Here is a 71369-nt window from a genome sequence, read left to right as displayed (position 1 = left end):
TTCGGGGGGTAGTCACGGCTTGAGTTCTTCACTGGGACCCCCGATTTGGTTTATTAAGCGAAAGTCCGGCTTGAGTTCTTCGCTGGCACCAGGTTGGATTTAAGAGAGCTGTATAGGGGATCAGGTCCCATATATTATGATTGATATCACTGGGTGTATGAGTGCTCCAAATTACCTTTTTGATGTTATGATGTGAAAATGTTGTTGATGTTGCATTTCACTCTACAGGGTGCATTAGTTTTAGATAGTTATAGAGATTATGGTTAAAATTGATATTTTACTCTCTAAGTCGAACGTTCACTCCTGTTCAATATTTTTTTCAGGCCACAGGAGGATATTTTTGAGATTAACCTGCTTTCTTCCTCGCAGGTCGATTATTAACGTTAGTATAAACCTGTTAAATCTTAGAATTTTCGCATGTGTTAGAAATGTTTATTTGATATGGGTCTGTAAACTAAATTATTATTTTGGACCTGTAAACTTAATATTCTATGCATGTTTGATGGATTGGATGAGGGAGCTGAGCTCCCATTTATTTTTATGCTGATGAGTATGTGGAGGGTGAGCTGAGCTCCCCAATTGAGTATTTATTGTGTTTACAGGTCGGGTGAGTCAAAAACTCCCTGTTGAAAGGTCCATTTTATGGCCGAACTCTGTCCGGTTGATTTCTTGAAATTGGGCCCAAATGGGCCTTAGAGTTGGGTTAAGTGAATAGTTAGGCTTACTACGGGCCTCGGGGGCTTTAGGTCGCCTGTGTCCTAGTGGTCCGCCCATAGGTTGGGCCGTGACAAATGTGGTATCAGAGCCTAGGCTCCAGATTCTTAGGGGAAAATTGTTTAAGTGTTGGGAAGAGTCTACTAGGAGTCACATGCGGAAAAATAGGGTCCACATTCGTCTTGCATTGTCATCTTTGCTTCTAGTTTCTGCTTCATATAATTATGTATAAATATGAGTCTATAGAGCTGTGTAACATGCTGTTTTGAATTTTGTGGGCTAATGCTGCTGAATTTCAGGAAAATGCGTAGAAGGTGAGAGAGCCGCCATCGCACTGCAACCAGATGTGCCTGATGAGGTGTCAGCACAGGGTGAGGCGCCTGCCGCGAGGAGGCGGGGTAGGAGGCCTAGAGCTGCTCAAGTAGAAGAGTAGCTGCCAACAGTTCAGGATCAGTCTTTCATGGCACAGGGTCCCATGGGCCCCATGGCAGCTACTCTAGCTAGTTTGCAGAGGACCATCGATATGATGGTGCAGTATATGGTCCACCCTCCATAGCAGTAGTAGTCCACCGCACCAAGAGGGGAACCGTACAAACAGATAATCAATTTTAAGAAGTTGGTGCCTGGTACTTATGATGTATCAGATGATGCATATCGGTTTTTGGATTCCTACAGACAGGCAGGAACAGAATTGCAGTTGACTGATAGAAGACTTATAGAGTGTATGCAGTATGTCATGGAGCCTATGCCTAGACAATGGATGAATGACTACATATTACCTCGGATGGAGGGTTTGTCGTGGACTCAGTTTGTGGAACTGTTCATCAATCAGTTTGTGCCAGAAAGCTTCAGAGATTAGAAGTAGTGGGCCTTTGAGGCCTTAAGACAGAATGGCAGGTCTGTAGATGAATATGCTAAAGAATTTCTGGAATTGAGCAGATATGCCCCTACAACAGTAGCTACAGAAACTATGAAGGTGAAAAGATTCCTAAAGGGGCTTGACAAAAGGTATGCGAACCTGGCCATGATGTCTGATCAATCTTTTGATGTGGTGGTTGATCGAGCCAGACAGATTGAGATTAGCTATGCTGTGGATGAGAGCGGAAGAGCAAAGAAAAATAGAGCAGAGGGTTCTATCGGTGCTCCCCAAATGGGTACTCCAGACAGTGGTGGCCAGAGTAATTACAGAGGAAAAAGTAGGAACAAGAAGAGTGGTTTTAGACACAAACCTCAAGGGTTCAGACCAAGATACGGATCCAGCAGTGGTCACAGTTCTGGGTCTGGTTCAGGATCCTCCTTGGCACCTTGCGCACAGTGTGGAAGAGGACATTCAGGACCTTGTTTGATGGGTTCAGGAGTATGCTTCAGGTGTGGCCAACCAGGTCACTTTGCTAGGGAATGCCCCGTGTTCAGTGAGCCACAGATGGGGTCACAGGGTTCTGTTGCAAATGTTCCTCGCCAGTTGTATCCGGGTGCTTCCAGCATGGCAGGCAGTCAGTTCAGTGGCCAACAGGGCCGAGGACAAGGGGGACATGGATTTGGAGGCAGATCAGGAGGTAGAAGTCAGTATCAGGGTTCTGCCACTCAGGGTAGGGGTCAAGCTCGGGTTTTCACCCTGACCCACCAGGATGCTCAAGCTTCAAATGCAGTTGTGGCAGGTATTCTTCTGGTCTGTTCCTATGAGGCTCGTGTTTTAATAGATCCGGGTGCTACGCACTCATTTGTCTCCCCTGTGTTTGCCATGAGGTTGGGTAGAAACCCTACAACCTTAGAATGTCCTTTGTCGGTAGCTACCCCACTTAGTGACAACATAGATGTAGATATGATTTTTCCGGGTAGCCCAGTAGTAGTGGATGGAAAGATCCTCCCAGCAGACTTGGTTCCTCTACCAGTAATGGATTTTGATGTAATTTTGGGGATGGATTGGTTGGCAACTCATTATGCCACTTTAGACTGCAGGAACAAAAAGGTGCATTTCCACATACCTGGTGTGGAAGAGTTTAGCTTTGATGGTGACAGAAGCGTGGCTCCATATAACTTGGTGTCAGCAATTAGTGCTAGAAAAATGTTGAGGCGTGGATGCCAAGGGTATTTGGCATTGGTGAGAGATACATCTGTAGAAGGTGTCAACATGGAAAATGTTCCTGTTGTCAGAGAATTCATGGATGTCTTCCCTGAAGAGCTTCCAGGGTTGCCACCAAAAAGGGGAATAGAGTTCTGCATTGATGTTGTTCCGGGTACAAACCCCATAACCATGCCACCTTACAGGATGGCCCCAGCAGAATTAAAAGAGTTAAAGGAGCAGCTACAGGAGCTGTTGGACAAAGGTTTCATACGTCTGAGCACTTCACCCTAGGGTGCTCCTGTTCTATTTATGAGAAAGAAGGATGGGTCATTGAGGTTGTGCATTGACTATAGACAGCTGAACAAGGTGACTGTGAAGAACAAGTATCCACTTCCTCGGATCGACGATCTATTTGATCACCCAAGGGGCTAGATTCTTTTCGAGAGATCGAGCTACCATCGCTTGAGAATCGTGAATCGTGACGCGTGTCCAAAATGGCATCCATGACTATATACGGTCATTATGAGTTCTTGGTGATGTCTTTTGGACTCACTAATGCACCAAGAAATTTTCATGGACTTGATGAACCGGGTGTTCAAGCCATTTTTGGACCGTTTTGTCATCGTATTCATAGATGACATTTTGGTATACTCTCGGACCGAGGAAGAACACGTGTGGCACTTGAGGATGGTGTTGCAGACGTTGAGGGAGCACCAGCTATATGCCAAATTTTCAAAATGTGAATTTTGGCTAGAAAGCATCTCATTCTTGGGACACGTGGTTTCTAGTGACGGCATTCAAGTGTATCCCAAGAAAATTGAAGCTGTAACTGATTGGCTTAGGCCTACAACAGTCACTGAGGTGCAAAGTTTTCTAGGTTTAGCTGGCTACTATAGGCGTTTTGTGCAAGATTTTTTCAGGATAGCAGCTCCCTTAACTAAATTAACTCGGAAGAATGTTCCATTCATTTGGACAGATGACTGTGAGAGGAGTTTCCAGAAGCTTAAGGAGTGTCTAACCACCGCCCCTGTGTTGACACTACCTATGAGTGGTGAAGGATACACCGTGTACTGTGACGCCTCTAGAGTTGGCCTAGGGTGTGTTTTGATGCAGAATGGAAAAGTAGTGGCTTATGCTTCAAGACAGCTGAAGAGGCATGAGCAGAACAACCCCACCCATGATTTGGAAATGGCGGCTGTAGTATTTGCACTAAAAATCTGGAGACACTACCTGTATGGTGAAGTGTGCGAGATATACACCGACCACAAGAGTTTGAAGTACATCTTCCAACAGAGGGATTTAAACTTGAGACAGAGGAGATGGATGGAGCTTCTGAAAGACTATGATTGCACCATCCAGTACTACCCTGGGAAAGCCAATGTAGTAGCAGATGCTTTGAGCAGAAAATCTTCTGGCAGTTTGGCGCACATTTCAGCAGAGAAGAGACCGTTGATTCGGGAAGTACATGAGTTAATGGATCAAGGTTTAATCCTAGATCTTTCAGATGAGGGGTTATTATTGGCTCATTTTTCAGTGAGGCCAGACTTGCGGGACAGAGTTAGAGTTTCCCAGCACAGAGACCAACAATTGATGAAGATCATAGAAAGAGTACAGCAAGGTGAAGGTGGTGAGTTCGGGTTTGCCAATGATAGCGCCCTTATGCAAGGTTCTAGGATATGTGTGCCCAATGTGGACAATCTCAGAAATGAAATCATGCAAGAGGCACATTATACCCTGTACAATGTTCACCCAGGTTCCACCAAGATGTACCATGATGTGAAAGATAGCTACTGGTGGAATGGCATGAAGAGAGACATAGCAGACTTTGTGTCCAAGTGCTTGACTTGTCAGAAGGTGAAGTTTAAACACCAGAGACCGTCAGGGAAGCTGCAAGAGCTCCCTATCCCAGAATGGAAGTGGAAAATGATCACTATGGATTTTGTGACTGGGTTACCTCGTACCACGTGAGGATATGATTCGATATGGGTAATTGTAGACCGTCTAACCAAATCAGCTCACTTCTTGCCTGTGAAAACTATATATTCTGTGGCACAGTACGCCCGACTCTACATTCGAGAGATAGTCAGATTGCATGGAGTTCCGGCTTCCATAATATCTGACAGAGGGCCCCAGTTCACTTCTCGGTTTTGGAGAAAGTTACAGGAGGCACTTGGCACACAGTTGAACTTTAGTATGGCTTTCCACTCTCAGACAGACGGACAGTCCGAAAGGACAATCCAAACACTAGAAGACATGCTTCGCATGAGTGTTTTGGATTTTGGAGGTCCATGAGATGATCAGCTAGCTTTGGTGGAGTTTGCCTACAACAACAGTTACCATTCTAGCATAGGGATGGCACCCTATGAGGCACTATATGGAAGAAAGTGTAGGTCTCCTCTGTGCTGGACAGAAATGGAAGAAGCGAAGGTGCATGATGTAGACCTAGTGCAGTACACATCAGAGATAGTTCCTTTAATCAGGAAACGATTGAAAACAGCTTTCAGTAGGCAGAAGAGTTATGCAGACCCCAGACGGAGGGATGTGGAGTTTGCAGTAGGCGACTATATATTCCTGAAGGTTTCTCCGATGAAGGGAGTCATGAGATTTGGAAAGAAGGGCAAGTTGGCACCTCGGTATATCGGACCTTTTGAGGTTACGGATAGAGTTGGAGCAGTTGCCTACTGGTTGGAGCTACTACCCAACATTTCTCACGTTCATCCCGTATTTCACATTTCCATGCTCAGGAAATACATTCCAGATCCTTCTCATGTACTACAGCAAGATGTAATAGAGCTAAAAGAGAATTTGACATTTGAGGAGCAACCTGTAGCCATAGTGGACTATCAAGTGAGACAGCTAAGATCAAAACAGATCCCTGTGGTTAAGGTTTTGTGGAGGAGCCAGTCAGTGGAAGAGTGCACTTGGGAGTCAGAACGGGACATGCGTAGCAAGTACCCTTATCTGTTCAATGTATAATCATGTGCTTTATTCTGCCTTGTATAAAATTCGAGGACGAATTTTCAGTAAGGGGGGAAGAATGTAACACCCCAAGATTTTAAATTTTATTATTTTATGAGCATTATTGGTATTTTAATTTTATTTAAATTTTAGGAAATTTTTTTGAGATTTTTTGAATTTTGAAAATCGGGTTCTATTTTCCGAAAATATAAACTTTGATGATTTTTAAAAATTAATTTAAAGACCACGTGGCAAAACTAAAAATATATTTGGAATCTACGAATTTTTCTAAGTTTTCTGGAATTTTTTCGGAATTTTTGGACTTCGTTTTCGGTCCCGAGACAGAGTAAAAATTTGAAATTTTGTATCCTGAATCGGACCGGCCGAATCGAACCGGACCGGCGTTTCTTTTTCTTCCTTCTTCCTCCCGCGCGCGTCCGACCTCCTCCCCTTCTCTCTCTCTTTTCTCTCTCCTCCCTCCTCCCCTTGCCGCGCCGCCACCTCCCCTGCCTCCCGGCTTCGCGGGCCGACCCCCAAGTGTCCCACCATGACCCCAAGCGAAAAACTCACGCAAACGTCCCTCCCTTGCGCGCGGTACCGTTCGTCTTCCCGGCCAAAATTCGGCCGATCCGGCCACCAATCGGACCGGGTCTTGTGTCTAAACTCATCTACTCGTCGAGAGCTTTCCATAGACACCAAGAACACCGAAATTCATTGAACGGTTTGTCCAATTTTTGCCCGGGAAGTTTTAGCCCATTTTGACTTTCGGGCTAGATTTCTCACAAACCGTGAACCCCATGAGAAAACCGAGAGTACCAGAGCGCTCTACTTGTCGAGAGCTTCGCGGGGATATAAATTTCAAAATTTTCTGACACCGTTTTTCAGTGGGTCCCACGGAACTTCGCAGTGTTTTTCCGAGCATTAAATGAGCTTAGAAAATTCTGAAAAAATTTATGTACTAACCCCCGTGTTGTGGGCTTCGTGTAGGTATCTTCAATTCGCGGAAATTCGACAGTTGACCAGGTCTGTGAATTTTCGGTTAGACAGACCCGTTACCGGAAAAGTCTCCGAATTGGACCGAGGTTTTGGCTACCCCCCATTGTCAAACGTCCCGAGCGCGTCCCCTGAGTCGGAATCGGCAAAGGTAAACCCGAACCTTGCTTTTTCATAATTTTCTAGTGCTTAAATAGGATTAAAAATCCATAAAATATTTGTGGTAGCTCAAAAAATTATGATTCTTTTTGCAATAGCCTAGTAATATTGCTAAGGATCGCGAGGCAAAGTTTTAGAATTTTTAGAGCTTGTTTGGGTAGTTTTTGCAAAAATGATCAATTATAAGGACTAAATTGAAATTTTACATATTGTGATGGATGACTGATTTGATGGGCCCAGGAGGGGCTGTGTGATGTGATTGAGTTGTGGATATATGGATTGTGAATATAGAAGTGTGTTTTGAGCCATTTTGCAGGTTGGATAGGTCCTAGGTATAGGGGAGACTCTGCCGGATTTTCGGCACGACTTAGGACGTATTTGGTCTTTTCTTGATTGTATTGAGTCATTTGTATTAAATAATTGTAATGTAATTGTCGTGAGCCGATGACCTTCTTCCTCCGCCCAGCCGCCACAGTGACCGTTGTCAAGTCTGTGAGTAAAATATTAATTTTAATTGTAATTTCACTATTATTATATGTTCAAGTATGCCCATGCATCACTTATATGCATATATCTATGTAGATAAACTTTAGGCACGATTTATGTTGCATTCATAATCGTGGAAAGTGCTATGTATGTTCTTGGTAATTTGGAGCAGCAGCGTGCGTTGGCGTGCGTGTGATGTGGTGTGGACTATGGATAGGACGTAGTCACGCTTGAGATCTTCATTGGGCCCGATCCTTCGGGGGGTAGTCACGGCTTGAGTTCTTCGCTGGGACCCCCGATTTGGTTTATTAAGCGAAAGTCCGGCTTGAGTTCTTCGCTGGCACCAGGTTGGATTTAAGAGAGCTGTATAGGGGATCAGCTCCCATATATTATGATTGATATCACTGGGTGTGTGAGTGCTCCAAATTACATTTTTGATGTTATGATGTGAAAATGTTGTTGATGTTGCATTTCACTCTACAGGGTGCATTAGTTTTAGATAGTTATAGAGATTATGGTTAAAATTGATATTTTACTCTCTGAGTCGAACGCTCACTCCTGTTCAATATTTTTTTCAGGCCACAGAAGGATATTTTTGAGATTAACCTGCTTTCTTCCTCGCAGGTCGATTATTAACGTTAGTATAAACCTGTTAAATCTTAGAATTTCCGCATGTGTTAAAAATGTTTATTTGATATGGGTCTGTAAACTAAATTATTATTTTGGACCTGTAAACTTAATATTCTATGCATGTTTGATGGATTAGATGAGGGAGCTGAGCTCCCATTTATTTTTATGCTGATGAGTATGTGAAAGGTGAGCTGAGCTCCCCAATTGAGTATTTATTGTGTTTACAGGTCGGGTGAGTCAAAAACTCCCTGTTGAAAGGTCCATTTTATGGTTGGACTTTGTCTGGTTGATTTCTTGAAATTGGGCCCAAATGGGCCTTAGAGTTGGGTTAAGTGAATAGTTAGGCTTACTACGGGCCTCGGAGGCTTTAGGCTGGCCCATGTCCTAGTGCCGGTCCGGCCCATAGGTTGGGTCGTGACAATATGCAATCCTATTTTTTTATTTTTTTTATAAATCAGATTTTATTAATGAATAAAACTATAAATAACTTAACAAAATAAACCAAATTAAATCGCAATCAACAGATCCATCTGGTAATTTATATTTCCAAATGAAAAAATCTGGACACCTTATAAAACCAAAAGAGTTTTTTTTTTTTTTTTTATAAGAAAAAATGTTGAATACATCATATCATGCCTAAGCTTTATTTAAAGAATTTCTATGGCATCTTAAACTTTTAAAAGGTATCATGCCATATTTTAACTTCTATAAAGTAAAATTAAAATATCTTTAAGATCTCTAAATTAAAGAGCGTAAACTTAATTTGCATTAATATAATGATTTATTGACTAATATCTGAAATAGACGTATCTTAATTTTACTTTTATGTATTATGGAACGTTTTGAAAATTCAAAACGCTATGAAATTTTTTTTACTAAAACTCAAATGTAAACTTATGTATTCAGTCTAAGAAAAAATAATACAAAATCAAGTAGTTACATATGTAAGGCCAAGAAGACCATGATATAAAACTAAATATCTGAATAATAATAATAATAATAATAATAATAATAAGTGCAGCAAGCTGCCACTCTATCCCTTGAAGAGCTGTATAAACAGTGACATACAAAGAATTAAAAAGCAAACTGTACAGGCAATCAAATCAAAGATTCAGATGTTAGGAGTAAGCAACCAACTGATATCTCATCATACCATTGAATTAGTCGATAAAGATTTCAACTTCATTGGGAACTACCTCCACAATGTAGGAATAGAGTATCTGAGAGAATTCCCAAGGAACTGATTAAGCCCCACGTCATACTATTTGTCAGTGAAATTATAATAAATTAAATAATAATTAAAATTAAAAAAAATAAATTAACAAAATTAATCAAGTTAAGACACTAACATTTCACTTTCTTTAATAAAATTTGATTTAGTAGGTATTCTTTATTGACTTTCCCTTCCAAAATATAACAGTACATAACTTTGTGATTTCATTTAAAAAACTCTACTTTAGTAAATTTATTAAGAATTTTTCTTTTTTAAATTCAATTTATTATAAATTTAAAATATAATATATATAATAAAATTTATTTATCTAAAATATAAGTCCTACATATTTATATATTGAATTCATGATGGACCGATCTAGATAAAAATTTTTCATAAAGTTAAAATTATGCTAAAAAAAACCGAAATTTAACTCAATTTAAACTCTCTTTAAGCTTTTTTCTTCAATATTTTTTGTTTTACATTTGGTAGGCTGGTCACCAATTTATAAACGATCTTAAAACATAAGTTACACTTAAATTAAATAAACAACTTAAATTTAATAACTTAAGTTAAAATAATAATTTAAATGTTACTTCAATAAATGGTTAAATAAATAAGCTCAAGTTATTTTTGATAAAAACGAAGAGAGGAATTTGTATCACAAGATCAAGACATGCTTAGTTGAGCGAGAGTTGCTTCAAAACTCAAGAATTAGTATAGACACATGAATAACTTTCTGCAAGCCAATCTCAGACTCGTACTTTAGATCCTTCCCAAAAATAATAGCAGGACATTCAAACAACAAACAGAACTATGATAGAGTATTAAAGATATAAAAAGCATAAAATAGGAGAGTCAACGAAAATGGAAGAGAAAGAAGAAATATCAGGTCAATCATTAATCAGAAATTCACCAATGTCATCAATCTTGTTGCATCAAAATAAAAAGAATTTCAAAAACCAGCTGATACATCTAAAAAAAAAAAATGAGGCATATTGTTCCACATTAATTTAAGATAAAATGTTTAAGTTGTATATAAGACTTGAGTAAATCTCATCCCTTAAACTAATTTTTTAGGTGGAGTTAGGTCAAGTTTATTTTCTTTACAAGGACATTAAATTTTATTGCAGGCTTCCTTTTGTTACCACCGTTTACACTTCTCAAATGCATGTTCTGTGTGGATCGCACATCTACTTGAACAAAGAGCTTAAAGAAGGAACTGGAACGCAAACTTGCTAACCCAAAAGCTGCAAAATTGCAGAAGTGCAGATGAAAAGACTGTAATACAGGACAAAAAATGGGACAAAACAAAAACCAGAAACAGGAACAGAACATAGGTGCCAATACATGCTATCATTAGTGATTCACCCAGTTGAAATGTCCTAATATAGCAACTAAGGATATGCACCATATGCCATTAAAATTATACTGCGGGATATCATCTGCATCTTCCGTTATTTAAAAGAAGCCTACAATCAATTTTTTGAGATAATAAGTTATGATTCGTAATTGAAAGCAAGTGTAATTTTTTCAAATGATGACTTTCACAACACTATCATTTATCTATATCGACAACCTTAAGCATGTATTTCATCCCATCAAAAGAAGGCTCCTTCATAAATCATGCACTTACTCCAACCAAGACCATGAAAGCCATACGACTACTGGAATATAAAATCTGACTCTAAAGTCTCACCCCAACTCCCTCTCTGCCAAAGAAATTACGCAGCATTTCAGGGTTGTGATATGCAACTTCATATTAATATATAAAAACTTGTAAACTATCATCAAAATTTGCTAAAACTCTTTTTTGTGACGTTTTCAAGTTATATTATTTAACTCTATGGCTATGAATCCATGTCGTCGAAGACCCAGTCCAAATTCAGACCATGAAGCTCAGCTCTTTTTCCAGCCACCATTGCATATTTAGGGACATCTTGCGAAACTTTCAGCCATAACAAACATATTTTTCACTACAATAAATTGAATTTTAAGCGATTACTTTTTGGCAAATGGTGTCAAAAATGATCGCAATAAAATGTTATATTATTGCTGGTCGCCAAAACAACATGCTTTTAAGGAAGTGAAAATATAGTGTCACTATTTAATATATCTTACCATCCCTATTGGAACAAAAATTCGGGTTCTTTTGGCATGTTGCTCAACAAATTCTACTGCTATTTAATATATGTCCAAGGACAAATAATGTTTACACTGAAGATTCAGACAGTTTGCGTCAAACGTTAGAACGTTGCTCAACAAATTCTTCTTGGCTCTGGCATTTGAGAATGGGCTACTTGAAGTTTGATGGTTTGAAGTTACAAGGCCCAATAAAAATACTACATGGACTGCCTTTTATTGACCAATGGCCATTCTCATCAATCCAGCTTCTTTTGGCAAGAATAAATATGTTTGCCAATTGATAATTATAATAAAAAAATAAAGGTATGTTTCTTGAAAGAAAAATAAGAAACCTTTGAAGCATTCAACAAATTTAAGGTGGTGGCGGAGGAGAGTGGATATTCAGTCAAAGCTATGAGAAGCGATAAGAACTGATGAAAGAAGTAAATTTAATTCAAATCAGTTATATATATATATATATATATATATATTGAATCTCATGCCATACATCGATGTTTTACTGTTCCAAGATCATCCAGCAGAATGATGTTCTAGAACTATTTCTTGACATGGCTCAGAATATGTTAAAAAGGAAATACATGCTCAAAAAATTCTGGGCTAAATCTATAACTTGTGTTTGTGCTACATACGACTTTGTTAGGAAACAAATAATATGAACAAGATATTACAAAGAGAGGGAGTATACCAAATGCCATTGATACTATAGAAAATTCTCAACACTTTGCGCAATATCTTTTAGATCAGTTCTGTGCAATTGGTCCCTGCAGTTTTACTGTCAGTTTTTTACAACTTTGGTGCTGCTCATCAATTTTTCCAACTGTTAAAAATTTTCTGCTTGTTATGTACCTACTATAATTATATCATTTTCTGTTTTCACATCATAATTCAATAATTTAAAATAAACATAAGTACATATATTCAATAATCATCACCACACAAATATATAAGAACTCTGGCACATCGTAAGATTTATATATATATATATATATATATATATATATATATATATATATATATATAAATTTTTTTTATCTTATTCGGCCATTATTATTGACCTGGCATGGGTCCTGTAAGAACTCCATAATATGCTTTACTTCTCAGAGATAATCTGCAACAGAGTTTCGAAATGTTTAGCAGCAACACCATCTGGTCCAGCTGCCCTCTCCGAAACTTGTTTGAGGGCAGTAGCAGCTTGTCTGATCTTTTTCCCTTTGTCCTGTTGGAAAATCAAGTCCAAGCACTTGATCATTCCAGACTTGGTGATTACTCTGTTCTCGACTCTCACTCCGATCCCCCATACCTCCTCCACCATCTTCGCATTCAGATGATTGTCTGCCCATAGTGATCTGCATATCATCGGCACGCCACACAAAATGCTCTCCAAGACAGAATTGTAGCCGCTGTGCGTCACATGTACACCAATTGAAGGATGTTCCAGAACCTGCCTCTGGGACACCCATGGAACCACCTTTCCACGCATTCCAATCCTCTCAATAAATCCATCCGGCAGATACTCCTTGAACTTGTCCTTGAGAGACCAGAGAAATGGAACACCACTCTCTTCAAGTGCTTCAGCTAATGCCTCAAACTCGTAAGGACCCGGAGTTGCCATTGTCCCGAAGCTTATGTATGCAACAGATGTAGCTTTTTGTTGATCCAGCCATGGCAAGCACCCCGTAGCATCTGTGCCTGACGCTGTCATTGATAGGGCTAATGGCATATAGAGTAAATTTTGAACCTTGGACATGAGATAATTTGTGAGGAGACTAGGATTTAGTTCTTCATATGAGTTCAAGACAACAGCAGATGCTTTTGGTAATTTTCGTACCATTGATGATATAAGTTGGACAACTGGACTACTGGGATTTCTCTGGAACACTTCATCTTGGAAGTCTTTAAAGGGTACTGGAGGTAAACCTGGAATGATATCTACGACTTGGTCTTCTGGGTGATCATCGTGGGTTTGAGCATTAGTGTAGAGCTGTTGAATGAGATCCTGTTGGAACCAGACAGCGAGGTCATGAGGTGCAGGTACCATAAACGCTACCCACGGCACATTCATCTCCTCGGCCAACTTGCCAAGGTCAAGTGAGAAAAAGGCATCTATTATCAGGAAGGTTACACTTCTACCACCTGTCTCTGCCACCGCTGTATCAACACCGCGTCTGAAGTTACCCGGGAACCGTTTAAAGAAGTACCTGCTTTCCAGTGCTTGATCTAATGTTAAGTGATCAATCACTTCCGGCAAGCCATCGTCCACATCATAGGTTTTGATATTGGTTGGGAGGATATTAGTTTCATTTGACAAGATCATTGAGTTTGATCTTCGAGTGCAGAGGAAAGAAAACTGCAGTTGAGGAGCTTCTTTTGCTAGGCTAAACACCAGGCCAAAGAGAGCCTGTGGATGACTGGTGAACGGAAATGTGCACAAGGCAACATGCCCTGCTGGCGGTAAACTTTTGGTTACTGACATTGTGATCGTAGATCGTGATGAAGAATGAACTCCGGACAATTTGAGAACCAAAGCGAGTTTTTGATTGAGAATGATTTTGATTGGATTTTATGCTTGGACGTGTGGACAGGAAAATTCCTTGTATACGCCATTCCAATGAAAATTGAGTAATTCATCTTTTACGTTTAGGAATAGACATTTCAGTTAAAATCATGATGGTCCCTCATAAAAATACATGTATATAATTTTTAATGAATTAAATGTTTGTACACTTACACCAAAAAATTTCTATAAAATTTAATAAAAAATTAAGAAATTATGTTTTGCAATGAGAAAATGGACCGCCATATTTTGTAGCATGTTTCACAATAATTGTATCATTGGATGGTGTATGCCGGCAAGATGTTCGGTGGAAAGAAAATTTGTTCAGGAAAATAGGGTAGAGTTGCACTTTCATTTGGAAACACGAGAAAAATAAGAGGGAATGGTTATCTGTTTTTATTTTTTTATTTTTTTTTAATTTATAATTTTTATAAAAAAATAAAAATATAAAAAAAAATCTTTATCTGGTTTTTTTTTTTCTTAATTTAAAAACTCCTCTCTCTAAAATGTTTTGTCTACAATAACTTTTATCTGTGCTTTATAGAACAGAGACACTGAGAATTCATTCTTAATGGATCTTAAGTTTATTTGTTTCTTTCTTCATAGAAGTCATTATATTTTGTCTTATTTTTAATGTGTTTTTTTTTAGAATTTTTATTTAATTATTCTAAATAAAAATATGATCATTAATTTTATTTAATTAGATATTTTTTATTTTAATTTGTAAATGTGTATCTTCTAGAGAATTTAAATCAAACAAAGAACCAATGCTCACTTAGAAGATTTATATACTTATTCTTCGAACAAAAATATCTTAATTATTATATTAAAAGTTTAGTGAGTTTTATTTTCCATAATAATAAATTATATGTTTGATTTATGATAGTAGGATCCTATCCCTCCAATAATTATTTGTAATATTAAAACTTTGATATTATTAAAGAATTTATGTTTTTTCAGAAAAATGTAATTTTTAATTTAAAAATAAAATATTATTAACATATATTTAAAAGTTATTTTACTTTTAAATGTTTTAATATGTATTATTTATTATTTTATAATAGTATGATTATTTTTTATTATTTTAAATAATTGTTAATTTTATTTACAAATAAATTATGGTATAATTTTGATAATAGAAAATTTGTTAGTTTTTATATAAAAAATATTTAAAAAACAAGATTTTTATTATAAAAGAAAATAGACAAAATAATGAACAAGTTAATTAATGAAATATACTCTTGTATGTTATAAAGTAACATAACACTGATTCTTCTTTTTCAGGTAAGTCCCATCCATTGTATGCATTTTCAATAATTTATATATCTTGAATGTTTATTAAAATATATAAGCATTTATTTTGTTTTCTCCCTCTTTATATATATATTTCCAAAAATTTTATTTATTTATTTTATTTTTCATGTATATATATAATTTTGCTTTTAAAAAAATATTATTTAATCTTTTTATTTTAATTCTATTTATTTTAATAAAATTAATTAAATTATTCTATTTTAAAAAATATATTAATTAATCCATATATTTTTTATTCTATTTTTACTTTATTCTCTCCAGATAGTTTAAGCATTAATGTGAGTTTCATTAAATTCATAAAATTTAAAAAATATAATTATATAGTCTCTTTATATTTTAAGTCTTAAACTATCTAGTTTTTATATATAAAAATAATTTCCTTATTTTTTAAATGCATAATTTAATATAAAAATAAATGAGAGACTAAAAAATAAGCCAAATAAAAATCTAAATAATGTATAATTAAAGGGTCTAGTCTCCAGAGAGGATGGATAATAAATGGGTGAGGAAAGTTGGTGCAAGTGCAACTGCAAGTCTACTACAGTGCACATGAGGAAAGCTGACTTTCAGTTTCAGGTTTTCAGAATTAATTAGGATATATTGCTCATAAATTCAAATCAATCATTCCTTGTTTCCCAATTAATTAGGGTTATCCACAATTCAAATCATATCCAAAATCAATTACATGTTTGAAAAAACAAAATAATAATAATAATAATAATAATAATACAACTAAGACCGTATCTCTTCACATACTTTTCAAATTAAAGTTTTGATATTAATTATAATGCCTTAAGTAATTAGGTTGCCTAAATAATTTTTAAATTATGAAAATAATTAAGCTTAAAGCTCACAAACTTTCCATATCCCACCGATATGAGATATATATTACGTACAACAACATGATTTTTTTTTTCATATTTTATGGGTATTTCAATCTGATAGATTATGACTAATTTGTTCACATTAAATCAATCCACTAAAGAGTAAATCGCTTTCAATGGGCATTGTTTCCATCTACAAGAATCGAATATTCGACCTCACTTAAAGGATAAAAGTGTCAAACCTCTCCTACCAAACACCCATTGATCAACATGATTTTACTTCAAGCTCCATAAAATTAGTATCAAAACAATATAAGTTAAAAAGTTCAAAAAAATATATTAAAAATTTTAATGCAAATTCCGACCTGCAGCTTGCTCTTCATAGTCCTGGTCTCTAATTATGCTCAGAGAGGCCAAAGGCTGTCTTTCTAGCTAGGGAATACGTAATAAGGATATAATTCAAAATTCTTGTGGAATTTAGACTTTTTTTTTTTAATTTGAGTGAGAAATATTATTTAATTACACAGAGGATTATTAACAATGTAAAATATGACTCTATTTTAGTGTTAATCCTAATTAAGTGTAATTCTTATTTTCTTTGTTTAAAATCTAAAATTTATAATAAAAAAAAAATTTCAGTTCAATTAATTTCATTTTGATTAATTTTCATATTCGAAATGAAAAGAATTTAATTTTTTTAACTTAATAAAAAAATTCATTTTCATCAAAAAAATATAAATCAAACATGATTGAGTGAGAATTCATTTAAATTATTTTCTTATAAAAATAATTTAATTGAAATGAAGCCTTTGACATTATAATTCTATATATTATAGGAGAGATTATTTGATTTTAGCCCACATGTGAAGAAGAGCATAAAATACAAGTGCTAGGAAGAGACTCTTATTCATTACTTCTCATAAGGAAGAGAGTATTGCCATAATGGGAAGTTAAATAGTTTAGTTATGTCTAAAGGATAATTAGATGGATAAACTATTCTAATAATATGGCTAGCGTAGTGTTAAGTTTTACATATATCAAGCTAAGTTCAGAGAAAATTGAAAGGAAAAAATTAATATACTTACTTTATACAATTAATAGTATCTCTTATGTATAATTGAGTTGATCGATAAAATGATATTTTAAATTTATTGATGTAATTATTATTTGATTATAGTAGAAAGTAAATGTTGCTCTATATTAAGAGAGAGATTCATGCAAATATTTATTGTTTTATTTTTGTTTGTTTTTTACTTGTGCAATTGCAATAAAGTTTATTTGATCATAAAAGAAATGACACCCATCAATAAAATATTAATCATTATTCTATCTCTCGATTATGGGTACACAACCATTTCAATTAATGTATGCTATGTATGCGGTACCATATAAATGATGAATCTAACTTCTATTATTAAGAATAATATTTCTTATTTATCTATTCATGCAAAACATAAATATATTTCTTGAAAGAGAAATTACAAGCTTTTGAAGCATTGAAGAAATTTAAGGAGGTTGATATTCAGTTAGGAAAATTTTTACTAATTAAATATGGTCTTCGATAGATTCAAAATATAATATATTAGATTTATATATTTAATAAGTAAATTTCACTATATATTTTATATATTTGATCTATGATATCTTTGATTCATGATAGATTAGATTCTGTGAATAACTTATTAAGAGATAAATCAAAATTATGAATTTACTTCAATTCAATTTAATAATTTTTGTACGAATACATCTCTCATTATATTCATTGATTTTTTTCTAATTAAATTTCTTACTTATATATATTTAAAAAAAGAAGTAAATATATGCAAAGAATTTAATACTAAAGTTATAAATAGTTGAAAGTGTTTTTTAATTTTATAAAATGATAAATAAAATAGGAGAAAAAAATTTTAATATTATTTGAAATGGGAAGAAAGGAGTAATAAATAGTTACAATATTATCACAAAATATAGGTTTGTTTCTTGACAGAAAATGACAAAAAATGTGTAATAAAAAATATAAAATATAAAAAAAAGGGTGAGTTTGAAATTAATTATTAAAAAGGGATGAATTATGCTGAGTTGGATGAGGTGAGTGCGGGACGCTAATTATAATAGCGTTTCTAAGGTCCGGACGCTATTTAAAATAGCGTTCGCGTCAAAATTTTGAAAGGAGAGCTGGATACTATTCAAAATAGTGTCCAACTCTCTTTACAAGAATAAAAAATTAATTAAAAAAATTTAAAGGTTAGACGTTATTTATAGTAAAGTCCAATATTTTTTTTAATTTTTAATAATTTTATTTTATATTTTAAATAAAATATAAATATTATTTTAATAAATAAAATTATAATATGTAATATTATATATTATAATATTTTTATTATAAATATTATTTTTTAATTTAAAATTAAATTAAATTTAATAAAATAAAAATTAAAATTAAAAATAAATAATTAAAAAATTTAAGAAAAGTTGAACGCTACTATAAGTAGCGTCCAACTTTTTTTTTTAATTTTTAATTATTTTATTTTATATTTTAAATAAATTAAAAATATTATTTTAATAAATAAAATTATAATATGTAATATTATATATTATAATATTTTTATTATAAATATTATTTTTTAATTTAAAATTAAATTAAAATTTAATAAAATAAAAAATTAAAATTAAAAAATAAATAATTAAAAAATTTAAGAAATCAACTTTTTTTTTAATTTTTAATTATTTTATTTTATATTTTAAATAAATTTAAAATATTATTTTAATAAATAAAATTATAATATATAATATTATATATTATAATATTTTTATTATAAATATTATTTTTAATTTAAAATTAAATTAAAATTTAATAAAATAAAAAATTAAAATTAAAAAATAAATAATTAAAAAAATTTAAAAAAAGTTGGACGCTACATTACTTTATATTTTAAATAAATTAAAAATATTATTTTAATAAATAAAATTATAATAATTAATATTATATATTATATAATATTTTTAATTATTTTATTTTATATTTTAAATAAATTAAAAAAAATAAAAAATATTAAAAAATTATAATAAAAATATAAAATAAAATAATTAAAAAAATTAGATTATAAGTTGCGTCTAATTTTTTTAAAATTTTTTTAATTATTTATTTTCTAATTTTAAATTTTTATTTATTAAATTTTAATTTAATTTTAAATTAAAAAGATAATATTTATAATAAAAATATTATAATATATAATATTAAATATTATAATTTTATTTATTAAAATAATATTTTTAATTTATTTAAAATATAAAATAAAATAATTAAAAATATTATAATATATAATATTATTTATTATAATTTTATTTATTAAAATAATATTTTTAATTTATTCAAAATATAAAATAAAATAATTAAAAATTTAAAAAAAAAGTTGGACACTACTTATAATACGTTCAACTTTTCTTAAATTTTTTAATTATTTATTTTTTAATTTTAATTTTTTATTTTATTAAATTTTAATTTAATTTTAAATTAAAAATAATATTTATAATATATAATATTACATATTATAATTTTATTTATTAAAATAGTATTTATATTTTATTTAAAATATAAAATAAAATTATTAAAATAAAAAAAAAAAAGTTGGACGCTACTCAACTTTAAAACTTTTTTAATTAATTTTTTATTATTGTAAAGAGAGTTTGAAGCTATTTTGAATAGCGTACAGGTCTACTTTCAAATTTTTGACGCGATAAATTTTTGACGCGACGCTATTTTGAATAGCGTCCGGACCTTAAAAACACTATTATTAATTTCAAACTCATCCTTTCTCTGTATTTTATATTTTTTATTACACCTTTTTTTTGTCATTTGCCCGAAAAATCAGAAGGAGAGTGAATCTATTCAGTCAAAGCTATGCTCAAAATCACCGTAAGCAAAAACAGAACAAAATACCGCACGCCAAGAACAGGCAGTGCAACTGAAACAGATTGAGATCCGACAACAAAAACAAAAACCATGGCACAAAAATGCTAAACACTCAAGTACATAACACATGCACTTAATTATTACAGACACACCCATTAAAAAGATAAACACTATAATTAAGTTTATACATCTTGTTCGGCCATAATTAGGGACCATGGTCCAGGAAGAAGAAGAAGAAGAAAGAAGAACTCCATAATATGCTTTACTTCTCAGAGATCCATAATATGCTTTACTTCTCAGAGATAATCTGCAACAGAGTTTCGAAATGTTTAGCAGCAACACCATCTGGTCCAGCTGCCTTTTCCAAAACTTGTTTGAGGGCAGTAGCTGCTTGTCTGATCTCCTTCCCTTTGTCCTGTTGGAAAATCATGTCCAAACACTTGAGCATTCCAGACTTAGTGATTACTCTATTCTCGAATCTCACTCCAATCCCCCACACCTCCTCCACCATCTTCGCATTCAAATGATTGTCTGCCCACACTGACCTGCATATCATTGGCACTCCACACAGGATGCTGTCTAAAACAGAACCGTAGCCGCTGTGAGTCACATGTACACCAATTGAAGGATGTCCCAGTACTTTCCTCTGGGATGCCCATGGAACCACCTTTCCGCGGGTTCGAGTCCTCTCAATAAATCCATCAGGCAGATACTCCTTGAACTTGTCCTTGAGAGACCAAAGAAATGGAACACCCCTGTCTTCAAGCGCTTCAGCTAATGCCTCTAACTCCTCACGACCAGGGCCTGCGATTGTTCCGAAGCTTATATATACAACAGACGCAGTTTTTTGTCTATCCAGCCATGTCAGGTGCCCTGTAGCATCTGTGCCGAATAGGTTTAATGAACCCACAAAGAGTAAATTTTGAGCCTTGGACTTGAGATAATTTGTGAGGAAACTAGGATTTAGTTCTTCATAAGAGCTCCACACAATTGCAGATGCTTGAGTTATTTTTCGTGCCATTGATGATAAAATTTGGACAACTGGACTACTGGGATTTCTCTGGAACACTTCATAGTGGAAGTCTTTAAAGGGTACTGGAGGTAAACCTGGAATGATATCTACGACTTGGTCTTCTGGGTGATCATCGTGGGTTTGAGCATTAGTGTAGAGCTGTTGAATGAGATCCTTTTGGAACCAGACAGCAAGATCATGAGGTGCAGATACCATAAACGCTACCCATGGCACATTTATCTCCTCGGCCAACTTGCCAAGGTCAAACGAGAAAAAGGCATCTATTATCAGGAAGGTTACACTTTTACCACCTGTCTCTGCCACCGCTGTATCAATTCCGCGTCTGAAGTTCCCCGGGAACTGTTTAAAGAAGTACTTACCTTCCAGTGCATGATCTAATGTTAAGTGATCAACCCTTTCCGGCAAGCCATCGTCCACATCATAGGTTTTGATATTGGTTGGGAGGATATTAGTTTCATTTGACAAGACCATTGAGTTTGATCTTTGAGTGCAGAGGAAAGAAAACTGCAGTTGAGGAGCTTCTTTTGCTAGTCTACACACCAGGCCAAAGAGAGCCATCGGATGACTGGTGAACGGAAATACACACACGGCAACATGCCCTGCCGGCAGTGAACTTTTGGTTACTGACATTGTGCAGCTCGTGGTGAATAATGAACCAAGAAGGCCTTGTATTAATAATTGGTGGTGTGCATGCTTTATTTAATTAAATAATTTTACTTATAAAAAAATGATGTACCCAAGAAATGAGAACGAGTTTTTGGGGAGTGATTGATTGATTGATTGGATTTTATGTTTGGATTATGGAAAATGAATAAGTTTGGTGAAAATAAAGTGGAGTCGGTGCAAGTTTGGCAATGTAATTGTAAGAAAAAAATCATTATATTACTCTGATTTTCCATCCAATTCCTTTGTCTCTAAATTTGAGAAAATATTGAACAAGTTAATTAAATAAACTCTTTTATATTATGAAATAACATAATGCTTATGTATTTTCAATAATTTACCATGAATGTTTATGAAATTATAATTGTGTGGCCCCAGCCTCCAGAGGAGTAAAATAATAACTGGCTGAACAATGGTGCAACCGTGCAACTACTAGTCGTCTAGTCTACCAGACTGCGCATAAGGAAGCTAACTTTCAGTTTCAGGTTTTGATAATTAAACAGGATTGTTCATATTTCAATCAAGCAATCAATTCATTAATTAATTAGGGTTATTCATAATTCAAATCATGTCCAAATCAATTACTACTTGTTTAAATAATAATACCACTAATACAATGCAAATGCTTTTGGTAATTTTCTTGCCATCGATGACAAAAGTGGAACAACTGGACGACTGGGATTCCTCTGGAATATGAATTCAAAGTGGAAGTCTTTAGAGATTGATGGAGGCGACCCTGGAATGATATCTAGGACTTGGTCTTCTGAGTGATCCGCCATGCCATTCTTCACAACATAGGTTTTGATATTAGTATTGCTTTGAGTTGACAAGATCATGAACTTTGATCTTCCATGTGCAGAGGAAAGAAAACTACAGTTGAGGAGCTTCTTTGCTAGTCTAAACACCAGGCAAAAGAAAGTGAACTGGTGAATGGAAATGCGCACACGGCAACATGCCTTGCCAGCGATGAACTTTCAGTTACTGGCACTGTCATTTCCTCTATTTGCAAACACAGAAAATAATTTTTCTTCTTCGTACATAATAATCTTTCCTTTTAGAAGAACAAAACTCAAATCAGATACCTGGCAGGTGAATAATATATCTAATAATCACTGGTCAATCAAACTAAATATATAATAATTTTTTATATAATTTTCTTTTAAAAAAATTATTAATAAAATTTCACTCTTGAAAAAAGAAATTTAAAATACAATTATTTTTATTTATGATGTTTTTAATATTGCATGTAAATCCATCACAATTAATTATTAATACTCATTCGTTATCAGGTAATAATGGTAGGGAATAATTTCAACTTCCAGAGAGCCAAATGGGTGGACAGAATTAGTGCAACTGCTAGTCTACCACGTACAGTTCGCATGGCACAAAGGAAGCTACCTTTCAGCCTATCATATCCTCAAGTCATAACAAACAACAACATTTCTGATAATTAACTAATAGAAAAATAAGGAAATCTTCTTCCTTTTAATAAAATTTTGGCTTATCAAAAATAAATAAGGAAAATGCTAAATCCTACTAATTATTTAAACGAAATAAGACATTACGGATCACGTCACTTCTAATTGGTCCCATTAGCCAAAATAATATGATTTTCTTTTTCATTATTTATTTTCGTATGGTCTAGTAGTTTTCATGGAAGAAAATATAATTGGAAGATGTTGCAATTTTCTATCAGGGCATCAATTACAAATTACGTAAATGTAGAAAGGGGATTGTCATCTTGTAGAATGGATACCTTGACATTCATCCACAATAATATATAAAAATGGAAGGCAAACATTTATATTTTTAAAAATATTTTTTATAATTTTTATTATTTATAAAAATATAAAAAAATTATAGTGACAGATATTTGCCGTTAATAACATAATAACATAAATTAGTGATAAAAATTCATCACTAATTATTTTAGTAATAATATATCTATTGCTAATACTTTTAATAAGAAGAAACAATTTTATCTAAATTTATCGCTAATAATTTTTAATAACAATTTATCCTTTACTAATCCTTTTAGTAAGTAAAAAATATTTAATATAAATTTATTGTTAATAATTTTTAATAACGACTTATTCATTGCTAAATATGTAAATAATTTTAATTACTAATATTATGATAATTAATATAAATTAGAATTTTAATATTATTTTAATAATAATAATTCTATTTATTTCAAAAATCGTATTATAATTCTATATTCTTAACGTTCTTAACTTTATAAAGATTATTAATTCATTAAAAATTATTTAATGATAAAATTAATAAATAAATTTAAATACCAAATCTCACTTCCATTAATTTATTTCATTAATTTCATTAGTTATTTTAAATATTTATAAGTTTATAATATTAAATTATAAAATTTACTATTTAACTAATATAATTATAACATTATTTTTTAAAAATTAACTATTTAATTAAATAAAAAATTTGTATATATTTGTATGAACATATATGAAATTTTAATCATGTTTAGTGACAAACATTTTATTTGTTTTAAATTTATAACTTTTTAAAAAAAATAAATAATCGATAACTTTTACATTTAAATACTCTATTTTCTTGTAATAATATTCAAGCTTAATTAATTTTGACATACAATGTGATTTCTTTTCTTTTCTTTGCTACATTTTTGTATGTCTTTTTTTTTTTCAAAAAGGTAAAATCTATTTATATGTCTTTAAATTTTTGTATTTTTGCATGTCGCAAATATCATTATTATGAGAGTTGTTGCACGTGAATATAATTACTAGAATTTTGTTATTATTGCCAATCTATCAAATGAAACCAATATCTTCACTAATTAAATGATATTTGTATAGGTTAAGATAAATTGATTTTTTTTTTCATGTTTAATAGTAATATATCCAATAATATTTAGATGATTAATATCATTTTTACATAAATAAAGTACATTTTATATGTGATTATATTAGATTTTAATTTTCTAAGGTCTACTTAGTTTAAATGTAAGTTAATTACATTTTCTTTATATCCTTATGTGCATGAACATTTTTTTTTAATTTATTAGTCAATTTTAACTAAGTTGTTGATTTTGACCATCATTGATTATAAAAAATAATCTAATTATATTTTTTATATATATTTATGTGAGAAGTTATGCTCATCTTAATATTAATTTTAAGTTGTTAAGTTTTAGATTTTTGAAAATAATAAAAATGAAAAGAAAATATGAAAAAAAATAATTTAACAATTTGACTATTTAAGAGTATTTATTATATAATTATTATGAATTAATTAAGAATACATAATTAAATTTATATTTATATTGTAATTTATAATGTATTTATAACATATATAATAAAATTTATAATTTAAAAAATAAAAATACTAATTAAATATATTAAATAGGTTTTAAAATTGTTTGTATTAAATAGTATGATAATATAAAATTTCAAGATATCACTATAATGAAAATGAAAATTTTATAATGATAATATACTTAAGTATAAAATATATTTTAAAAATTATCCAATTTTTTAATTTTAAATATCATGACCCGATCTCATGGGTCAGACCAGTACCAGGACCTGGACCAATTTAAAGCCCTAGAGGCTCATAGTAAGCCTAACTATTACTTAATCCAATCCTAAGGCCTATATTGAGCCCAATTTTAAGAAATCAATCAGATAGAGTTCGGTCATAACATGAATCACTTAATAGGGAGTTTTTGACTCACCCGACCTGTAAGCACAATATATATATATCAATTTGGGGAGCTCAGCTCACCCTCCACATACTCATCATGTCATAAAATTAAATAAAATACTATGACATTATATTATAGACCCAAATCAAATAAAATACTTTTAGCATATGCAGAGTTCTAGAATTTAGTAAAGTTATACAAAACATAACAGATGTTATTAAATGACCTGCGAATGAGAGAGGCAGGTTAAAACTCAACAAGAAATCTTCTGTATCCTGAAAAATAAGGTGAACAGGAGTGAGCACTTGACTCAAAAAGAAAAATACTTATTTTAAGTACAATTCCTATAACTATCTAAGGCTAGTGCACTCTAAGGGATGGGATGCAACACCTTTAAAGATTTCATACAAGTCACATCATAGACAACAAGTAGGTAATTTGGAGCACTCACACACCCATATAATATTCAAACAATATATATATATATGAGCTGATCCTCTAAACAGCTCTCTTAAATCCAACCTCTGCCAGCAAGTACATCTCAAGCTGGACTTTCTCTTAATAGTCCAAATACGGGGGCCAGCGAGATCAACTCGAGCCATGCCTACCCCGTCTTAACCACAAGAGGATCGGGTCCTAGCGAGTCAATCGTGACTCACGTCTACCCGTCCTGTCCATATCCAATATCACCACACACACATACTATACACGCACACGGCTCCAAATTACCATAAAACAACATCCATATTCATTTCATTAATTAAAAAGGCAATATAAAGTGTGCCTTATATTTAAATATGTAAATATATATTTATAAGTGATGCATGGGCATGCCTTGAATATATATAATATTGAAATTATAATTAAAATTAATATTTTACTAACAGACGTAAATCGAGGTCACTATGGTGGTTGGGCGGAGGAGGAAGGCTGTTCTGGTTCACCTGATAATTACATTACAATTATTTAATATAATTAACTCTATACAAGCTTAAAAAGAACCAAAGACACCCTAAGTTGTGTCGAAAATCCGGCAGAGTTCCCCCAATACCTAAAACCTACCCAACCTACAAAATGGCTCAAAAATACACTTCTATATTCACAAGTCACACAACTATATCTCAATCACATCACATGGCCCCTCTTGGACTAATCCAAACAGTCAAAACTACAAATATGAAAACTTATAATTTAGTTCGTACAACTAACTCTTTTCGCAAAAATATACAAATAAGCTCTAAAAATTCTAAAATTTTACCCTACGGCCCTTAGAAATATTACTAAGCTAATATAAAAGGAATTATAATTTTTTAACTATCCACGAATATTTTATGGATTTGTAATCTAAACTTGAAACTAAATAATTAAGGAAACTTAGGGTTCAGGTTTACTTACGCCAATTCTGATACTAGAAACGTATCCAGGATGTTTGAAAATAGCGGGGTAGCTCATAATTTTGACTCAGTTCTGAGGTAGTTTTGACCGCCTGTCTGTCCGGCCGAAAAATGCAGACCTGATCGACAGTCGAATTTCCATGAATCGAATGTAACTACGTGAAGCTCATAACACGGGGGTTAGTAAATAATTTTTATGAAATTTATTAAGCTCATTTAATGCTCGAAAAAATATTGTAAAGTTTCGTGGGACCCACTGAAAAACGATGTCAAAAAATTTTAAAATGGATACTGCCGTAAAGTTTTCGTTGAGGGGAGCACTCCAGTACTCTCGAATTTTTTATGGGGTTCATGGTTTACGAGAAATTTAGCCCAAAAATCAAAATAGACTAAAACTTTCCGGATAAAAATTAGACAAACCACTCGATGGATTTGGGTTTTCTTGGTGTCTGTGAAAAGCTCTAGAGGTGTAGATAATGTTTGGGACAAAACCCGATCCAATTGGTGGCCAGAATCGGCCTTGGAAGCTGAAATGGCGCGGGCGCACAGGGGAAGCTTTGGCGTGATTTTCCGGCCAGAGGCGGGGAGACGTCCTAGAGGCGCGCCGGCGACTGGGGAAGGCTGGGGTGGTGGCTGGCCGATAAGGGAGGAGAGAGGAGAGAGAAAAAGGAGAGGGAAGGGAGGGCAGCAGGCGCGACAGGGGAGAGGGGAGGGGAAAAAGGGAAGAGGCCGGTCCGGTTCAACGGATCCGACCCAGTCCAATTCGATTTAGTCGGTCCTATTCAAAATACCAAAAATTTAAATTTTTACTCTGCCTTAGGATAAAAAATAAGGCTCAAAAATTTCAAACAAATTCTAAAGAACTTAAAAAATTTTATAGAGTCCAAATATATTTTTATTTTTGCCACATAGACTTTAAATTAATTTTTAAAAATCATCAAAGTTTAATATTTTTGGAAAATCAAACTCAATTCTAAAAATTCAGAAATTTTTAAAAAATTCTCAAAATATTTAATACAAGAAAATATTAATATTTACATATAAATAATTATTTAAAATTAGGATTATTACATTATAAATAATTTTCTTTCATATTAATTTAATTATAAGTTGACATTATTTTTAATTACAAAAAAAAGGCAAATCAAACTTACTAAAAAGAATAAAATAATAAAGTTTAACAAATTTAATTCAGTGAGCTAACTTGCATTTATTATTAATTTATTTTAATTTTAAAACCTCTTACTCTAATTTATACTTTTAAATCTTATTATTATATTACATTTAAATTTATAGGTAAGTTATTATCATGTATAACACATCAATTTTATAAAATATGATTCAATAAAAAAATATAATAATTTTAAATTAATAAATATTTGTAATTATATAATTAATTAAAAAACATTAAAATTAATATTTTAATTAAAATAATTAAATATAATATTATAATATTATGATAATATTGTATTATAAATACAAATTAAAAAATTATATATAAAAAAAATACATATATATATAAAAAATATTCTTGCAAGAAAAAAATTAATTGTTCTAATAAATAGAGTAATTCCTCGCAAGTTTTGCGACATGAGCCCATTGGATCCTCCTTCTGGGTTAAGGTGAATACTGATGTTTTTTTTCTTCCTTAGACCCATCAGGCTTTTGAAAGAGGTATTTTATGAGATAGTTATGGTAGTTGAAAATGGGGTTTTATCTATAATATTATTGTCTATTTGGCAAAATTTGTTTTTTTTTTAATTTCCGTCTTTTAATAATTATAACTTGTTAAATTAAATTTTAAATTATTTTTTAATATTTTTTAATTAATATATTTTAAAAAAATATATGTTTCTCAATAACAATGCTTAATAAACCCCAATTAAGTAATAGGAACAGTCTTTTGAGTTGTGTTGGAAGGGCTCCATGTGGCCTGAGACATGGAAATTCGAAATACCATTCTTGATTGTGACAATCTCTATAATTGAGGGGATATGTTGTCTCTATAATTGAGGGGATATCGTTCTTGATTGTGACAATCTCAGTGTTATCTCTATAATTGAGAGGATGGTGGATTTGCAATCTTGCGTTTGAAAAGTTTAAGCGGTTCACATTTTTAGGGGAATTAATTTTTGTGCAGACTGATTGGTTAGCTATGCTTCATCTTTACTAGTGAGTTCTCATCAGTTGGATTATCTCCCACTAAGCTTAGTCATTGAATCTATCATCATCTCATGGGGTTGCATCTTCAGCTTTATGTTGTAATTCTATTTATTAAAAAAAGGTGAAAATTAGTATATAAAGGATGTAAGAGATATAACGTCAAATTGGAAAAGAAAACTCTAAAGAAAAATGATGTATTATGAATCTTTTTAAATACTAATAAAAAAATTTATAAAATATCATAGTAATTTGGAAACTAGAATTCGATATATCTGTTTGCTTGGCCCAACTAGTTATCATTATCAACACAAGGCAGCCACCACTGAGACCCCTAAAGGCAAATCTTCATTTGAGAGAGGAGCTCACGAGGATAAAGGCAAAAGTTAACAAATGCATGACACCATGGATATTCAAAAGATAAATTTTCCGAGTTCATTTTTCCAACCATTGAGGTTATCCACATAACAGCTCTCAAACAAGGAAATACAAGCCACATGTCTACCGAACCAATAATGTAAACGGGAAAAAAAATATACTAAAAGTTTACAAGCCATTTTGGCTGAGCCAATCAAATTACTACCGGCAGCCGTATGGTGTAAAGCTAGAATTTCATTTCTAGAAGAAAAGAAACCCTCACTCATTTACATATATACGCATTTACAAAAGAAAGAAAATACACCAAAAAAGGATTAAATTTCATATATATATATATATATATATATATATTAACTGACCTCTCTGTTGAATCGGTTAGTCCAATTACTACCCACATGAGATAATCCGCCAATGGTATCATGAATTTATGACAAAAGAATATATAGAATTCCAAGCGAACTAAGACCTGCAGCTTGCTCTTCATTTTTCTTTTTCTTTTTTCAATCCATCAAGTCCCCTAGGCTCTAATTGTGCTAAAAAGGACAAAAGTCGTCTTGCAACGGAGCAATTCCACCCACCAGAAAATATCAATCATTCTTCTTCTACCAGTCGTCAAGCCATTCAGGAACATTAAGATCATCTACCTCTCGGGATGGGGAGGCTAAAGGAAGAGTGCAGTCGTCAGGATGACTTTCCAAATGTTGGGTGATACGAAAGGTTATATCATGAGGAACATGAAAGCTTCCATCTCTAATCCCCTCCCAGTCAATACCAGCAAACCATGGGTGACTTTTGACGGAATCAGGGCCTAGGCATCCAAGTCTTTTATCTTCATCAACCTCAAGCAACTGAGTAAGTTATACAAAAGTAAATATGTGTTATGTTATAACGTTTTATAGAATGGAAAAATATTCCAATATAAGGAAAAAAGAAATTGGAGGAAATAGCTGCAACAGAACCTTTGTGATGAGATCTGCGGCTTCAAGGCTAAAAGTAGGGGGAAGAGTTATTTGTCCTTTTGCAATCTTTGCATAAGTATCAAGCTCACTTTCTCTCCATGACCCAAATGGCATTTCACCTTGCAGCATGAAGTAGATCAAGACTCCCAATGCCCACCTGCAAATTTTCCAACAAAACTTTATTCAGGTGGCAGCAGAAATTTCAACAATGCTTTCATAGAAAATAGGGGAAATTTAATTAACAAAACCACCAGCACATGCAGGTTAAAGCAAGCAAACCTTCAAGTACTGCTTCAACAAATTCTCTTATTAATGATAGCAGCTAACCTATTAAAACAATCAAGTTCACGAGGGCAGTCTCCCTCCCTCTCATCTCTCTCTGAAAAATAAATGAGGGAGAGGGAGCCAGGGATAGGAGAGAAATCAAAAGAGAAGATAGGAAAATTTTCTCTTCAAAAATTAATTGAGAGAGAGAGGGAGATAAGGAGAGGAGAGACGAGAATGAACAATATATAGATAGGGTAAGAAATTGGAGATTTATGCAAAGTGTAGAGACAATATTGGTGCAATCAAAAGTGTAAGGACCAAACTGACAGAAAGGTTAAAGTTTAGGGACTAATTGCATGAACAACCTTAAGTTAACACCAAGTTAACATTTTATTAACAGAAGAGGTAAAAGTACAGGTTTTACCAATTAATTACTGATTCTTCCTGCAAGCTAAATAAAACAGTTGGTCAACTAAAGATTGAACATGAATGATATTACCAGTCAGCAGGAAGACCATGCCCTTTTCCCTGGACTATCTCTGGAGCCAAAGAATCTGCCATTCCACAAATTGTAAATGTTCTCTCGCCAGACAACTTTTTCCCAAATCTGAAGTCTACTAGCTACAATACAGCAGAGTATAACAACTGAGCATAATTCCAAGCAATTTGCCCTCCAAGATTAAATGGATGGGCAGACTATATCCTTCTATGGCTGCATGAGGTTAATTTTAGGAACATGGTAACAGCTAAGAGAACAAACCTGTAAAAATCCTTTTTGGTCCAACATTAAGACATCAGGGGACACACCTCTGTAGAGAACACCATTCTGAATAACCAAAAAATGTGGATATAGGGTAAAAATTTGTTATAATTAAGTAAGAAAGGCAAATTCAACAATTGGAGTAAAAGAAGAAACACTTCTAGGCAACAAACCTTGTGTAAATCTTCTAAAGCAATAACAACAGAGGCAGCACAAAACCGTGCAGATGGTTCATCAAGTGCAGTGTGAAGAATTGAAGCCAAAGGACAAGCCAAGCATGCATTCAACAAAATGCCAGCATGTGTTCTATCTGCACAAGTACATAGAACCTGAGGCACACAAGCTGAAGGATTCATACTCTTTATTAGATTCTTCTCTTTCAAAACTTGTGCCTCCTTTCCCAGCCTCTTGATCTTCTGCTTTGAAAACCTTTTCAAACTAAGCAAATTTTCTGACAACCAACAGATCCATAAAGAAGCATTTCATCCATGTTAGTATGATAGCACATCTGATATTCATCAACATATTTCCATGCAACTATAAGTAATAACAAAAGTTCCTGAATAATAAGATATCCTGATCCCTAACACACAAAAAGTCTATTACGCTGTGAAGTAAGCCAACCAATGAAAAGAGCAACTTTTTTGATAACAAAATACTGCAGTGTATCTCCTGTTTGCGTGCATGTACATACTTACATATGCACAAATAAAGTAAAACTAACCTGAGTCCTTCAAAAGTACAAGTCCAATCTCACTGCAGTCAGTGCTATACAAACAAGTCCTCCATTCCTACATGGAAAACATTATTAGACCATATGCGAAATAGCTCACTTTGCAGCATAAGATCTAGGCAACATAACTACAGACAAGACAGAGCACCTTTACCAGATCAAAGAGGCGAACTTTGAGAGAAGCTGAAATATCAGTACTTTCCATAGATTCCTTGGAAAAATCTGAAGATGAACCCCCTGACCTAAATGATACCAATCAGTGATATCAGGGATATGAAATACTTTTAATCCAAAGAATAAAATGATCTTATAAAGTAAAATAAAAAGTATAATTAGGCAAATAAAAAGCTCCAATTCACCCACAGAAAAGTTTGAATGCAAAAATAAACAACAAAAAACACTCTAATCGAGATAATAACATACTTTTCAACATCCTGTGAAAGCTTTGTCAAAGGGCCAACTACTGAATCAAAATTTTCCTTTGTTAAGATGGAACACATGCAATCACCCACAGCAACTGCACTTAATGAACCAATATCTTCACCCAGAAGCACCCACTCACCAAAATAGCTACCCTCTGTCTTTTCCAATGAGAGCATTTTACCACTCATCAGATTATTATCCTCTTTTTGATTGTCAGACTTCAGACTTCCAACATTTGGGCTACCTAATATGTGTGCGTCAAAAGTGAGTCTCACTTGTCCCCTCTGGATGATGTACAACGCAGAGGGCCCCTCACTCTGCAAATTCATGCTGAACAATTACTTAAAAAATGGAGTTACAGAAGCATATACTCTTTTAGGGAATGAGTTTTACCCCATCAACTATTGTCTGTCCATCTGAGAAGGAAACTTCAGAAAGAGAATCAGCAATGTGACTGAGCTGCAAGATTGTCAATCTGGAAAGAAGATCCACAGTACGTAGCAACTTCAGGGATGACAAATTAGAAAATTCTGACATCAGAATTCCACGAAAATCTTCTCTCTTTAAAGCCCATAGTGTTCCACTTGTTACAGCACGTACAGAGGCCTGAAGTGGCTTATTGTACCTACATTGCCATGTATAAGAAAGATCATAATGGAATAAAAAAGGAAGCATCAAATCAAGCAAAAAAAGAAGATATTTTACATGAGGAGAATGCAATCAGACCTCGAACAAAATACTTAGTCACACATGAACAAGAACATGGAAGGAGTTTTTCCCTTGAAGTGTTTACTGTAATTTACGAAATAATTTTTGAGGTTGAATGATCATTTTGCTATCAGAGATCAATTATTTCTGTGCCTGGTTGACTCATATGCCAATTTCAAACAGGGAAGACATATTTTCACTTATGGAAACTACTAGCAAAATTGTTTTACAACAATATATATCATAAAAGAAAAAATGGTAGACAACTCACATCAGTGCCAGCTCTCCAAAGGATGATAACTTCTCTGCTGTATAACGCTGCAAAACCTTTGGTACCTCTCCATTTTTCTCTTCCTGCCATCATATAAGTGGTCAAAAGTCAATCAGTTGCTCTCACAAATGAATGGCAATATTGACAATTTAATCAAGTAACAGAAAAACAAACCTGGGTGGCAAAGACCTCAAATTCTCCACTACCAACAACATAAAAGCAATCACCTTCACCACCCTGCCAATTAAAATTATCAATAAAATTCTACACTTAGCAATAAAACTCTACCCATAATGTCATGCAAGAAGAATAAACGCCTTTAATTATATCACAAATCATAAGCCCACGTATTATGTGGATTAACATTCAATTCAAATTTATGTCAACTGTACATGGGTTTTCTACTGTGTATATTATAAAGATGGTAATGTTTAATTCAGCCTTGGGAATATAATATCAGTATTAAACAGAAGTTGTTTACTCTATTTACATCTGCATATGCATGGATTAAAAATTACCAGTAAAGGTTGCAGTCAGCTTATTCTTTGGATTCAAATTTTCTGATTCAGGTGCCGACTATGTAAGTCTTTCATGCTTATAGTGTTTCAGAACATGAGCCCAGCACTGAGGTTCTTTTAAATTTACATGTTCCTATTAAGCAACACATTTACACATCTTTTTGACCAAACAGACTTGGTTGTAGGCCGTTATTTTTTTTCCTAGCTTTTGCTGACCTTTGATCAGTGTCATCAACGCCAGGTATCAGTTAAAGAATCCTAATAAAGTAAGCAACTTAAATTATTAAACAGGAAAGCAGGGAATGGAGTAACCTGTTTAACTACAACTTCTCCTGGCTGGACTTCAACTCTTTGCATGCAATCCAACAAAACATGGCACTGAGAATCAGTAAGCTTTCTGAAAAGGAAGTGGTCATGCAATGCCCTCTCGATGTGCGCCTGTAGGCATATGAACATTCATGGTCTTAGCAAACATGAAAATTCCAAGAAAGAACACTTTGACAGAAATGTGCCACAAGTTTATGCTGAAGCAGACACAATACATATATAAGAGAATATTTACTTCTTCTTCCCAAGTTTTCCTATGGGCTGGAGAGGGAGGAACCCAAATTTTCCCATTCTCAAGTGAACTCTCAATTGCACGAAGCCGAGCCCGAGATAAATCATGCCTCACACGATGGTTCCTAGAGTTCCAGCTAAAGGTTGAAGGAGATTCTGACCCTGTCACCTCTACAACTTGAGGAATAGGGGGTCGTAAGAAGGAACCTGGACCTGTTGATTGACCAACAGCACTCTGAGAAAGAGAAGAAAAAAAAAAGGAACGGGAGAGTTCAGATGACCACCAATTGAGGAAAAATGAATCAAGTAAAAATATATAGATATAAGCAAGAAGTTCACTTACATCAGTTAGTCCATCAACATGCACAACTATCACAGTGATGTCATCGGTACGAGTTTCGTACTGTAGCCAAAGTCGATAAGATTCAGCTACAATTGCGGCACAAGCATCCCGTGGATCTTTATATTTTTCAACCTGGAGGGGGAAAAAAAAAGATATTACCCTTCAAAATAAATGAAACATGGAAGAAAAGAAAATGAATAGAAAAAGCGTGAGAAGTATATTACAGAAACTCCAAACTAAAGACATATAACAGCTGATAAGCCAACCTATTGAAGATGTATAACAGTTAGTTCAAATTAAAGATGTACAACAGCTGATACAACAATCTATTGAAGAGGCCATCACATGTTGTGGCCTGAAACTGTTTAAGATGCTTATTTGGCAATCTTTTCATGGGTAAACCATGCTTACAAGAAGCAGCAAGCAGAAGAGGAGCCAAACTATATTCAAATATCAGTTAATTGAAGTCAAAAACAGCAGCATGCAGATATATGATACACAGGAATCATACATCAATATATTAGTTTCTGTGATTGTCTTTTACAACTTTGGCATATAATTTTGGATGAGCAATCTACTAGACCCTAAAATTTTTTGAACTTTTTTTTGTTTATTAATTAAAATTGCACATTCTCATTTTTATAGAAGATTTAATTTTTCGTTTATGTCGAGTAAAAATAAATGCCAACTTTTAGGTTGTGTTTGGATAAAGAACTTGAATTTGAACTTTTCAACCAAATGTAAAATGGTGTGTTTAAATTACACAAAGGTATTTCAAATTCAACCTCAAACAATTATTCATCCAAATTCACGAATCAATCCAATCAAGCAGAGTCTATATATTACAAACTTCATTTAAATAATTTAAACTATATATCCTTTCATTTCAAATCCCCACCTACCCAAACACAACACAATATACTTCTCAAACATCAAGGATGCTCGACTACCAGGATTACATGATTCATTCTTGGTTAAAATCACTGCGCTTATCCCGCTCCAGCTTGTGCCTGCAATTTCTCAACTTCACTAACATCTCCTAACTATCATCCGCAATATCAAACTCCAATTTCTTTCTAAATCTCCCATCATGAAATCCTCATCACAATTCAGTGAATATTTTAGTAATACTATTTATAGTCAGAGGTCAATGAAAATTTATGGATTACATTGCTTCGATTGCTAATTGAAAAAAAATGAACGGCAAACACTGCTGTTTAAAAAAAATTAGACATTAAAAAGAAAGAAGATACCTTACCATCTCAACCACATTTTGGCTTGAGAGGAACTCAAAGACCCCATCACTAGCAAGCACAAAGAAAGGATGATGAGGGGTAAGCTCAAAAACAACAATTTCAGGATTAGACACAACACCAATTGTCTCAGCAATGGAATCCCCAATACTCCTTGTAAACGCAGTTCCGGGATACATCCCATTTTGGACCCACAATCTCGGAGGATCACCATCATCATCCTCCTCATTTCCCCAACACTGCACATCTGGATTCTTTAAACCCTCAATCTGATCCAAAGTAAGCACTCTTGCACCACAAAGCTTGACCCTCTCCAGCTCATCAGCTCTAAAAGGAGTTTGATCAATAGACAAATCAACAGCAGCAATCTCATTCCCTCTCCGCTCGGCTATAACAGCTCTAGAATCTCCGGAATTAGCCACGTATATCGTCCTTCCCCTGACCAACACAGTGATCGCCGTAGTACCGCTCATGCTATCATCCAAACTATCAGCTTGCAACTGCGAATTGGTAGTCAAAAACGCCGAATGACAAGCCTCCACGGCGTCTACGTGAAACTTGGTGCCCCTCAGCAGATTCTCACACAGCTTCCGCTTCACGAATTGGGAGCACTGGGCCCCAAATTCTCCATGCCCATCAAAGACCCCAAAGAAATGATCGTCTGGACTCGACCCAAAAGGAGTGTGGATACAGAAACTGTCCTGATTAGCCTTATCGAGTGCATCGGGGTAGTAACCTCGCTGCGACAAATACGAGTATCTCAATTCGTAGTTGGCCGATGGGACCTTTACTGTCCTAGATCCATCAGGAGGAAGGAACTGAGAGGAAACCCTAGAAAGTCTGGTGATACCAAGTTCAGGGTCTCGAGTCAAGCTCAACTGGTTAATTTGGTCACGAGTTTCTGATTCCGGAGAAGACGACGGCGGCGAGAAGACAGGCAAATCAGTCCCTCTCGCATTTTGGCTACTCTGCAAGGTCTGGGCCTGTTGTTGTTGTTGTTGCTGCTGCTGCTGCTGCTGCTTGACTCTGGGGTCTCTGGGTACACACACCTCGCCGATGCAGCCTCGAGAGTAGACGCAACCCATTTAGTGAAAATTCATGAGATGATTGTCTTCAATTTCCTTCAAAAATTTTTTTCAAAAATCACCAAACCGGAAAAAAAGAAAAAATTTTCAGCACTCATTACAAAATGATTCCTGTTAGCTGAGATCTACTATGGAGAAAGACCGTTACAGGAACTCAACCATAATAATAATAATTTATTATTAATTATTATTATTTTATTAATTATTAATATGATACAGAAATGAAGAACAGAAGATCGCGGTAAAAGTCTTTCTCACTCACTCAACTGTGAAAAAGTCAAAGTAACAACAAACCGAAACTGATTTGCAAGTGAGGCTCTGGCTCGTCATCACTCATCACTGAGCTGCATTGCGCTGCGCATTTTAAGCATAGGGGAGCCCGGTGCGTAATGCGCACACGGTGGGTGGTTGGCTGGTTCGCTACTTGGCTGCAGGCTGCCTGGTTCCGTCTACGGACATCAAAATCTCTAAAGATAGAGGAATGTGACGTGACGTTGGCGATTGACAGGGGGAGTCCCTCACCCACTCACTCAGCTTTTTTGTGGTCTGCTCTCAATTTCTTGTTTTTTAAATTTTAGTGACAGTAATTTTTAAAATTATTATTTAATAATATATAATTATAATTAATTATATTACTAAAAGATGAGATTTTTAATTGTATTATTTATTTTTTATAATATTAAAAGGTGAGATTTTTAATCATGCTACTATTTTTAATAATTAATTACAGCCATTAAATTTTATATGTTAAATTTGGTTAACCATTGTTTTAGACTTGAAATTAAATTGATTCAATTGAAAGTTATATTTTAACCGTTGAGAAATAAATTCATAGTTAATTAAATCTTGATAAGTTAAGTAGGCTGCTTAAATTTTTAATTTTTTAAAATAACTAATTAAGTTTTAAATTTTTAAATAATTTAAAATTTTAATTCTGTTAAGTCACTGCTAAAAAATTAAAAATATGTACATTTAAATCTCATCGAATAAATATATTTAATTTTAAAATTTTAATAATTAGAATTATAAATAATTGTTAATTTGTATTGTTATAAATAAATAAAATAATTTTATAAAATCTTTAAAATACATAAAATATTATAAATAATTAAATTTAAAAATATTTAAAAAAAACTCCTTTAATTCAATCAAACACCTAAAATAATTCAGATTTTTCTTTCTTTTTTTTTTTCATCAATCAAACACAAATATTGTTATCAAAAGTCATAAAAATATATTGAAATTTAAATTTAATTTTCTATGCAGATATGAGATTCAAACTACAATACAATTTAGAAATAAAGAAAATCTAAAATTATTTCTTTTAATTCTTTATGAGCTTTATTAAGAAAATTTTTTTATAGCTTTTATTATTTATAATTTTTATATTTTAGGGCTTTTATTAGCTTTATTAAGAAAGTTTAAAATAATTTCTTATAATTTAAATTTTCAATATATTTTTATGGTATTTTGTTATTTACCTTATATATAAAATAATATCATATATTTTTTAATGGCATTTTTTTTTAATTTTAAGGTTATATTTTATTATTTGATTGATGAGAAAGAGAAAATAAAATTTAAAATCCTTTCGTGCTTGATTGAAGTAAATAATCGTTTTATACATTTTTAATAAATTTAAATAATAAAATTATTTTATTTATTTATTAACAATATAAACTAACATGCTTAAAAAATATAAATTAACATAATTTATTTAAAAATTTATTACTATTTTTTTAAAATTAAATTTATTTATTCAATAAATATAAATAAGTAAATAATCAGGTTATTTCTTAAGAGTTTAAATATTTATTTTATTAATAAAAATTTATCGGTGTTAAAATTTATATATTTTTAAAAATTTAAAGATTTAACGACTATTTTAAAAGGTTCACAATCTGATCAACTTGATTTGATCAGAATTTAAATAAGGCCTATCTTTTAGGGGTTTAAAATGAATATTTTGCCTAACTAAATCAAAACTAAAATTTAACTATAATTAAAATCAAATCAAATTACAGATAATCAGTTTGATTTTAAATTAAAATTAAATTTTTTAAAATTATATTTAAAAAATTTAGTTATTAAAATTAATTTAATTTAATTAATTTAAAATCACAATTTTAATTTTAATTCTTTGAGTTTTGAATCGAAATCTGCAGTAATTTAACGTGGATTTAGTGTATTTTATTGACTCCTAAAGTATGCCATTAATAAGTAATTAAAAAAAAAAAAACAATTTGGTAATTTGTCATTTTGGATAAAGCTATCAGAGACACCGACTGGGTAGGTTTGCTTACGAGATTATTAAGCAACTCCTTTTGTTGACAAGTCTTCGCGTTATTAAAAAGTGATCATCAACGTCACAAGATAACTGTCCACCACTGCTTCTTTTAACATAAAATTTAAATAAATAAATAAATAAATAACATTATCGCTTGCTGCAACTGATCGTCTTCTTCATAATTCAATAATTTTTCACATTATCTATAATAATTTGTGAATTTAAAATTAAAAAAAAAGTAATAATTAAAATAATTATTATATGCCTTCTCTTATTGAGAGTAAGAGAGAGAACGGAAGCAAGGGGGCGTGAGAAGCACGTGTATCCGACATAAACTGAATAATTCAAAGTGAAGGCTTCAGCGTACATGCAGCCAACAAGAAAAAAATTTTTCGAGTAAAATTTAAATTTTTTTAAAATGTAAAAATAATATATATCAAAAAAAAATATGAAAATACGAAATTTATTCAACAAGTGATTACTTTATATATTATTTTTGAATTTAAATTTAGTGATATTAAAAATTAATTATGATTATAAGTAAAATCTTAAAAAATTGTCTAATTTTAACTACAAATCCATTTCTTCGACTTATTTATATTTATAGTGTAACAATATCAATTTATAGTGTATTAATTATATATTATATGAGCAATCTAATTTAATTTAAATCAAAATATATATACACTCAAGTAATTAAAAAAATTATTATTTAATATCAAGTGAGATAATTTAATAAATTAATATTTTATTTAAATTCTTTTAATTTAATAAATTAATAAAAAAATAATTCAATAAATTAATATTCTGCTTAAATTTCTTAATATATAATACTCTGCTGTTATGTTATAAGAGATTAATTTTTTTTAATACATTATATTTTTATTTAATAATATTTTTACAACATATTTAAATGAAAAAAAATATGGATCGACACAGAATGTTTGAAAAAATATTAAATTGAAAATAATAAATTTATATTTAATTATTAAAATATTTATAGATATAATTTTAAATATATTAAAAAAAAAAAGGCAACAAGAGATTGAGAGCTCCATCCATGTTCACTCATTATTATGAGTGGACATTTTCCTGAGTGGTCCCTTCGGGCTTGTGCTCCATTCTGTTCCTGTTTAATTCTCAGTCTTTATCATTTAATTTCATTCCATCCATTGTACTTGTAATTAATTATTTCACCTACATGTCCATATCAAACGCCTTGTTATAGGCCTTTTTTTTTTATTCTTTTCAGATGACATTTTTTTTCCAAGTGTAATGATTATTCCCCATAAATGTAATTAAATGATTTCATTTTTGTTAATCTAGGCAATCTTATGGAGATCATCATTAAATTATATTTTTATTTTTTATTAATAATAAAATTAAATTTTTTTCATTTATATTTAATTTATTATAAATTTAAAATATAATATATATAATAAAATTTATTTATTAAATATATAAATATCACATATTTATATATTAAATTTATAATGAATTGAGTTTACATAAAAATTTAATATAAAATCATTTACTTGTTACTTTTTGGCAATTTAACAAAATAATAATGAAAATGTGCAATAAATTTTGCTGTGATCTTGTATACATTGGCCATATATTTTTAAAATAATATTCATTTAGTCATCATAAAGGAAGAGATTATGTACAATTGATTCTTGATATTTATTTATTCTTATTTATTTAGTTACTTTATAAATATTAATTTAAACTTGCCTATTAATTTTCAAGTGAAATTCTATGATAATTTTGTTTTAAATGATTTTTTTTATACAAGAAAAAAAAATCTATCGAATCAAATTTGTTTAGTATGTAAATAATTTCTACCCAACCTTTGGAAATTATGTTGAAAAGGAAAAGGAAGTTAAAGATTTTTATTTTATTAAAAAATAAATATATATGTTAATATTATTAAAAATAAATATATTTAATTTATTCTTAAAATATATCATTTATCTAACAGAATCAGATTAAATATTGATAATAATAAAATTTAAATAGTATCGAGATAATGCAAATCAATTAAATGTTGATGAGGATAGCTATGGATGAATTTAATTTTAATTGAGACAAGTTTCAGAAAGTGAAATTATTTTGAAGGATACCCAAAAAAAGGGAACAAACACGTGAGATTGTTTTGGCAGAATGAAAGAAAAAGCCAACAAACAAGAAAAACCAAGGAAAAAGATAGCCCTTCCTCTTTCCATCAACCAAGGTGTTGGTTTGATGATAAAAATATCTAAATGTCTACTCTCTATTTGATTTATATTTATTTTTTAAAATATATTTTATTATGTGTAGTATTTAAATTTATACTTTAATAATTTTTTCTAAACTCTACAAATTAAGAAATAAAATAAATATGCATTTTCTATCTTATATGTATTTTTAACCGATTAAATAAAATAAAAATTCAATAATTATTATATTTTATATTTAATATATATATATATATATATTTATATTTATATTTTATAAAAACTTCCTTTGCATTCCATTTTACACAACATTGAACCAAGCACATCGCAATTTCTTTATTTTTTATGGGAAAATCAAAACAAAAATGTATGTTTTATATTTTAAATAATATTATATAATTTAGATTTTATAATTAATTTAAAATATCATTTATATAATTTATCCGCGACGCAAAGAATGGGTAATGCCAATTGTAATTCATGGGCGAAGCATGACACGACCCCATTACTCGGTGAATGGTGATGCGGCACGTTTCGTAAGCAGATGTCAGATGTGATATGTATCCCTGCGCGAAGCCACAGCCTATTATGGCTGGGGATCTTAATTCTTGAACCTGTGGAAGAATAATGACCATTCATTTGACCGAAATCTTCTATGTTTTCTAAGTTGACATTTTTTTTAATAAATATTCTCAGTTGACATTATTAGATACTAATTCGTCTCTTTGGAAGGAATTAGGCCACGCACAGATGCCAAAACAATCATACATGATCAAGAGTATTTAATTATATATTTACCACCAATTATTCCTCAATTTAAATTTTTATAACAGGATGGTTTATAGATTTTAATTTATAATATAAAATTTTATGAATATTTTTTTATTTTAATTTTTAATTTAATTCAGTCATAAATTTTAAGAAATTTCGATTTTTAATTTGATTTGATGGTTTTAATAAAAACTATTAAAATTATTGAGCTGACTCAAGGAGGTGCCATAAAGCCCAGCTTTATTGATCATTAATCAGGCCCATGCAGCTTCAGTAAGATGACCCCATTGGGCTAAACAGAAGATCTGCTATCTCATGTTTTTGTTTCGTGTAGCCCAACTTGGTGGAAGTTGGCCCAATGGGAATTTCTTCAAACCTTGTGGGCTGGCCGCAGTTCTTTCTGAAATTGCCTTTGTTTTCCTGGAATTGTTTATTCCTACTGCAGATAGGAAAAACCAAGCAAACAAACGCTGCGTTTGCGATTGCCCTGGAGATGGAGAGTGTAGACAGGTGGAAGACTCTCGTGCACCCAGTCCCATCCTACGGCCAATCGAATCTCCAATTATAATATTGATAAAAAAGGCTCTCACTTAGCTCGCTCGCTTCACTCCACAGCCAAGCACCATACAAGTGTAGCTTTATTCTAATTCCCATATTCTCCAATACAAAAAATTGAATCCCTATCTCTCTCTTTCTTTCTCTCTCTCTCTTTCTAAATCTACTGCAAATAACAGACACAGGAAGAGAGTCTGGTATTAAATGGTGAGGATAATACCTATGGCCTCCTCAGTTCGACCTTCTCTCTCTTCATTCATGCTCTGTAATACCAGTTCTCGTTCATCTCTTTCCGTCTTTCCCTTCACTGCTTCTCGCAGATTCGCTTTTCTCGGCAGTGGTAAACTCCCTCTCTCTTTCTGTTTTCTTTTATATAAATAACCTGCTTCATTTCTGTAACTCTGGTTGCTTTTGTTGCTTGGAAATGGAGATTAGGCACCGGGGTGGGAAGTGCTTTTTATTTTATTTTATTTTTCTGGATTTTATTAGTTATCTGATCATGAATTCCATTTTTGTGTAATTATGAGCCTTTTTTATTTTTTGTATGCTTTGCCTGTTATGAATTTGGACAAAATCGCCTGTAAAAGGAAATTATGCACATAACAGTACCACTTGACCACATTGTCACTTCCTGATTTAGTGGTGTCACATTGCAGCTGCGTTGCGTTTTGTTTTAGAACTGCAATTATTATTATTATTATTATTATTATTATTATTATTATTATTATTATTATTATTATTATTATATCAAGGGGTTATTCTCCACAGACTTGGAAAGTCTTGGGCCTTCGGACATGTTGTGCCATACTTTGTGCACAGGTAGGATGGGATGCATTCACAAACGTGTAATTTTTATATGTTGTGCAGCTGTTCCACAATCACAGTTCTTTGGCTTGAAAGCTTCTAAACCTTGGAGAGGAGAGAGTAGCAACCTTGGGGTTGCTGCAGCTGGAAACATTGGACAAGCAAGCACAATCGCCTCCCAAGAAAATTCTCTAGAGTGGGTCAAAAACGATAAGAGAAGAATGCTACATGTTGTTTATCGTGTTGGGGATTTGGACAGGACTATCAAGTATATTATGGCAAACTCAAGTGAACTTCCATTATTATATTACATGCTATTTTTGTCTTTAAATGATGGCAAGTAACTTAACAGATAAACACAAATTTCTGGTGACTACAGATTCTACACAGAGTGTCTAGGAATGAAGCTTCTGCGGAAACGTGACATACCAGAGGAGAGATATACAAATGCCTTTCTTGGATATGGACCAGAAGATTCTCACTTTGTCATAGAACTCACTTACAGTAAGTTATAGTCTACCAGAGTACCGCTTAGGTTTGCTAACCTTTATAATTATCTGATCAATTAGCTTCTACAGCACTGTTATCATTAACAAGTACAGCGTTTTTTTTTTCTTTTTAATTTCTTTTATGATTTCTGGAATCACCATCACTGAACAATGTACTTTATGTTGTAAATATTTATGTTTAATGCTGCCAGATTATGGAGTTGACAAATATGATATTGGAACTGCATTTGGACATTTTGGAATAGCAGTTGAGGATGTAAGTTCCTTTGTTTGAAGATTCATTTTTTGTTTTAGCTTTTTCAATTTGAGGTACGTTTCATTTGATGATCTATTGTTACCTTGCTGTCCGTAATTTCCTTATCCTTGGTTACATTTATTAGACTGTCTGCTGGTGTGTTGGCCTATAACAAACATGAATTGGGTTTCATTAGTCTGATTTTTTTTATTAGGTTGCAAAGACTGTGGAGCTCATAAAGGCTAAGGGTGGCAAAGTAACTAGAGAACCTGGTCCTGTTAAAGGTGGCAGTACAGTTATTGCATTTATTGAAGATCCTGATGGTTATAAGTTTGAACTTTTGGAAAGGGGTCCTACACCTGAGCCCCTTTGTCAGGTCATGCTTCGTGTTGGAGATCTTGATCGTTCTATAAATTTTTATGAGAAGGTGAGTTATTACGGATGGGACCAAGCAATTTTAAACCTTTAACTACTGTCACCTGTGCTATTTTGGTTTGTTTACTCAGATTATGTCATGTAAATGGTATTCAATTCACGTCTTTTTTTGTGATTTAGGCTTTTGGCATGGAGCTTCTTCATAAGCGGGATAATCCAGAGTACAAGGTGATTTGTCTTCAATTACAAAATGAATGTATTCAACATACTTAATGAGAAATTCACAAGTTCCTCATAAAAGGAGAAACAAGAGAAAAGTTGGGATTTATGAAGTTAGTTTCGCTAATGCCCCCGCCTAACATTTTCACACCTTATCTTTTACTCACCAACCAATTTGAAACATAAAAATAACCTTTTCTATGAAAATGCATACGTTGCACAGGCCACAGAAATATTAGGGAAATTTGAGAGGTTTTGGGCTTCCATGGGATATCTTTCAGAAGGCTCACTACAAAGAAATTTGCTTTAAATAACAATGCATGCTACTAGCACAGGAGACACATTTAGAAATTTGTTGTACTTCTATTATAACTTAATTCTCTTGTATGCGCAGCTAATTCCCATGATATTTGAAGTTTTTCTCTCACTTGTGACAAAATTGTCATTACAACTTGGTCTTATATTTCAGTGAAATATGGATGGTTGTCTTGCATTTTTCTGGACTGATTTATATCATTAAAGCATGTTTGTTTGAAAGCTGTTTTTACAGTGCAAACTGAAATATTCCTTTCTCGGCTGTTATTAGTATACCATAGCAATGATGGGTTATGGTCCTGAAGACAAAAGTGCTGTGCTGGAGTTGACATACAACTATGGGGTCACTGAATATGACAAAGGAAATGCATATGCTCAGGTAGTGACTTTTGCCTTGCTAGCATTGATAATTTTTTCCTTCTATGTGTTTTTCTCATGATATGAGCTCTGTTTAATTGTTTATGTGCAACTCTATCTAATTTGTGAATCCTCAATGAGCCTATTAGCACCATACTAAATGAAAATAATTGATTTATTTTGAAGTAACAATTCCATTTAATTTCATCTATTTGGACCTGTTTCTTTTATCATAACAGATTGCAATAGGCACAGATGATGTCTATAAAACTGCTGAAGCAATCAAATTGTTTGGTGGGAAGATTACCCGGGAACCTGGACCATTACCTGGCATAAACACCAAGATAACTGCATGCTTGGATCCTGATGGTTGGAAGGCGGTATGCTTTCAAGATTTTATCTTCATTCTTGTTTCAAATGCAAATAGTTTACCCTTACAAATTAAATTACTCTTTAACACAATGTTACTAAATTGAAAAACTTGATTGTTATTCTTTACCACAAAATTTATTGATGGCTACATGAACTGTTGAGAGTAAATAAGTTCAATCCGAATATTTAGTTGTAGGATTAAAACTGCTGATGTATGTGAATTTAGTGTGTGTGCGCGCGCGCGCGCGTATAGCATCAATTTCAAATCTCCCTTTATTTAAAATTTTCGCCTATAGGTAAGGATGTGAATTTGATACATTCATTTTACTGCATCTATTGTGGGTACATACTATGGTTGTGTAAATTCGTCAAATGTGGATCAAATTCATTATTATGGATAAAAACTTGTTTTAGCATGAACCAAATGCAACCTTATGTTGATTAGTTTGATCATTCATTTTGCTTCACATGAACGATGTGAGCTACTCCTAATGCTTGTATTGTTCCTTTAGCTTTGCTGTGTCTTTTCTCTACTATGCAGGTTTTTGTAGACAATGTTGATTTTATCAAGGAACTGGAGTGAGTTTTTAGAGGAGCATCACTATACCAAGCACCCAGCCCTAAAATTAAAATCTTGGGCCCAAATGATTGTGAAAATTTGTTGCCTGTGAGATAATGATCAAAATCCCATTTTGTAGATAAAATTATAGTCTCTTTCACAATTAACGCAGCAATAAAAATCTAGCCGGGAGCTTTGCAGCAGTGAAGGAAATTAGAGATACTAGTGTATCTGTTCAATTATCTTTCTCCATTTCTTTGATGAAAAAAAGTATTCTTGCTAAAAGCTCATGCTTGAGCAGCTTGTTTGAAACAGCTTTGTGAGTATGCATAATGATTACCTATAAATTTGTGTTGTAACAAGTTCGTTCTGGTAAAGGAGTTATTTTTCTCAAGCTCATTTCACAAAGAAATGCTCAGATAGACGTGATTGATCTTTTTGCTCCTTCCACGGAGATCTCAATTGCATCAAATCAAGTTCTTCACTCTTCAGAGCAGTGTTATGTATTCGACATTTTTTTTTTTTTTTTTACAAAAACCTCATTAAAATAAGAGATTATTCAATACATTCAAGAGTATTAAATAATAGTTTTTCTTTGTAGTTATTTTTATGTAAAGTCTTTTATTAATTAAGGAAAATGAAAATATATATTTATGAGTGAAGAAGTGTTACTCTAGCTACATGATATGTTTGCAGCGCGGCATAATCTAATTATCCACTGGCTGTGAATAGAAAGGGCACGTGCCGGTTTAAGATGAGAGAAATCATTAATGAAAGGCACATATGGGGGATGCTTCCTTAGGCTATGTCTTTGGCTTGGTGGTTTGGATCTGGTTCGGAGACAGGTTACAAGGAAGGCGACTCAGGGATAGAGTGTTGGCGTTGATATTTGTGTCTGTTAGATGAGATTGAAATGCCATGACTTCTGCTCTCTTTTTCTCTCAAGTCAATGGCTTTGAGTCCTGTTTCCACTGGGAGACGTGTCGCCTGATTTCATGGATGTAGAGTTATGTATCTTTAGATGGTTTGGCGTTGGGAGATGTCTATCCTTTCGCAGTTGTTCTTCTATTTCATGTCTTTGGATTGGATTACTTCTGCTTGATGCCCGATAATGGTGCTAAGTTTGGTAGCTTCCTGGCTGTCTGCTCAGGAATGTATATGCATTAGGAGTGCTTAATAATTTACCTAAATATTCCTATTTTAACATTTTAAATATGGTAGGGAAATCCCATTAACCTAAGAATTAAATTTATAATTAAATAATCTTTATAATTTTTAAAATCAACCTTATCAGTCTATTATCAGGAAAATAAATTAAAAGAATGTTTAGTTATTTAGTTTTAATGTGCAATTTAAATGTCTTTTTTAATTTGTAAATCAAATTAAAAATAAATAATTAGAGTGTTTGATAAAGCAATTTAAAAGATACTTTTAAAAACTTAAGTGTTTTAGTTAATAAGTGTTTAAAAATAATTTAGTTTGTTAAAATAACAAAAAGAGCAGGTGTTATTTTAAAATTTTAAGTAACTGAGAGTTTATTAAAATGAGAATAATATTGATATTTTTAACATAATATAGTAAAAAAATAATTTTAAAATAAATAATTAATTAAAAATGTATTTTACTTATAAATTTTAATTTATTTGAAATAATTTTTTAATTTATAAATCAAATAAATACTAATTTATAAATAATTTTAATTTAAAAATGTGACTGTTATTCTATTGTCAAAGACCCATTAAAATATAATATTATTTTAATTTTTTTACTTTAAAAAATAAAAAAATTTAATAATGAAGAAAAAGTATAAGGTCTAACATATGATTCAAATACATGCATTCTAACTTATATTCACGTAACTGTAGGATCTCCACCATATTTATTTACTAGTCAATTATATAATCATATGAATATAATTATGAATTATATAGATTTATTCATAATTTAAATATTTCCCTTTAGATTTATTCATAATCTTAATGCATACCTCATTGTTCCATAAAAAAATTAAGTAATAGTCTTTTTAAGAATGTCAATTAAAAAGATAATACACTATTATTTAGTACACACACTTCTCATTACCGTTTATGTATTTTATTTTTTACATCTAATGGACATAAAAATTTAGCTATTTATAAGTCATAACACATTTTAATAAATAGTTGTATCATGTACATAACTATAAAAAAAAGTTGCATATATCTTTTAACAAAATAATTACATCAGTTGATATATCTAACTAATAAGAAGAGTAGCATCATTTTATGTAGTTAAATCTTTTAATCAATATATATGATTTTTAAATTTCGTCATATTTTAACAATGCACCTAACTTTTAAATTTTCTCATTTTTTAGCAATGTACATAACTTTTAATATCATACTTTATTTTAAATTTTAAATTTAATGAATTCAAATTGACCCATTAAATCTGTTATTATGCTTCTTCCTCCTCATCTCCTTCTCAATTTTGCATCAGCCAGTAGCCATTAATTGTATCAAATGTCATCTCTTATAGGTATTTTCACAAACATTTTAAACAAAATAATCATAGGTATTAGACTAACAGATATAATTGAAATAAAAATGATAGAAACCTAATCTTAGCTATTTTAATTGCAACAAGAATCACATTAAAAAAATAAATAAAGCAATTTCATCTATCAGAAGACAAAATTAGAGTATTAATTAATTCATTAATTTTAAATTTACTTAATTTTTTTTTCAAAACACAGGGCATTTAATTGGCTTTAATAGAAAAGGATTATGTATTTAATTTTGACAAATAATAAGGACTTAATAGTAATTTACCGAAAAATAGCCCTTTTGAGTTTTGCCAACTATAAATGGCCATGGCGATGACGGAGCTGATGTTAAACCCTATAGGCATAAGCAGTTAGACGAAATGAGAGACGAGAAAGAAGAAGTAAAGATCACGGAGAAGAAGAAGAAGAAGAAGAATAAGCAGAAGCTGAAGAATCAAGAAGAAAAACAAAATGAAGGAGAAGACAAGAACACAGTGAAGGAGGAGAAGGATACCAAAGAGAAAGCTCAACCACAAATTAACAACAAGAAGAGGAAACGCAAGGAAGTTTTCCCTTTCGGCAATTATAGAGGCTACTATGGCTATCGCGTAATTTTCTTCCCTAACACCTACTTTCATCTTCTTCCACCATTTCATTTTTTTTTTAATTTATATATATAATTTTTGGGTGATCTTTGGTTAAGATATTTGTATCGTCTATTTGTAAGTAATTTAGGGTTTTTATGATTAAAGTGTATGTTCTGATGGTGAATGAATGATGCGTCAGATTGGTCAAGACATGGACGAAGACCCTCGACTTAAGGTTTTTAAGGAGGAATGGTTTCAAGGCAAGGATTGCCTCGATATTGGCTGCAATAGTGGCATTGTTACTATACAGATTGGTAATCGATTTATCGTTTCTACTTGCATTTGTTTTTTTAATTTTTTGATTCCAGGAGTTTTATTTCTTCACCCGTTTTGTGCTTGTTCATATGTCAACACTGCCCTCTCTTTCATACGGATGTATTGAAGGCTATAAGTGCAAGCATTTCCCCCTTTTTGGAATCTAAAATTTTATAAGAATTTAATTCAATTGATTTAATTCTAGAACTCAGTTCTTTTTAACTTAAATGATTTGGAAATGAAAATTCAATTATTATTATTAACTTTAAAAAAAATCATTTTCAAAGAAATAGAAATCAAGAATGATTGTGTGATTTTCTTGTAAATGATTTATTCCAAACGAAGTCATTGGGAACACTTAGTGCTAATTGTTGTCTTTTTTTTATATTTTATTATAGTGGAAGCAATGAGTATTCTTTGAGCTTTATACTTCTCGTTTGATGAAAGTTCGTGTCCATATTTAACAATCAGCAATACTGCTGCCTATATTTGCTCCAGTACTAATGCTTTAGAAAACTTTTTTTTCCTGATATTTTTAGCAATGAAACTTCATAGTTCAACTGGAAGTTGGTATGTTCTAAATAATGAAATTCTATGTTGAAGTTGAAGTTAGGGAAGAGCTGGAAATTTTCATGTTTGTTTAAATTACATTTCTTTTGGTGCATTGTTGATTAATTTTGACGAGTTATGTGAGGTAATCGTGGAATTTGCTGGCTCCCCTTATTTGTATGTAGAACAATTTTTGGCTTATAAATTATAGCTAGTTTAATATAGACTACAATGGTTTTTTTAATCTTTTTTCTACAGCAAAAAAGTTTCATTGCCGCAGAATCCTTGGGATTGACATTGACCCTGGTAAGACTCTTGTTAAGAGTCCATCATCAAATAAAGATTCTAATTTAAATTGTGGTTGCACTTAGTAAAAGTTAAATATGCTTTTGTTGTTTGAAAATGTTTAGTATTTTGGGAAAAACTTTTTCTCTTTTTTGGTTTGCATTGTTCCATGTAAATTTTGAACAGATTGGCTCAGATAATGCGCATACTAACATTTCTTATGCTAATTTTGTGTATTTGTTTATTTCCAGATCGAATTTCAGATGCATATTGGCACTTGAGAAAATTTGTGAGAGTGGAACATGTTGGGAAGAGTAGTACAAAGGCTTCCACAGTGGAGGTCACAGAGAAGGCAAATGATTCAGAGCACTGTACAACTTCATCATCAGCTAAAGAAAAGGAGCTTGCAAAGGACGGTTTGCATTCTGCGGAAAGAGATCTATTTGATATAGTTTCTTTCCGAAAAGAGAATTTTGTTCAAAGTTGGTGTCGGCCAGAGGAGCACTATGATACAATTCTTTGGTAAGTTCCTATTTGTGTGTGTGTGTAAGAGTGTGTGTGTGTAAGAACATGTTTTTGATTATTGACTGCTGATGTCTTTGTTTCAAGCTCTGTTAAAGGCCTAAATGGATGAGTTAAATTTTTTATTATCTTGAAATTTATGATAAAATTGCAGGTGAATAAAAATGAATATGTTGAAAAAACTTCCTAGCGATAATGTATTTGATTTATCCAGATCAAAATACCCTCTCTCTCTCTCTCTCTCTCTCTCTCTCTCTCTCTCTCTAATGTTTTTGTGTGGGTCCCTCTCAAAATGATTTGTGCTATTAAATCTGCCTGAAATTCCTCCTAAAACATTTAGAAACTGGTAATCTGGTATAGCGGGTGTGTTATCACATTACAGTCGTGTCATGTGTTTGCATTTTTAGGAGACCTTGATGGAATTTGTCAATTTGGTGCAGTAGAGTCTAAACGATATATGATGAGGTTCAATGACAATGTGTTTTCAGCCTCTAGACATGCTAATTTACAACTTTGTTTCTAATTTTGTAGTATGAAATGTGTTGTCTTAATAAAGCTTTCTTTGAGAACAATATCATGACGAAAATTATTTTGCTGATCTACTCATCTCCCTCCCCAAAATATGTTCGCTTGTTTAAGCTGAATAATCTCCAGGTCCTGGGATTATGCAGCTCTTCAGGCTTGTTCCATTTGATGAAAGCATCTTGTTTCCGGTAGCTTGGTAGAACTATTCTACATAAGCAGTTGTTAATCATCATTTTCAATGTTGTATAGAATAATGCATTTGAATATGCTTGTCTAGCATTTGTTCTTATTGTGAGCATGTGGTGTAATAAACTCGCCCCTTGAATTGCAGCTTGAGTGTGACAAAGTGGATTCATTTGAACTGGGGTGACGATGGACTGATTACTTTGTTTTCAAAAATATGGAGGCTTCTTCGTCCGGTAATTAAACTTATTTATTATTTTATAGTAAATATTATCTTAAATATTTATTTACTTTTTATTCTTATGTTAAGCAGGGTGGTATTCTAGTGTTGGAACCTCAACCTTGGCGTTCATATGAAAATAATCATCTCGTCTCTGAGGTATTAATAATTTTCCTTCACAGATTATTGCATACTTGCATCATATCACTTTCCTACTTTCTTCAGATGATAAATTATTAATCAGGAAGGTTGTCTGAATCTCTTGTATATGCAGCAACCATGCAATGATAGACATACGTGACGATAGTACACTAGAACTGACATCGTCTTTTAGGTCTCTAAAGGCTTCTTTGCTCATTTTGAAACACTGTTGTGGAAACAATCACAAACATATTTAGTTGAGCTCCTGTTTGCAATTACTTATCACTTTTTCCCTAGAACTAGAGGATACAGACCCTTATGATCATTGTATTTGACATAATCATTCCAGTTTTTCAGTGTTTTTGTTGTCCTTGAGTCCCTTTTATGGTTGAGATAGTTTACTAAGTCATTATTTCCCACGTGCAGACAACTGCAAAGAATTATCGATCTATCATATTCCGTCCCAAATGTTTCACGGAAATTCTTTTAGACAAGGTATGTATTTGGAATTCATCATAGTAAACATGGTTAGATATTTCAATAATTGCAGTGTAGATCCTTTGGTGATATTTTGAATATTGCAGATCGGATTTAGAAAGGTCGAGGAAGTCACTTCAGCCTTGACAGGCAGCAAAGTTGGATTTGATAGGCCAATTTTTGCATACCACAAATGACTACCCCATTGAAAGCTGCACTATAAAATATTACATTTGTGCTATACGGTTGGAAGCAGCATGTTTGACGACCTGAATGCAAATATTAGTGGGCTTACAAATTTGAGGGGCATTTCTACTGCAATTTTGTATTTTTGGCCGAAATTTCTGTTTACACTGCTAATTTATGTGCCAAAAGTGTAAATTTATCCTTCTCCACCCACATCAATTTGATGGACCTGATAAATTAGTATGATGTAAAGAATGTCCGTAAGTTTCTGAGGTTTGGCAAATCTGAATGTTAACAGAAGATTAACAGGAGTGAAGCAGAGGCTTCCGTGCTCAATTGAATGAAACCTAAGAAATTATGTTACAGAAGCCATCTGCATGGAACGGCGCATCCAGTTATCCATGTAGGAAGTTCATGCCACATCATGCAAGTACAGAAGATTCTAATTAATCACAGTGAACAATCACCAGAGACCTTTGCATTCAAGTAAACGAGATCATGTCTTACTAAATTCAGAATATTGTTTTCGCCTTTGTAGATGCCCAGTTATCAAATTCAAGTTGCATATCTAATACATGCTCCATTTAAATAGCAACAACTCGAAATAGCAAACCTTAGCCCTGCAACATACAACAAATGCGTAGCAATTAGCAGTCGCATCTACCCAAGCTCGATTTCCATCTCTGATTTTCTCTCAAGCATGAACAAATGCACACCATTCAATGGTCAAATCCCTAGTTTCCAGTGGCTACCATCTCCGACTAGATCACCGACACAGCAACCATGAATCATAGCGGCTAATATCACAAGCAACAAGGAGAAGAAACTGATCCCAAGAAAGTAAAAGTGAATCAAAATTATCCGTACGGAGAGGAGCTCCAGTGGATAGATGAGATGCAGAACATCATTAGCAGCCTGCCTTATTATAGGTGGAGCGCATTAATCACTGGTAGTAAGCCCAAATGGAGTATGGACTTTATCCCAAACTCCGGCAGTATCCTACTCTTTAACATTGTCATGTAGAGGGTTGAGATCGAAGCACTAACAAAGCTAAAATTTCCCAGTAGAGAGCGATCATCACACTAATCAAGTATATTGAGATCATCAAAGCATGACTGAAGGCCTCATTATGGAATTCCAATCAAGTACATTGAGAAATGACAAGTTGACAACAGACTGCTGATACAGCTACCATGATATTCATTACAAGTAGCTAAGGATTCCAAGTCTAGACTAACCATCATACCAAACAATATGACATGCTCTGAAGTCTCATAACAGAATTCTTGAAGTACATAAGTAACTACTCAAGCACAGAACTGAATGAAATCCCAGACTGCCATGCTTTCAGAAGTCCAATTATTTTCACTTACCTGACAAAACTAGTGCTTGAAGACATCTTCAAAGAACAATGTCAACTGGTCCACGCTGAAGATAACTTCCATCCCAAACACAAATATCTGCAGAATATCACCCGATGGCAAGCAATTTCCTTGGTAAGCTAATGAATAATCCAAATAAATGAAGGAAGATCTCACTACTCATCCCCCATCCAGCAACAATCACAAGCAGCTGCAAATCAAATCACACGATTACCAAAATAATGTTGCTTACTTGAATTTTGCAGTATCATCAGATAAACAAGCTTGAATGGTAATTCTTCATCTTAAGTTCTTGGCTGCATAACACACAGGCTAACTTCTACTTTGAATAACCAATTCCATAGTTTCTCATTAAACCAAGTATGCAATAGTCAATACAACTGCGCGCACACACACGGGCAACCAGCAGAATTTTGAATACACATAAAACAATGGCACCAAAATTAGTATCATTTTAACACCTTTTTCCCTGTTGATATTTAGGCAGCGTCTTCCTAGATGAGCAGCCATCGACAATCCAGAACTATAGGTATTATGGACTTCAAATGCCATCCCTGCATGATAGCCCCCTGTTATATTCGTTCCATCAAACAATGCTGTAGGAGAAAAAGAATCCTGCAAGTTACAAACCATGAATCGACAGTTGGAAGAATTACTAAGAATTGCTATACAATATAATATTTGAATGCTACATGATCATCTAACCTTACACGTCTAGATGACAATACTTAAAAAAATTTGACAGTTAGATAAATTCTCATCTTCAAGTCAAAAACTTGTATAATTTAAGGGCATTATTTGAATTGAAATATTAAATAAAAATGGATGTCAAGCTAAAAGAAAAAAAAAGGACTCTTAACATTCCTTCATGAGATCTGTAAAGAGGGAATTAGACAGGTACATTTTATGTTAAATGCAGCCATGAAAACCAAGGAGGGGGACAAAAAAATCTCAGAATATTAGGGTCAGAAATCATATTAAATGATCATTTTCATTGCTATAATAGGTAAAAGCAGCATTTAAATACAGAGTCAGAAAATTGAGGCAACAGTTATGTGATCTTCCAAGAAAGCACAATATATGTATAAGAAACATAGTTTTTGTTATCTCAGCACAATTAGAAAATGACCTAGTGAAAATGGGAGAAGAGAAGCACATTTGAGGGTTGGGAAATCAATGAAAAATTACATATAAAAACACATTAGGAAAACCAGATGATTTTTAAAAAATTTTGGGTGACCCACTGTCTACATGTATATTTTAATGCATAGAATATGAGCAAACTTTACTAATATATAAAATATATATAATTGGATCTCCTTGAGCCGTAAATTTTCTGTGTAAATTAAGCTTCTGAAGCAATGAACAATACATGATCAATGCCCAGTCAGCAAACAAATATCAACATAATTTAGAAATTTCTCTTGTATCATAGGTAACCACGGGGACAACAATGTGTAACCATGAATTTTAAGCATCACAACTGTTATAATACTGTTTACATTACAATATGGAACTGTCAGTGATTGAAAAGAAAATGCTCCTGGGAACACCAAAGCCCAATACCACATCAAAATAGTAAGAACACGCCATGAAATCAGAACCTTAGTGAAGCCAATTTTTTTAAAAAAATGCTGTCAACAACAACCATTTGGCAACACGGAACTGTATCATCTAGTGAGAAGATGGGGGAAGGGGGCAAAAGCTTCACATTAAATGGAACCATAAATACAGTATTTGTATGAGTTATTATGACATCTATGTACATAACAAGGGACCAAGACTTTGGGTAGCCGGCATTCCATACCAACCAATGTGTTTGTAGTCATCTTAAGAAAAAAATTATGTGAGCTGCTTTTCATAGAGGAACAAAGCACATTGGAGCCCCTTAAATGCATCACTGGAAACTTCTTAACAGATAAATAGCAAAAAGAGTGACACCAGTCACCAAAGGTTTTGCTGCCTCCAACAGATGTATCACTAGAATCTTCTTGATTAGATCGTAGCTAAAACATAATATACAATAAAAGTCAACCATAATGTTAAAGATGACAGTGTAACAGCATTCCCAACAATAAGGAAGAATCCCACTTTACATACTACTGATGTATGGCAAGAGAAATTACCATGCTAATCACTTTGCAGAATGAATGCGTTGTAATGATGAAATTCAGCTACTTGAAGGACCAATTTTGCTGCTGTGTCCTTGAGCAGGATTTGCAGGTTCAGTGGGCAAAACAGGCTTTGGGGCATTTCTTTTTGAGGTCCCAGCAAGTGAAAAGGAAGTGGAAGGGATGTGTGCATCAGTTACAGTCTACAAAATAAAAATTTCAGGCCACTGGTTTTCTGTAGTTTTGATGAATTGCAATTTGGCATTATAAAGCAGAAATGGCATTACACATTCCAAGGTCGCAACAAAAACTCCACAAGAAAATAAACTTTTCTTCAAGAAAAAATCATCTTCCAACTGACAACATATTTGTAAATAGAAGTGAAATTCTGGAATCTAACAATCATATGTTCTTCCTCAATTGGAAACATAGCAAGACTTACATTCTTATCAACATGATTGTCAGAGCTCAAATTCTTGCCCATTGCTGATTTGAATTGCATGCGTACACCAGGACCATTAGATCTCATGATGTCAGAGGAATATTGAGCATTGTTGCTTCCTGCAATTTAGAATGAGTCATTAATTTCTTTTTCAAATAATAGTGACAATGATAATCAAAATTTAGCATTCAACAAAGATCCATGCATATGTGCTTCAGAATTGTTAGGCTTGTTCCGAAACCTTCTTTCCCATACAGCTTTGGTAACCTTAAAGTCACATCAATGTCAACAACCCACAGCCTGGAAATTAAATATACGAGTAATTGCTGAGTTCTGGAAAAGGCAACATCATTCTCATTCAACCATCCAATTATAAAAAGTTAACAATTAACTAATATATGCTTATATCCCCACAATCAAGGTGAAGTACTTGGTCTGTTTTCCAGAGAAAGGTAACACCAACAAAAGAAAAAGAAAGCACATCTCTCCCATTCGTGATCCTATCCCACACCTGAACGCCACTAATGTTTTATTTAAGCAATACCAATACTGTGAAATTTACATCATTATCAACTTATAAGAAGTTTGAATACAGAAAGTACAACCAAATTTAAATTTCAAATAATATTGTCTCAGCAGTCAACTTATTTAACTTCTGAGACTTTTACTTCTACTTGTGAGCAAGTTAATCAAATTACAAGATTCACTCGTTGAAATTCACATAGTGCATTAGCAGCATCTAACCTGGAGGGTTCTCCATATCTGTTGGCACTATATGGCTACTACTTGCACCAGGAACCGGCTGTAACATGTAAAGATTCAACCTTGTTATAATTAATGCTAAAATATCAGTTTTAAACCATAAAAAGTACAACATTTTTTACAATGGAAGCTCATAGAGCTAAAAAATGGATACCAAATGCAATCTTGGAACAAATATATATTACTGACAAAAGGCGGCTCGCCATGGAGGAAGAAAATAAAGTAACAAAAGATGCAAAGATACTAACAGATGAACGAGGTTGACTTCTACTCTTTTGTGCCTGCTGATATTTTATGATAGTCCAATCAAATACATAATCAAATTCATATCCTGCCACAGAGAACAAAAGGGGAAATTACATTAAAATATAGACATAGATTTAAATGCCCCCCGGCCGGCGCCCCCCACCCACCCCCCCCCCCCTCCTTTTTTTCTCCTCTCTACCTCCAATGTTCTATTGATGGCAAGAATTAGTTAACCGATACCTTCACGGGCAAAGAGATCGCGAAACAGGCGCTTCAAGAATCCATAATCAGGACGCTGCTCAAATGTCAGTGAGTGACAGTAATGTAGGTATGATGCAAACTCCACTGGATGAGATTTGCATAGAACCTGAAAAACACGAGATGCATTTTTAATTGAACTCAACAAAATGACTTCTTCAAGGCATGCCTAGATAGTAAGCAATCACCTCAATAGGAGTTGATAATTTCTTTTCGCAAATTTTGTCATATTTCTGCTTCTTTGTGGCAGCTTTCAAACCCTGCCACGGAAGGCTGCAGATAGAAATATTCAAGTCAGCTTACAAAAAAAAAAAAAAAATCCCACAACCCAAAACATAAGGACTTCACCTGGAATAAATCATTTGCAAGAAATAAATTCAATTGAATTCTCACACAATCATGCTTCATTTATATTTCTTTGAAAATGAATTCTTTTTAAAGTTAAAAAGAATTAAATTCTTTCATCCCAAATATGAAAATTGATCAAATAATCAATTGAATTCTTGTAAAATTCTAGATTCCAAACAAAGGGAAGCTAATGGAAGCCTCGTCACTTTGACTATCCACCACTTCAACTTAAGTCATAGTTAAGGCTAAGAGACATGTATAACTGGCATTGTTAGTAAAATTAAAAGAAATCCAGTACCTTCCTCTAAGAAAATATAACAGTACATAGCCAAGTGACTCCAAATCATCACGCCGGCTTTGCTCTGCAACAAAATCAACAGATGAGGTCAGACAAGGGCTTGTATTAATCTTAAATATACACGCAAAGAGAGAAACATGGATATAGATATAATAGAGGGATAGATATCAGAAAGCTAAATATAATATTTCCTTTGCTTACCAATTCCAAGGTGAGTATTGCAACTTGCATATCGTGCAGTTCCTGTCAAGTTTTTGTTCTCCCTGCAAAAGATGATGAAAATTGAGTCCTTATATGTCAAATATGTTTTACCCTCCCTTCAGGATATCCATTAAAACTAAACTAATATCACAACCCAAAATGTAAGCAGAAGCACAAAAGTAACCCACGTCTTATGGGAAAACAAAAAGTAAATTTAACAAATTAAACTGCAAGACTTACCTGTAAAGAATATGGCGATTGGTTGTGGCATCTCGATATCTTTTTGCAAGGCCAAAATCAATTATGTAAACCTGGAATGTAAATATAAGCACGAGAGAGTAAATACTCCATAACAAATAATCAAAGTCCATTGACATTTGACAAAGAAAGAAGACATCACATAATCATCACCTGATTCGCTTTCCGACCAAGTCCCATGAGGAAGTTATCAGGTTTGATGTCTCTATGAAGAAATCCTTTAGAGTGCACGTATTCTATCCTTGTAATCTGCAAGAAAAATAAAGAGCTGGGAATAATACTAAATTTGATTGCCAACAGGAAGTGTGTCAAGTATTTCTTACCATTTGATCAGCTAACATCAAAACTGTCTTGAGCGAGAACTTCCTCCCACAGTATACAAACAGGTCCTCAAGGCTTGGCCCCAGCAAATCAAGGACCAGTACATTGTCCTCCCCATCAAGACCAGACCATCTTGTGCCAGGAATACCACCTACAAAATTGGACCCAGAATTAGCAAACTCAATCCACCTTACTTACCAGAAAGTGCCATAATAATAACGAGTAATGCGGCATACTGCCTCCTTGAAGCAGATTGTACAACTTTGCTTCATAAAGCAATTGCGGGTGCTTTGTTTTACTGTTCTCCTGTGAAATACACAAATAAATCATGATCAATTATATAAAATTTACTTCAGTAAGCTCTAACCACAGCTACCTCCAACTACTACAGTAGCCTAGTGATCAGATTATCACGATCCCTGCAAAATTTAAAACAGCTCAAAAATCAAATGAAATAATGATAAGAGAAACTTACGATCTTAACAGCAACGATCTCAAACGTATCGATATGAGTAGCTGCAAAATTAAATTAAATAAAAATGACAAAACAGCTAGAAACACACAATAACAGTAACAGTCGCAATCAAAAGCTGCAACTGACCGAGAAAGATTTCACCAAACGATCCACTGCCGATTTTCCTGCCGAGCTTGTACTTGCCGCCGACGATCCGTTCCATGAGCTCTCAATCTGCTGGTATGAATCGATGGACTGGATCGAAACTAAGGACCATGAAAGAAAAAGAGGAACATATATAAGGATCGTTTATGATCTAGTAGGAATTGGAGTGAGATTGACGAGAAACAGAAAGAGACTTGGGCTCTCTGGGAAACTGAAACCACACAGAAATAAGGAGCACTTGGGCAACAGGCGATGGGACGAGGAAAAGGAGACGTGGCTGCTTGCTATGAATTTGTCAGGATAAAGAAGGAAATTTAAGGGGTAGTTTTGGGATTTGGGTTAGGTGACGGTCCTTTGACGTTTTGCCTGGTGACAATTTTGTCCAGGCTCAGAATCTTTTAGTTTTAATAAAGAAGATGAAAATTTGGAGTTTTTTAAAAGGGTATTTTTGGGAATTTGGTTATTTAATTGGCAAGTGTTATATGTTTGGTGGCGGGGTAATCTGCGAGTGCGAGTTAAAAATAAAACCTGGCCAGCGGCGTCCGGGTTTATTCCATAAGGTTGAGGGCGTCAGTCTGTATGTGAGAGAAAAATTGTCACCAATAGAATCTTGCCGCGTAGGAAAAAGGTTAAGAGCGGAGAGATGTTATTGGCTAAATCAAATAATAAAATAAAAACGGCTGTGAGACGTTTGGGACGCCCCAAGGGCTGTTTTGGGCGCGGATGGCATGATTGCTGTGAGTTTGCTAGCAGTCATCCATGAATGGAGTGGCCTACAAAACATGCATACAAGGAAAAATCCATTTTGGTGTCCTCGACGGCTCAACTTTTCGTGTTTTTATTAACTTTTCTTTTAATATGTGTAAAATATGTCATTTAATATAAATTAGTCTTTTTATGTGAATAAATTTAGTAATTATTAAATTAATGGCTTCTTTTATAAAAACGAAAGTTTAGAAAGCAAAAGTGGATAGAATTAGGGGAGAGCAGTTTTCAGTTTAAATCGAATAATTGAATTAAATTAATTAATTTAGTTCAATTGATTTGATTTTAAAATTTAATTGGTTTGATTCGATTTATAATTTTAATAATTTTAATTAATTGGTTCGATTATTTTCATAAAAAAATAAAAAAAACCGAACAGAACCGAAATTATTAATATATATAGGGAATAAAAAAAACGAATCAAATTAAATCGATACGAATCGAATCTTACTGAAATAAATAAAAATCGTACCGAACCTTAAGATTTTTGAGTTTTGATTTCTAATTTTTTTTATTTTTATGTTTTTATTATTTAGATTTAATGTTAAAAATATGAAATTTTATAAATTTTGGTTTGATCGGTTTAAAATCGAACCGAACCGATATTTATCGGTTCGATTCGGTTCGGATTTCTCTTATCAATTGGTTCAGTTCGATTTTTAAAATTTTTTTATTTTCGATTTTTGGTTTTATCGGTTCGGTTCGGTTTGCACACCCCTAGATAGAATTAAAACGAGATTAAAATCTATATGGAAAGAAATATGTTCATTTTTTTATATTTTTTTATTAAAAAAAATGAAGTGATTTGTATATTTTTTATGCTTAATTAAAAAAAAAGTTAGGAGAGAAAATTATTAAATTTTTATTATTGTAATCCATATTTAATAAATAAATAAATTAATACTGTTTTTACTCTTTTCTATTCAATTTGAGGAAAAAATAAAATGGCTCAAAATTTATACAATTTTTTTTCTTTTTCTTTTAATTTTTTACAGAAGAGGAAATTTGAGGGCCTCTTTACTTATTAAAAACTGAAGTAGTTTTTTTTAAAAAATTTCTAATAAAATTAGAAAATATAATTTTGCATTCAAATATATCAATTTTCCAAATGGTGAATTAAAAAAACTAATTTTTTCAAATTTTTTAAAATTTAAATAAAATTTATAAAGAATTTTAAGTTATTTTCTGCTGCTTTCTTCTAAAACAAAAGTCATATTTTGCAAATTAAAAACAACAACTTTTTTATAATTAAAATTATATTATAACTTTTCATAATTAAAATTGATTACTTTTTTAAAAATATTTATTTATAATAATAAAAAATAATATTATTATTATAAAAAATAATAACACACACTAAAATAATTTTAATAGTAAAATGAGTTTTAAATATATTTTATAATGATTTATATATTTTAATTATGAAATATATTAATAATATTTTTTCAATTTTTTGAATTAAAAAATTAGTTTCTATTATTGAGAGTTTAATGCGTTTTTCATACTTTTCATGGAAAATAGAAACTAAAGTTTTTTTAGAAAAAATAAAATAAAAAATTATTTTTTCCAAATAAAAGGAATTTAATTAATATTTATATAGAAATATACATATAATCAATTAAAATATATATAATAAGTGCATAAATTTAAAAATAAATATTTAATCTAACAATTATTAAATTAATTCTCATATAATATCGAGCTTATAAGGTCATATCTATTAAATTAATTAATAATATTAAAAATATCAATGTGAATGTTATTATAAATTTATAGAAAATATTAGAAAAAAGTAAAATTATGAAAATTATAAGTAAGGAAAAGAAAAATTATAAAAAATTAGTTATAAAAATATAATAAAAAACTATGGGTTATTTCATTGGGAATATGAATTCACTCTGAACTCTAGGAACTCTAGTTTTCATTGCTCTATTTAATCACCAATTTTTTGAATATCAGCCACAAATTTTTTGGGATTTCTCACATATTTTTGGGATTTCGTTGAAGAGAAATTGAAGGGGAAAAAAAATATTATTGTTCATTAGAAGAATTGACAAAAGACTTTGATTTGAGCGCTTCAAAACAATTGATTTCTTCTCCACAATAAAAGGCTCTAAACGGAGCGTATAACCAATACACTTGTATTAAAAAGAACCCAATGTCGCGAAAAAAAAGAGAGTAAAACACGCAAAAATAATAAAAATAGAGGGATTAAAAAGCAAAATGTGTCTAATGGAGTGGCTTCAAGGTGGTCTAAAAATATTAATTTGAAATTCATTTATCAACTTAACGGATTGATTTAGAATAAATTATTTTGTAAGAAAAATTTTTTAAAAATTCTTACATAATTATATATAAATTTTATTTTTTAATAAATTATTGTTTTAAATTAAAAAAATTAATTTTTTTTGTATTTTAAGTATGATAATTGATAAAAAAAATTTAATTAAATTAAATTCTTACAAAATTATAGTTTCCAAACATGAAAAATAAATTCTTAATCATTCAAATAAATTTTTAATGTGTTAAAAAATAATAATTCAGGAATTTAATTTGACTATAATGATTTAGTATTTCAAAATTATCCCTCAAATCGTCATATTTTTTTTTATATTATAAATAAAAAAAGTTTAAGCCCCCGGTGCTATGTGGGTATTTATATATATATATATATATATATAATTAATAAATAAAAAATATTAATATATATATATAATTAATAAATAAAAGATATTAATATATATATATAATTAATAAATAAAAAATATTTATGTTAAAAATGTATATAATTATATCTTTATAATAATATAAAATAATATTATACCTTATAATTATTAAAATTATTTAGTTAAATTTAATTAAAATAAAATTTTAATTATTCATTATATTTTATATTATTTATGTGTATATAATTTATTTTAAAATCAATTAATATTAATAATATAAATATTTTTTATTACTTATTATACTAAATTAAATAAAACATAGTTTAATAATAAAAAAATATTTATATAGAGTCTAGTTATAAAAATGAAAAGATAATTGTAATACTGATTAAAAGGAGTAGATTAATTAATCCATCTAAAAAGTCTCACTATTTTCTCATTGTAGTAGAAGTAATATATAAAAATAATGTATATGTGTATATATATATTGTTTTAAAATATTTTTTAATTATTAAAATAAATTAAAATATATTATAAATTACATTAGAGTTTAAGAGCAAAAAGACATTTCATTATTTATCTGTTACTTAGAAACTAAATGTATATATTTAATAAATTAACAATTTTAAATAGATATTATGAAAAGTTTATAAATATTAATTTTTAATATTTTTAAATAATAATAATAAAATAAAATTATTATAATGTGAGTTAAAATCTTACTTTTAAAATAGTGTTTATGACAAAAAAATAAAAAAGTCTCAATAAATATTGCTAAAATAAATTAACAATTCATTGTTTTATACCATGAAATTTCATTAATATAATATTAATGTATAAAATAAAATTTATTTTATTATAGAAAAAAATTATCTTAAAATTAATTTAATAAAGATAATAATAATTAATGTAAATTTAATAATTAAATAATTTAAAAATAATTAAAATGATAATAATAGAAAATAAAATAATAAAAATTGATTTAAATTTATATATGAAAACATGTACTATTCGCCCAAGCCTGCTCTACTCATCGCACGCGTCTGCATCCGGCATGGAAACGAAGTCGTTTACACGCCAAGCCACGCCAAAAAAGGCGGAGCTCCGAATCCACCACAATCCATGGACGTCGCCAATGACCGCGACGATGGCAAGAGATATAGAGAAGATAGTGGCAGTGGGCCTAGTCTGGGGAGCCACCAACGCCTTAATACGCCGTGGCGCTCTTCTATGGGACCAAAGACCCGCAAATTTTCTTCCTCTTCCCCAAACTCTCCAGGGCTCCACCAAAAGCTCCTCTCTTCAGTTAAAACCTTACGCAATGTTCTCTTATTTTGGCAGTACTAAATCCCTTTCTTGCTCAATCTCTCAGCATCTGCTACTTTCTTCGCTCTACTAAGCAATGCACCGATATCACTGGCTGTTCCCATCGCCAATGCCACAACTTTTACTGCTACAGCTTTGTTCGGAATGCTTTTAGCGGAAGAGACACGAATTGGGTTCGCTTTGTTGGTGCGGTTTTTATTGTGGTTGGTGTTTGGCCTTCTTCACTTCAATTTCTTGCAAAAAATGAGAGCTTTGAAGGAACTGTGTTCTTGCTAATTGAGCAATTCAATTCCAAGGATAATTGAAATTTTGTTGATGTCTACAATTTACGCCATTAATTAGTTTGTTAAATGGAATAGTTCTATTTATACTTCAGGATTGTGATGTTTGATTTGTGGGTCAGTTTCAGGGTAATAAAGTTGATAACTTTGCTTTGATTTTAATGTTGACTTAAGTGTCCTGATTTGCTTAGAATATTATGGTTACCTCATCTGGACAATCTATGTTCAATAGTTCTAAGTATTAGTTGCCCTGTTTGAAGATTTTGACACTCTAATCAAATTTAAGGGCAGAAGTTTGTATTATTCCATGCATTGCATAGTTCGTATTCAATCACTCTGTTCTATTAATTGAAGCAACTGAATGAAAGCAACAAATTTGCATAACTGAAACACCAAGGAAAGAATGAAATCAAAATGATTAGAACACGAAGAACCATGAAAAAAAAAAATCTCTCTGTTGTATGCAGGTAGTGGGAGAAAAACTGGAGCTGCTGTGTTATTCGTCTTCTTCTAGAGATCACATCAGGTCCCTTCATCTTAGAACTGTGGTTTAAAACATTCTGGTGGTATTTGTCCATTGAACCTTTTAAAATCCTTGCAGTAGTCATAGATCATGTAGTTATCTCTTACCCACTTCATCTGACCCTGCTTTGCATAACTTAACTGACTGTATGTCGGTGACGTCCACCAGTTAGCAGGTGTGTTGGAAGCGCATTGACTGATGCTAGCCGGTCCATTCCACTTGCAAGCCCTTGCCCTAAAAGTGCGGTATCTTGCTTTGAATGGTGCACTATTCCAGTCAATCTTAACCAGCCCGCCTCTAGTTGCCCAATTATCAGCATTCCATAGGCTTGAGTATGCCCTCATGCCTTGTTTGTTTGGATAAGCAATGCCCTCACTCTCGTAATTACGGAACACACGAATTGGCACACCGTCAACAAACCACCTGAAATTGCAGTGATGAATCTTAATGTTAGGTATCTTTTGGCTTCTAGATTAACTATAAACTGGATAGCTTGATTGGAGGGTTTAGTGAAATAATCTGGGCTTATCATTGCAACAAAACAATATTGTTTAAGGATTTACACAATGAGATAATAGCAACAAGAATATTAGTGGACTAGGTTAGTTTTATTTTGTTCTATAGATTTTGAATCTATCTTTCACCATACTGTCTTAGGTCTTAACAATGGGTTAAGGATGAAGTTATAACACAATGCAAGTTAGCTTCATAGTCTGCTGCTTACACAATTTCAGAAGGGTTCCAATGAATAGTGTAGTTGTGGAAATCGGCAGTTGGGTCAAACCAGGGGTAGAACTGCTGCTCCCTGCTGCCATTTCCTTGGGCATAGATGTTTGTGTGGATGATGTATGGCTGGCCTGAGACATTCCCCAAGAATTCGAAGTCTATCTCGTCATGTCTGTCCCCATTGGAGGATACCTGCACAAATTCAAAAGGAATTAAAGTACTTATAGTGTGATGCATGTATGGGCACTAGGGTGTTTTGCTTGTCTTTTCTCAGCAACTTCATCTAGACATGAATCTAGGATTGTGGTATCAATGGGATACTATTTTTGCAGTTTATATTTGCTAATAGCACAATTAAAAATTTTCCTGCTTAAGTGCCTGTTATCGTCTTTGAATGATCAAATTATGATGGAAGAAACAAATTTAGAAATGGAAAAATGAGGGATGGCGCATGTGTTTTTTCAAGCCCCGTACGTCTGTCTAATCACTGCACTTACATAGTAGGCAGTGACAGTTCCAGCTGAGTTTCCAGGTACCAACTTGATTAACATCTGAATGCTTCCAAACAGGAATGACCGCTTTGATATAATACCTGACCCTGAAATCCAAAGTAATTGCGTAATGTAAAGCTGATAACTGGTCTTATGATTGATTACCTTGTGCAAAATAACAAAGAACCTGAAATACTCATTTAACATACAATCTGATAGAATGATGATGTTGATCAGATTATTACCTGATGTTTGATCCAAAACAAGTTGAAGCTCGTCACCATTGCCCAGAACTGCAGAATGCTGAGCTCCCCAGTAGAAATACATGCTCTTGATGAAGTTGGCATCAACTGGACTCAGATCAAATGCTGTTAGGAAAACGAATAAAGCTAGCAACAAAGTTCGTGAACTCGCCATTTGTGAAATTTTCTTCTCTGCTACGTTTCTACCAAAACATTGGAGTCCAATCCCAGTGATTGTTCAAATAGTTTGCAGTCAGCAAATAAGCTTTGCCAAGATAAACTCTGGTTTGATAGTTCTTTTTTTAAAAAATTAGGTTCAAAATATGTAGACTATTTCAAGGTATTTGACATTCATATCAGAAAATATATTATTAAGAACAAAAGGTCTATGGTAGTTGGGAAGAAATATAATGCCTAGGCTAATGGAGGTCCCAAGTTATGCTGTCCATGAGGATGATGTCCACAAATAAGTGGGAAAGCCTACAATAGGTTGAAGAGTTCATAAATATATATATGTTTTTATATTTGATATTATATTACAGCTTTATATTGAATGTTTGTTGGGAATGTTAATGGTAACAGGATACGAGGAATGAAGGTTTGGAGATGGGTTGAGCCCAGCTGGGACGCGGTTGGAGTAGGAGAAGGGCAAATGTCGTGCGCAAGACTAAATACGCAAGGGGGAGAGAGCTGGACCAGCTGTGTTCTGTGAATTGTAATATGAACGTGCACGCCCCTGAGGATTGAATTAATAGTTAGCTGTTAGTCTTGGCATTTATATATGGTGTTTCCATTTGGCGACCTCCCCTTCCTCTGCTTTTTTCCTCAACATGAAGCCGCCTTCTGGGAAAGTGTCATGGAAGAAATTAACTAATTGCATGTTCAGATGCATCAGCAGCTGTCTGATAATAGCTGCACTTTTCAGTTTGATAAGGTTTGCTATTTTTTTAAAATTTTTTTAAGTAAACAAAGAAAATGTTTAGATCAGGTAATATTAAGGAAACGCTATACAATAAGAAACCCTAAATTCTCGATGCTGACCCTCTTTATCTATTAAAGGCAAGGGGCTCAGCGGTATTGATGTTATCTCTGTATTTGTCGTTAGCCCCAGGGGTGAGTAGATTTCGGTTCAAACCGAAAAATCGAACAGAACCGAATTAATTCAGTTTAATCAGTTTGGTTTTAAATTTTAATCGGTTTGATTCGGTTTTATAATATAAAATTTTCGGTTATTTCAGTTCGGTTCGATTTTAAAGAGAAAAAAATCGATTAAATCAAACCGAAACCGAATAATAATTTTATATATTAAAATCAAATCAAATCAAATTAAACCGAATCGATTTTTGAATTGATTTATTTTTATGAGGAATTTACCAATTATATTTAATTATATATATCTATATATATATAAAAATTATTTAATTTCATTGATTAATGGTTATTAGGTTCAAATCAAAATCAAAATTAGACCAAATAACTTGAAAATCAAGTCTAAATTTAAAAATCAATCAAAACCGATCAGTTTGAATCGAACCGAACTGAAATAGAGCGGTTCAATTCGATTCAATTTTTATCAATTTCGGTTCGGTTTCTAAAATATGTAATTCAGTTTTCATAATTTAATTCGGTTCGTTTCGGTTCGGTTCGAACCGAATGCTCACTCCTAGTTAGGCCCTGATTGGGGTTGAGATTTTGTTTTGTTTCTGAAGGAATGGAGCTTGTTCTTGGAGTTATAAATTTTGTATACCTACAACTCAACTCAACTCAACTCAATTAAGCCTTTATCTCAAAAATTTGGGGTCGGCTATATGGATTCGCTTTCTCCACTCTAAACGATTTTGGGTTAAATCATCAGAAATGTGTAATGCTTCTAGGTCATGTACTACTTTCCTCCAAGTTAATTTACGTCTACCCCCTTTTTTCTTTCTATCCTCTAACCTAATGTGCTCTACTTGTCTAATTGGACCCTCTATATATCTACGCTTCACATGACCAAACCACCTCAATCTCCCTTCTCTCAACTTATCCTCAATTAGCACAACTCCTACCTTTTCTCTAATACTCTTATTACGGACTTTATCTAGTCTAGTATGGCCACTCATCCTGTAACACCCCTCTCCTAACTACAGTGTAGCCGAGCAAAGTGTACTACATTCGGTGCCGGAGCACCCTATCTTATCTTACTTTATTATTTTAGTAATTTTGAATTCGTTTAATTTAATATCAATTATTTTTCTATAGAGAAACCAATGGAATTTCCCCTATTTTATTATCAGTTAACGTATTTCACTATTCACCTGCTTGAAATTTTCAATAATATTTTACAATAAAAATATCATTTATACTCATCATATTCATCTCACATTCAATTCTTGTAATTCACAGACTCATTTGTACAAATCTATTCATACTCAATTCATATGTAAACATTCTCAAATTACATAAGCAAAATTTTCAAATTTCCTTAATTTACATAATTTACAAAATAATTACATAATTTCGTAATTTATATGATCTACAAATTAATTACAGTTCTATAATCTATATTTTAACATACAATTCATAATTTATATTACAAATAATAACTAATTATAATGTACAAAATACATAATATGATCTATATGGACCCTATCTACATTCATTGCTGAGAAGGTGACAACCTTGTATACTTCTGACACTTCCGCAGATCTGGACTCTAAAATCTCCAGTTTAATGTCCATTGGGTTTTTATTTTCAGTACCTGTGTAAGAAAACAAATCCATCGCGCTAAGCATTGCTGTTTAGTGGTGCAATAATATGACAAGAAATAATATATACAAATAAAAATAATTGGAGCATATTTTCTATATTCAAGAATTTTACTGGGTTCATATGAAATTTGCCATACAGTACATTTTTCGTCATTTATGTTGCTCCCTAGAATCTCTTTTGTCATAAGTTTACAATAATCATTTATATAATGTACAAATAAATCTAAATATTTAGTTTATGTTTATTTTATTATGGAGGATGCATTTCTAATAATTACTTACGTTATGCTTATTTTGCTAGTCTTTCATTTACTCTCTTAATATTTTCTATGTGTTGTGGATCATTTCGTAATAATTAAATTCTGAATACTAGTTTAATACCTTTGGGATTTTTCTCACTGATTTATTTAGTTTCTAATATTTTTAACTTATTTCAATAATTTTTTTTTCTCTGCCCAGGTAACTTATGACAGGCTGACTAAACTGGATAACGGGTCGTTGGCACTGGACACCACGGTGCCTTGGGCCATCATACCATGGGACGCAGAACATCAACCACGTATGCAGTCAGTATGGCTAAAAAGCCATGATAACACATAATCAGACATAAAAGCCATGAATATTGACATAAAGCCATGAATGCAGGCATAAAGCTATTAGTGCGGGCATAAAGCTATGAATATAGGCACAAAACCTTTCGCAGTACTACTAAAATAATACCCTATTAGCATACCAATCTGACACACGTGTCTAGGCAATACTTGGGCACATAGTACCATTAAGAGTTTATATGTTTCATCATTTCATTATATTTTTCGTTTATATTTTTATAGCATTCTAATTTTGTTTATAATGGAAACATAATTTTCAAATTCACATTTCTAGGTAATTTATGCATTCATCGTAATATTCATACTAATTACAATTCACATTCATTTAATCTCATGTACCATTCACATTCAAAATATCTTTCCTTTCTCTTTTGATGGGAACATAGATCCCAAATGACACTTTTATCACATTTATTCATTCAACAATCTATTCATGTAAAGTACATTTCATACTTCAAGTTGTATTACTAATATATTATGAACTCCATT

The 71369-nt window shown here is 32.2% G+C and overlaps 7 protein-coding genes across 8 annotated transcripts; 2 read left to right on the top strand and 5 right to left on the bottom strand.

Moving 5' to 3' along the window:
• Positions 1-12370: 12370 nt before the first annotated feature.
• Positions 12371-13836, bottom strand: LOC110636383 (anthocyanidin 3-O-glucosyltransferase 7-like). Its single transcript, XM_021786063.2, has one exon. The coding sequence runs from the start codon at positions 13834-13836 to the stop codon at positions 12454-12456; it is 1383 nt and encodes a 460-aa protein (XP_021641755.2). The 3' UTR covers positions 12371-12453.
• Positions 13837-19984: 6148 nt separating this feature from the next.
• Positions 19985-21709, bottom strand: LOC131170516 (anthocyanidin 3-O-glucosyltransferase 7-like). The gene has a single exon (XM_058129673.1). It carries the CDS (start codon positions 21629-21631, stop codon positions 20258-20260), a length of 1374 nt encoding a protein of 457 aa, XP_057985656.1. The 5' UTR covers positions 21632-21709; the 3' UTR covers positions 19985-20257.
• Positions 21710-29319: 7610 nt separating this feature from the next.
• Positions 29320-37603, bottom strand: LOC110651937 (protein phosphatase 2C and cyclic nucleotide-binding/kinase domain-containing protein). The gene is made up of 16 exons (XM_021807414.2): positions 37428-37603; positions 36086-37201; positions 34828-34959; positions 34489-34719; positions 34239-34364; positions 33583-33645; positions 33409-33491; positions 32823-33054; positions 32430-32746; positions 32161-32248; positions 31998-32064; positions 31447-31724; positions 31274-31339; positions 31013-31134; positions 30247-30403; positions 29320-30135 (listed from the first exon to the last, which is right to left on the bottom strand). The coding sequence occupies exons 2-16, from the start codon at positions 37163-37165 to the stop codon at positions 29890-29892; spliced, it is 3288 nt and encodes a 1095-aa protein (XP_021663106.2). The 5' UTR covers positions 37166-37201; positions 37428-37603; the 3' UTR covers positions 29320-29889.
• A 5315-nt stretch (positions 37604-42918) lies between these two features.
• LOC131168745 (probable lactoylglutathione lyase, chloroplastic) lies at positions 42919-47133 on the top strand. Of its 2 annotated transcripts, XM_058129672.1 has the most exons (9): positions 42943-43334; positions 43862-44066; positions 44178-44302; positions 44499-44563; positions 44757-44969; positions 45098-45145; positions 45723-45830; positions 46048-46188; positions 46722-47133. In XM_058129672.1, exons 1-9 carry the CDS (start codon positions 43199-43201, stop codon positions 46761-46763), a joined length of 1083 nt encoding a protein of 360 aa, XP_057985655.1. In that variant the 5' UTR covers positions 42943-43198; the 3' UTR covers positions 46764-47133. The 2 variants fall into 2 exon arrangements, with proteins under 2 accessions (XP_057985654.1, XP_057985655.1); XM_058129671.1 differs by lacking the exon at positions 46722-47133 and having other exon boundaries at positions 42919-43334; positions 46048-46346.
• A 389-nt stretch (positions 47134-47522) lies between these two features.
• LOC131170615 (probable RNA methyltransferase At5g51130) lies at positions 47523-53562 on the top strand. The gene is made up of 10 exons (XM_058130087.1): positions 47523-47636; positions 47745-47865; positions 49570-49871; positions 50050-50164; positions 50973-51020; positions 51251-51521; positions 52378-52465; positions 52543-52608; positions 53017-53085; positions 53175-53562. Exons 1-10 carry the CDS (start codon positions 47523-47525, stop codon positions 53262-53264), a joined length of 1284 nt encoding a protein of 427 aa, XP_057986070.1. The 3' UTR covers positions 53265-53562.
• Positions 53563-53734: 172 nt separating this feature from the next.
• LOC110648435 (casein kinase 1-like protein 3) lies at positions 53735-60721 on the bottom strand. Its single transcript, XM_021802658.2, has 15 exons — positions 60482-60721; positions 60356-60396; positions 60117-60186; positions 59883-60031; positions 59713-59808; positions 59542-59612; positions 59302-59363; positions 59101-59164; positions 58643-58727; positions 58437-58563; positions 58199-58281; positions 57933-57990; positions 57189-57307; positions 56762-56949; positions 53735-56641 (listed from the first exon to the last, which is right to left on the bottom strand). Exons 1-14 carry the CDS (start codon positions 60555-60557, stop codon positions 56806-56808), a joined length of 1245 nt encoding a protein of 414 aa, XP_021658350.2. The 5' UTR covers positions 60558-60721; the 3' UTR covers positions 53735-56641; positions 56762-56805.
• Positions 60722-65857: 5136 nt separating this feature from the next.
• LOC110648434 (probable xyloglucan endotransglucosylase/hydrolase protein 26) lies at positions 65858-68150 on the bottom strand. The gene is made up of 4 exons (XM_021802657.2): positions 67523-68150; positions 67284-67384; positions 66785-66978; positions 65858-66483 (listed from the first exon to the last, which is right to left on the bottom strand). Exons 1-4 carry the CDS (start codon positions 67692-67694, stop codon positions 66075-66077), a joined length of 876 nt encoding a protein of 291 aa, XP_021658349.2. The 5' UTR covers positions 67695-68150; the 3' UTR covers positions 65858-66074.
• Between the last annotated feature and the right edge of the window lie 3219 nt (positions 68151-71369).

This window comes from Hevea brasiliensis, chromosome 11 (genome assembly GCF_030052815.1).
Source record: "Hevea brasiliensis isolate MT/VB/25A 57/8 chromosome 11, ASM3005281v1, whole genome shotgun sequence".
NCBI lineage: Eukaryota > Viridiplantae > Streptophyta > Magnoliopsida > Malpighiales > Euphorbiaceae > Hevea > Hevea brasiliensis.
Note: the sequence above shows the minus strand (reverse complement) of the source record. Positions and strands in the feature narration are given on the sequence as shown.

What these genes read in the sequence shown, in the direction of transcription:
- LOC110636383 (XM_021786063.2), bottom strand. Translation starts at nt 13,836, where the DNA reads ATGTCAGTAACCAAAAGTTTACCGCCAGCAGGGCATGTTGCCTTGTGC.
- LOC131170516 (XM_058129673.1), bottom strand. Translation starts at nt 21,631, where the DNA reads ATGTCAGTAACCAAAAGTTCACTGCCGGCAGGGCATGTTGCCGTGTGT.
- LOC110651937 (XM_021807414.2), bottom strand. Translation starts at nt 37,165, where the DNA reads ATGGGTTGCGTCTACTCTCGAGGCTGCATCGGCGAGGTGTGTGTACCC. An exon ending in GAGAAGTTGTAGTTAAACAG is followed by an intron (nt 33,646 to 34,238) that starts GTTACTCCATTC and finishes TTTAATTGGCAG; the next exon opens with GGTGGTGAAGGTGATTGCTT. An exon ending in CATGGTCTTCCTGCTGACTG is followed by an intron (nt 30,404 to 31,012) that starts GTAATATCATTC and finishes GAAAATTTGCAG; the next exon opens with GTGGGCATTGGGAGTCTTGA.
- LOC131168745 (XM_058129671.1), top strand. Translation starts at nt 43,199, where the DNA reads ATGGTGAGGATAATACCTATGGCCTCCTCAGTTCGACCTTCTCTCTCT. An exon ending in ATTCGCTTTTCTCGGCAGTG is followed by an intron (nt 43,335 to 43,861) that starts GTAAACTCCCTC and finishes TATGTTGTGCAG; the next exon opens with CTGTTCCACAATCACAGTTC. An exon ending in AAGGAAATGCATATGCTCAG is followed by an intron (nt 45,831 to 46,047) that starts GTAGTGACTTTT and finishes TTATCATAACAG; the next exon opens with ATTGCAATAGGCACAGATGA.
- LOC131170615 (XM_058130087.1), top strand. Translation starts at nt 47,523, where the DNA reads ATGGGGGATGCTTCCTTAGGCTATGTCTTTGGCTTGGTGGTTTGGATC. An exon ending in TGGGATTGACATTGACCCTG is followed by an intron (nt 51,021 to 51,250) that starts GTAAGACTCTTG and finishes GTTTATTTCCAG; the next exon opens with ATCGAATTTCAGATGCATAT. An exon ending in TATGGAGGCTTCTTCGTCCG is followed by an intron (nt 52,466 to 52,542) that starts GTAATTAAACTT and finishes TATGTTAAGCAG; the next exon opens with GGTGGTATTCTAGTGTTGGA.
- LOC110648435 (XM_021802658.2), bottom strand. Translation starts at nt 60,557, where the DNA reads ATGGAACGGATCGTCGGCGGCAAGTACAAGCTCGGCAGGAAAATCGGC. An exon ending in GTTTGGTGAAATCTTTCTCG is followed by an intron (nt 60,397 to 60,481) that starts GTCAGTTGCAGC and finishes TTAATTTTGCAG; the next exon opens with CTACTCATATCGATACGTTT. An exon ending in AATTATCAACTCCTATTGAG is followed by an intron (nt 58,564 to 58,642) that starts GTGATTGCTTAC and finishes CGTGTTTTTCAG; the next exon opens with GTTCTATGCAAATCTCATCC.
- LOC110648434 (XM_021802657.2), bottom strand. Translation starts at nt 67,694, where the DNA reads ATGGCGAGTTCACGAACTTTGTTGCTAGCTTTATTCGTTTTCCTAACA. An exon ending in TGTTTTGGATCAAACATCAG is followed by an intron (nt 67,385 to 67,522) that starts GTAATAATCTGA and finishes TTTGGATTTCAG; the next exon opens with GGTCAGGTATTATATCAAAG. An exon ending in TGGAACCCTTCTGAAATTGT is followed by an intron (nt 66,484 to 66,784) that starts GTAAGCAGCAGA and finishes CTGCAATTTCAG; the next exon opens with GTGGTTTGTTGACGGTGTGC.